This window comes from Pseudochaenichthys georgianus, chromosome 17, assembly GCF_902827115.2.
Source record: "Pseudochaenichthys georgianus chromosome 17, fPseGeo1.2, whole genome shotgun sequence".
Taxonomy (NCBI): Eukaryota; Metazoa; Chordata; class Actinopteri; order Perciformes; family Channichthyidae; genus Pseudochaenichthys; species Pseudochaenichthys georgianus.
Genome location: NC_047519.1, coordinates 2,377,255 through 2,440,113, shown reverse-complemented (window position 1 = coordinate 2,440,113; position 62,859 = coordinate 2,377,255). Strand labels below are relative to the sequence as shown.

At 41.0% G+C, this 62,859-nt stretch overlaps 1 protein-coding gene across 2 annotated transcripts; it reads right to left on the bottom strand.

Annotated features, from left to right (window-relative positions):
* Positions 1-10,712: 10,712 nt before the first annotated feature.
* On the bottom strand, positions 10,713-60,812 carry cnpy1 (canopy FGF signaling regulator 1). 2 transcript variants are annotated; one of them, XM_071206311.1, is made up of 7 exons: positions 60,707-60,767; positions 59,427-59,536; positions 47,658-47,760; positions 45,668-45,783; positions 31,874-32,086; positions 31,364-31,460; positions 10,713-10,885 (listed from the first exon to the last, which is right to left on the bottom strand). In XM_071206311.1, exons 3-7 carry the CDS (start codon positions 47,749-47,751, stop codon positions 10,845-10,847), a joined length of 561 nt encoding a protein of 186 aa, XP_071062412.1. In that variant the 5' UTR covers positions 47,752-47,760; positions 59,427-59,536; positions 60,707-60,767; the 3' UTR covers positions 10,713-10,844. The 2 variants fall into 2 exon arrangements, with proteins under 2 accessions (XP_071062412.1, XP_033959911.1); XM_034104020.1 differs by lacking the exon at positions 59,427-59,536 and having other exon boundaries at positions 60,707-60,812.
* Between the last annotated feature and the right edge of the window lie 2,047 nt (positions 60,813-62,859).

Below are 62,859 nucleotides of genomic sequence, written 5' to 3'. Positions count from 1 at the left end.
CAGCCAAAAAGCGGACTCCAAAGCCCAGCTCCAAGTGAGAGGTCGTCCTTTAGTTCTTTTAAACATGGCATTACATTTTTATTATTGATAACCATTCTTCACTGTGTGCCTCACTTCATGCATGGCACAATTCCTTTTTTACTGACATTGATTTATTCAGGATAACCCCTTGAGATGAAACATCTCGTGTTCAAGAGGGTCCTAACATATGGTACAAACAGCAAGACAGTAAAAAACTAAAAGATATAACAAACAAGCAAATTGATACAACCAAGTCAAGTCACAATACAACCAACAGGTCAGACTACTACCATCACAACACAACATATGAAATTAGAAATCCGAATGTAACCACTATACGGCCACAGAGAAGCCATGCACAAATACATCTGCCCAGCAATAAAATGAAATGAATACAAACATAGTGTTTTGTACGTAAATCATCGATAGCATGTACAATTCACCTCACCAAGCATGGTGCTGGACACACACTCACACCAGCAGGACTCTAAGATTCTGGTCTCCTCTCTGGTCAACGCTGTCTCCTAAAAATTACGTTCCCACAGAACTAAACTGCATTCTCAATTACGTTTGGCTAGAAACATGTTTTCTCCCACGTTACGTTTCTTATGAACGTATCTTAAATACGTTTATTTTCTACATATCTTCTAGAAGCATATTTTCTCCCACGTTACGTTAGTTATGAACGTATCTTAAATACGTTTATTTTCTACATATCTTTGCCATTTATTGTCTTGCTTATAATAATGAGAATAGTCATTTATAAATATCATTTTAGAGCACACATTTGAAATCAGTAGGCGAGGCTGTAATTTCTCCAGCTGTTACTCTCATGAGCGAGGCAGAAAATAATAGTTTTAACAGCCAAAAAGCTGCCGTGTCGTTTATTGCACCTCAAACATTAAAAAAAATCCAGAGTTACGTGTTTCTGTACTTCCTCTAAGAAGAAAGGACAGTAACAGAAGAGCTCTGTGACGCCAGATGTGGTGTGGTTAATGCGATATGATATCCAGTTTAGGATGGCCGAAGACACTACACTGCCCATAATCCCCAACTATCGTTTGGGACTACAGTCCCGTTGACAAACCCCGTGATTAATCTTCAAGCTCTGTGATTGGATGTTGGAGTGGCAGTCGCCAAGGTTACGCCGAACGTCAAGCTCTTTGAAATGGAACGAAACCACGGCAGACTATTCAAAACTGGACTCGAACGCCCCCCCAGAACTACACATGCTGGCTATTGTGTTTCGCAACATGTTCATTATGGCACGTCTCTACTGGGAATTGTAGTTTTAAAAGACGTTTTAGTTTTTCCCAAAATTAGAAGTTGACAGTATTAAACTGTGGACAGTAAACTTGTCCATGCTTTTATCGTCAGTAGACTCGACTACTGCAATGGTGTCTTCACAGGTCTCACTAAAACATCTATTAGAAAGCTGCAGCTGATTCAGAACGCCGCTGCTCGAGTCCTCACTAACACTAAGAAAGTGGATCACATCACTCCTGTTCTGAAGTCTTTACACTGGCTTCCTGTGTGTCAAAGAATAGATTTAAAATACTGCTGCTGGTTTATAAAGCACTGAATGGTTTAGGCCCAAAATACATTTCTGACCTCCTGCTAAATGATGAACCATCCAGATCTCTCAGGTCTTCAGGGACTGGTCAGCTTTCTGTCCCCAGAGTCAGAACTAAACATGGAGAAGCAGCGTTCAGTTATTATGCTCCGAATATCTGGAACAAACTCCCAGAAACCTGCAGGTCCGCTGCAACTCTGACTACTTTCAAATCCAGGCTGAAGACTTTTCTCTTTGTCGCTGCTTTTAATTGAACTATTCATATCTTAAACTGCACTGTAACTTTTATCCATGTACATTTTCTTTTAATGTTTATTTTATTATCTTTTCTTTTTAATGACTGATTTTAAATGCCTTTGTCTGAATGTCTTTCGTTTTTTGTAAAGCACTTTGAATTGCCTTGTGTTGAAAGGTGCTATATAACTAAACTTGCCTTGCCTTGCAGCCCTGGAGGTTTAGGCGATAGGAAACAAATTGGTGTGTACAAATTTAAAACATATAATTAATAAATGGGTGAAAATCGCTTGTATCCATAATGGGCAGCATTAATATATACCCACATGACAGTTCATTGTTACTTTGTAATTCTACTCCACGACAATTCAGAGGTTAACCTGGTATTTTTACTTTTACTGAAATATAAACAACCCTTAAATCAGACTACGGTGGAGTTGTGCAATGAATGAAACACTTGGGTCACAGGTTCCTCAACAGTGGATTACAAGACATCTATCAATATGTGTGTACCTCCACCATTACACTGTCGTATTCTGCACTTTTCTTATTCTATCTACATACATAAGAGTATAATTAATGTGTATAATATCAGTTAAAATAAGTGCTTCAACATCGCCTCGCCTAGTATACTGATTTCAAATGTGTGCTCTAAAATGATATTTATAAATAACCATTATCATTATTATAAGCAAGACAATAAATGACAAAGATATGTAGAAAATAAACGTATTTAAGATACGTTCTTAACGAACGTAACGTGGGAGAAAATACGTTTCTAGCTAAACGTAATTGAGAATGCAGTTTAGTTCTGTGGGAACGTAATTTTTAGGAGACAGGGTTGCTCTGGTGGGCTGAAGACATCAGAAAACAGATCTGAAAATATTTGATCAAGCTGTATGCTGAGAAAAAAGAGTAATTCAAAAACCACCTCACAAAGTTCCAGAACGAAAACACTCCCTCGGCAATAACAAGCCGCTGCTGTCACACACTCATTGTTTTTTAATCTTCTCTCCAAAATAGTATTTTGTTGTGGCTGTAAACCACATCCATATATAGATGAGAGTAACACCTACGTCAGTTACGGTCGGAAATTACGGCCCGCCCACTTTTGGGGGAAAACAACGCTGTCAATACAAATTCTGAAGTTTTTGCCAATCCGATCAGAATTTTTTGAAAACCGTGGATTTGTGGATCTTCAAAGAGCCCGATTACGATGGCCAGTCAGGCAAACAATTACATTCAATCATTTGAAATCGACAATTGGTCTCGATATATGGTTAAATTAAAATCAGTAGGCGAGGCCGTAATTCTGCCAGCTGTTACTCTCATGAGCGAGGTGGTAAATAATTGTTTTGAGACCTTTATTGCATTGCACCTCAAACAAATCCAGAGTTCAGTGTTTCTGTACTTCCTCTAAGAACAAAGGAAAGTAAAGGAAGAGCTCTGTGGCTTCAGGCTTGATCGCCGTTCAAATGACAGCGTTGTTTCCCCCAAAAGTTGGCGGGGCCGTAAAGTGACGTAGATGTTACTCTCATCTATGAACATCGATCGCCTACTGCTATATCTAACCATATATCGAGCCCGATCGTCGATTTCCAATGATTTCATGGAATTATTTGCCATTGGAATCGGGCTCTTTGAAGATCAGAAAATCCACGGTTTTCTTACATTTCTGATCGGATTGGCAAAAACTTCAGAATTTGTATTGACCGCCATTCAAATGACAGCTTTGTTTTACCCCAAAAGTGGGCGGAGCCGTACTTTTTGCCCGGAAGTGACGTATTTGTTACTCTCATGTATATCTGTGAAAGAAAAAAAAAAAAAATAACTTAAATGCAATGTAATGTTAACTCATCACTCCTACTCTTGGTTTTTATCATCACTTGCTGATCGTACATTCTTTTAAGGAATGCAATGCTTAAGCAGCATCATGGGGAACATCATGAAAACGGAGCAGCAACATTTAGTAGAAGCATCATCATCATCAGACACTGCTGGGACTGCCGGTCTATCCAAACAGCACAGGTTTAAAATCTTTAAAATCAAATTTTTTATTTTGGAGTTCCATTTATAAACTGTATTTCTCCAACGACTGCGGTAACAGAGAATGAAACGTAAAGAAAAAACAACTAGTGGATGGACTCACCATGACATCACACACTGGTTTTTATAAAACATTTTAACCAAGGTCATGAGAGGCTGTAGCTAATCACAAGCAAACCACATTCTCAAAGACGACTGTCACAATTAACTATGAAAACTCTGTGAGAGGGTTAGGGTTGGAAGACAAGAACTTGGACAACACAAAAACTGGGCAGCAGGTAGCTCTAACGCATTCATTACAATATCATCTGTTTCACTCTGAAGGGGGCCATCGTTTACTAAATGGACGAAGTGAAGAGGAGGGTTATTTTCCTCATAGACTTCTCTACAATCAGATTTATTTTTACAACCACAGGATTTGCTCCCTGCTGGCCATTAGAGAGAATGCAGGGTCAGGCAATATTGAGTTGGCTTCACTTTAGAGAACACAGGGTTTCCGCCTGTGAGCATGGTCAAATGTTGCTGAATCTGTCCATGTGCTGTTGTTCCCTGGCTTTGTGCAAAGTATCATGGGTAAAACATAAAAACTCCCATCTTATTTACCCTAAATTCTTCCATCTCCTTGTCATAAAACTAATCCCTCCAACAAGCAGAGGCAAAGGGCAGAGGAGCAGAGAAAAGAAAAGTACATATTAAAAAGTATTGATGTCCCCTGTGTCTCTGTCAGACAAAAGACGGGCCGTCCAGCACCCCTTCCCCCCACTGAGTAATTTAGCCATAGTCCTCTAAATGCTTCCTAGTAAAACTTGGAATATGGAATGAAGGGGACGGGGGGCTCTGTGGCGGAAATATAATTACGGCCACTAAAAGCTGGGGAAGGTGGAGAATGGGGGATGACATCAGACCAATTTCACACTGTGGCCCTGGATGGCCAGCCCAAGCCAGGGCCTCGCCGCGCAACACTGATCAAAGCCTGCTGCAGCCGCCCCAAAAGCCAAAAAAAAGGGAGACTTAACTATGCTAATCTCCAGGACAAATATATTTTAATCTTGTTAGAATACAAGTTAATGCCGCAGCTCAGTGACCAAACTTTATGCTATAAGAGAAGGATACAAGAATACAAAATCACACTTTGTTTCCAAGTTTTCTATTCAGCAAGTAAATGTTGATTCTCATGAAAAACAAGAGTTGAGGAAATAGTCACACCTCATATGGTCATCATGTTCTCCAGACACTGAGCTCATGCAGTACAGATCCTAAAGTAACTGATAGTATAATATGCTTCACAAATGTTGCTCTTCCTAACAATCAATAACCAGATTAGAATGATTTGATCCGTATTGAACGATTGTGCACCTGATTATTTATGTCCTAGGTTCACTGACAATGCAGGGCATAGTGTCCTTTAGGAGGCATAAGGCAGAGGTATGGAGGTCAGGGTGGTGGACAGGACTTTGATTCAGGGGAAAGGAGTTCACTCACAGACCCGTGTCATCTCCAAAGTACTTGCAGGTATCTGGGTACACGATAACATTACTAAAAACTAGTCAAATGATGACGAGACAAACACCCAACACTTTATCCCAATCTAAACGGCTTTATCTCCAGGTAAAAAGAGCTTATAATCACTGGATGGGAACACAGGGAACCTGTCAGAACAGCAGATCAACATTAGAACTGGGTGTTGCTCTTTAAACTGTGACACATCTCTCTGTGTCCCCAGATGTCAGCAGGAAAGAACGATAGACAGAACCACCAACAACAGACCCAGTTTGTGTGACATTGGAATTTCCCTTTAGCTAGACTCAGAGTTCCGCTATATAATATTTAGGTCCCTCTGCCAATAAGACTGTCTATGCCCTCAGAGCGGCTCTACTGAAGTAAACTGAAGACCCAGTGGTCCATCAATGGGCTGTGGGAAATGAGCATTTAACGGGTGTGAGGGTTGTCTGTCACGCTGTTAGCAGTCAGCACCTTGGTAACCCTTGATCTGTCAGGGGTGGAAGCTGGGCTTCTAGACACTTCTAAACAGGCAGCTAAACAATGAGCTTGTATGGATCCTACTGTGACTTCAATCCCTGGGCAGAAAGGAAACTAAAGCGGCAGGGAGGGAGGGAGGTAGACGTCCTGCTGCGGGGGGGCAGCTGATCTCAGGTTGAGGTTGTGTTTTTTGCTTTGGAAGATGCACAACCTGCACAAAGTTGTCTTGCAGTGGCACATGGCTCAGACTCACGATAGAGTTTGTGTTTGCTAATGTTAACAGCGTTATTATCTATAAATGAAAGCTTCTCAGAGAATCTGAAAAAGGAGTCTGGGGACCCCTTCAGACTGTTTTTTGTATTGGTTAATAGCCTACCCTCTTTGTTGACCACTGTGGCTGGCTTCTTTCTAATTCCACACTACCTCCTGATCGCATGGCCGCACATCCTCACCACTAAGCTAAAGGCGGCTAATGTGTCTGCTGTGATGGTGTTAAGCCACCTTTGTTTTTAAGACACATAGAAGTTTCAAACTTCGCCCAGTAAGGTATTTACTGACGTATTTTATGTAGTAGAGCAACACTTGTGTTATCCACAGACCTTTTTTCAGGATAACATCCAAAAACACATTCAGATAAAATGAGTGAACAGGAAGTGGCAAAATGCTGACTCGTGTTCAGGTTAAAGGACTCATTCCTGCACCTCTAAGCTGCCTGGTTGGTGAATAAAGACAAAACCTGTATGGTACATGATTTCCTATGGCCTGTAGTTTATAAGAAAAAAGTAAGTATGTATCTCCAAAGTGGACTTACTCTTATTAACAGAGCAAATAGAGTGCCACAGTGAGGCGTCCTAAAACCCGGAAGTAAGCTGAACATGGGTTCCTTCGACAAAAAAACAATGCAATTTCTCCATAGGATTTTGGAAAATAGCTGAAAATCAGGTCTGTGGTTGACACACATTTAAGAGACGGATCACGTTTTGTTCAGTCGAATAATCTCCACATGTCTACCCTACTTTTATAATTTTCTAATCATAAATCGAATCGATAGATTTATGGTCGATAGATCCTATGGAGAAATCGCTTTTTTTTTTTGAAGGAACCCATGCGCAGCTTACTTCCGGGTTTTAGGACGTGTCACTCTATAGAGGCTTCTCAATACTCAAATTTCCCATCCTCAACTCCTCGACTCCTCGGTCCTCCGGTAGTGACCCGGAAATTAATTTCAGCGCACCATTTTGAAGGACATCTCATTTCTCTAAATGCACACCGAGGACCGAGGATCGAGCGTCGAGGAGGCTCTCTGGAGGAGCTCTAACATTGGATACACTGAGGCCGTTTCTCAATCTCGAGGATGCTGGCTTGGTAGTCGCGTACTTCCAAGTCACTTCTTTCAGAAACGAAGCAAGTATGCTTCCAAGCCACGGCTTCGGAAAACGAAGAAGAATGGAACAGGCTAACAAGTGTGCCACTCTCTCTAACGGTTTCAACATATACTGTACCGAAAATAAATACCTCACGATGTCTATCTAATTATGAACTTGCTTTACTTTCACGGAACACATTTTTGGTGATAACAAACAAATGTAACAAAGTAACATATTTACCAACACATGTTCTACGCCACTACATACTTACATTTAAATGTGTGCTGCGTCGGTTCAGCCATTCTCCGCAAGGGTTTTTGAAATTGGTCCGTGCGCAAAGCATTGTGGGGATTTTAAGGACTGGAACGGTCCTGCCGCGCCACTTGAACTATTGGCTTGGAAGCCAGTATCCTCGAGATTGAGAAACGGCCTGATGGTTCCTCCACGGCTCCTCCGCAGATGCATTTCCGGGAACGGTGGAGGCGTGACGCACGGCCGGACTTATCTCAGCCAATGACAGCTCTGCATGCACCCCCTGGATATTATTTTAGAAACTGCTTTCATCGCGACGCGATGTTTCCAGAGAGAACAGCTGTGAGGTCCGTGCAGAAAGCAGAGCAGAGTGTATAATATATATCACTCAGTATAACAGGCCTACTCTCTTTATTTGCTTTAGTTTAGTAGATATCTACAAACAAACAGTCAATATTTTTCTAAGACCATTTAGTGCTTCACATAATAAAATACACAACGGCTGTAGCCTGATTATGCTTTAGGAGCTGTAGGTGTGTGTGTTGTACAGTGTAGGTGTGTGTGTGGCACAGTGTGTAGGTGTGTGTGTTGTACAGTGTGTACTGTAGGTGTGTGTGTTGTACAGTGCGTAGATGCGGCGGACAGACGGGTCTCAGTTGGTTTGGTGTCCTATGCTTACTTTTAATACTTGTAAATACAACTTTTGGCCCGTCATTTCAATTCCCCATTTCAGAGACCAGAGAGAGGGGGGGATATATCCAGTCTCTGATTGTGTTACGTTATTATGAGAGTGCTCTCATACTTTAAATTGTATATATTTATATAAATATGTGTGTGTGTCCGCATCTGTAGCCTGTTATTGTCTCATTATACCGCACTCTCAATGAATTCAAAGTAAACATAGAAGTCGTCATGAACACATCTGTCCATCAGACAGAGGGCTGCTGTGCCTCCTGTCATCATTATTGGACGTCTCTTTAAAATGACCGCTCAGAGGAGAGTTCTCATTTCTCTAACTGGCCGTTTCTCAATCTCGAGGATACTGGCTTCCAAGCCAATATTTCAAGGATACTACGTCATCGAGTGCCGCCGAAGGACTGTTCCAATCTCCAGCATACTTGGAATTCCACGAGGCCGTGTCCTTGGTTTGGGGGTAATTTCGAGGCTGCGCATGGGTAGACTTCGCGTCCTTCAAATCCCCACAATGCTTTGCGCACGGACCAATTTCCCCAAATCTGTGGCGGAAAATGTAAGGCGGGGCCTCTCATATGACGCACACCTGCACACTTGCTAGCCTGTTCCACTCTTCGTTTTCCGAATGCCAGGAAGGATTCTTGCCTAGCTTCTGAAGGAAGTGACTCGGAAGACATGTGCTACCAAGCAAGCATCCTCGCGATTGAGAAATGGCTACTGCCTGCTGCTTCCCCTCTCATCGGTTCCCCTCCTCAGTCCTCCGCTCGCATCTCCTGCGGGCGGGACTAACGGTACATCCACACAGCAGCTTCAGAAGAATCTTCCACCGCTTCCAAAGCTTCTCTGCCCATTGACTTTGAATGGGGATGATGTCACTTTGCCTCGCTTTTCGCCGAACTGCATTGTGGGGGAGCGAAGCGAAGATTTCCAGGATGTCCAGGATTTCCAGGATTCCAAAGTTGAGCAATGTTCAACTTTTGAAGCTGAGCTGGAAGCGCCAGCCAATCAAACACGTTTATGCAAATCTGACAGTAGAAGCGCTAGCCAATCAAACCGCGTGTAAGCAGGGAGAACCAGACCGCAGTTCATTTCCTCATATTCCAAACGAGAAATTACGGTAGCAAATCACCCGGTTCTTTACGACCAGCACTATTAACGGGATACAAACCGGAGGAACCAGACATGGAGGGAGGTGGCAGAGACAGTGGGTGAAACTGGTAGGTTTTCGCCTGTTTGGGGAGTTTATATATATATATATATTGCTCGCATAAAATCCCCGGGGTTTTTTGCTTTGTATGTCGGGGGCGGGAGATTCATGTGATTGGTTGTTGGTCTCATTGCTCGCAAAAAATCCCCAAGCTGTCAGACACGCCCAGCTCCAAGATTTTCAAGATTTTTGAAAAGTTGCTGTGTGGACGTACCGTAAGTCTCGAGGATAGGAGTCGAGGAGACATTTAAGGATTGAGAAGCCTCTTCTGTTGGGTTCTCACCTCTCTGGTTCTCACCCAGTCATGCAGCCACAGAGAGGAAGTTGGACATCTCCCCCCCACAGTGGTGGGAGTTGTGCCGTAGAGAAACTTTGGGAATATTTGATTATATTAAGAGAAGCTTCAGTGGCCAATCAGCAACCAGCTGACCATCAGACCCCGGGTTGTTGGACGTGCTCCAGTCGGTACAGCCTGAAACCTGTTATCATACACGGACTGAACCTTCTGGATTCATACATTTGTTCCCAGTGATGGGAAGTCACCAAGTACATTTTTTCAAGTACTGTACTTAAGTAAAACATGAAGGTACTTGTAGTATTTATTACAGTATGCTACTTTATACTTTAACTCTACCACATTTTGTAGGCAAATATTGTACTTTTTAGTTCACTATATTTATTTAACATATTTTGTTACTTTGCAGATTTATATTATTAATACAAAATATATACATTATCATATATTATTATAGGCAGAATTACCCATAAAGTCATTTAAATAAACCACACACTTACCAAGTGATGAGACAATTATTGCATCAGTAATTAAAATACACAATAATTAATTATTTATTTTCTATTTAATGAAATGTACATTTAATATTATATTAATTTGTAATCGAAATGCTGCTATGACAAAAAATATCTGAAATTGTGATCAATAAAGTACATCTGACACTATCATATCTAATCTAATGGTGCTTAAATGGGCCATTCTGCATAATGAGTATTTTAACTTTTGGTACTTTATTTGAATGCAGAATTTTTACTTATAACAAACAAAATGTACACTGTAGTATTCCTACTTTTACTTAAGAAAATAATCTAAATACTGAATCTCTGTTCCTGTATGTACCTTATCGGAACTGTTCAGAGAGCATGACAAATAAATCACTATATTTATAACAAAAGAAAGAACACAAATTAATGTGAGATAAACACACTTTTGTAATTATAGTGTAGATTGGATGGCACATATGATGGTTAATTCTATCATTCATTTATTTCCCATTTAAACAGCTGCTGACAACACTATTTACAAAAAATAATATGCACATAATGGATTTCAACATTAGATTTTTTTATTTATTACAAAAGGTCAGTAATTTGTCAAAAACAGATTATTTGAAATATTATTTGATTTGTTGTGATCTCTGCAACAAAGCTGGTCCCGCCTCCGTCCTTTGAAACTCTACAATTCCTCGTTAGTGTGACTGCTATCTTTACAGTAGTCTGAAATCAAATCAGAAAAACACAAATAGTTAATGACTCGAGTGTGTGGTGGAAATTCTTGGAATTAACTAGTCAAAGAGATGTTCACCTGGGCCTTTAATCTTTTGCAAAAGAGGCACACAGCATACAGAAAGCTATGTCTCCACGGCCAAGTGCAACAACTGAAACTGAAGAGAGCTTCAGTTGTTGCACTTCTCTGATAATCATAATTCCCAATATAAATGACAACAGTAATAATAGATGAGTGAAAAGGTGGTACTATGTTGATTTATGACATAAACACAAAGAGGGGACAAAGAGGGGACTTGCACAATACTTTTCAACTATTTTAATTCAGCTCATTCTCCATGACCTTTTTCAAAGCAATATTATAGAGCTATCCTGTGTGAGGGGAGTGCTGCTGCCAAGTTATTAAACCCTCCAACAGGAAGTTATTAAAACCTCCAACAGGAAGTTATTAAACCCTCCAACAGGAAGTTATTAAATCCTCCAACAGGAAGTTATTAAACCCTCCAACAGGAAGTTATTAAACCCTTCAGCAGGAAGTTAATAAACCTTTCAACAGGAAGTTATTAAACCCTCATCCAGGAAGTTATTAAACCCTCCAACAGGAAGTTATTAAACCCTTCAGCAGGAAGTTAATAAACCTTTCAACAGGAAGTTATTAAACCCTCATCCAGGAAGTTATTAAATCCTCCAACAGGAAGTTATTAAACCCTCCAACAGGAAGTTATTAAACCCTCATCCAGGAAGTTATTAAACCCTCCAACAGGAAGTTATTAAACCCTCATCCAGGAAGTTATTAAACCCTCCAACAGGAAGTTATTAAAGCCTCGAACCGGAAGTTATTAAACCTTTCAACAAGAAGTTATTAAACCCTCCAACAGGGAGTTATTAAACCCTCATCCAGGAAGTTATTAAAGCCTCGAACCGGAAGTTATTAAACCTTTCAACAAGAAGTTATTAAACCCTCTAACAGGAAGTTATTAAACCCTCATCCAGGAAGTTATTAAACCCTCCAACAGGGAGTTATTAAACCCTCCAACCGGGAGTTATTAAACCCTCCAACCGGGAGTTATTAAACCCTCATCCAGGAAGTTATTAAACCCTCCAACAGGAAGTTATTAAACCCTCATCCAGGAAGTTATTAAACCCTCCAACAGGAAGTTATTAAAGCCTCGAACCGGAAGTTATTAAACCTTTCAACAAGAAGTTATTAAACCCTCCAACAGGGAGTTATTAAACCCTCATCCAGGAAGTTATTAAAGCCTCGAACCGGAAGTTATTAAACCTTTCAACAAGAAGTTATTAAACCCTCTAACAGGAAGTTATTAAACCCTCATCCAGGAAGTTATTAAACCCTCCAACAGGGAGTTATTAAACCCTCCAACCGGGAGTTATTAAACCCTCCAACCGGGAGTTATTAAACCCTCATCCAGGAAGTTATTAAACCCTCCAACAGGAAGTTATTAAACCCTCCAACAGGAAGTTATTAAACCCTCCAACAGGAAGTTATTAAACCCTCCAAAAGGAAGTTATTAAACCCTCCAACAGGAAGTTATTAAACCCTCCAACAGGAAGTTATTAAACCCTCATCCAGGAAGTTATTAAACCCTCCAACAGGAAGTTATTAAACCCTCATCCAGGAAGTTATTAAACCCTCCAACAGGAAGTTATTAAAGCCTCGAACCGGAAGTTATTAAACCTTTCAACAAGAAGTTATTAAACCCTCCAACAGGGAGTTATTAAACCCTCATCCAGGAAGTTATTAAAGCCTCGAACCGGAAGTTATTAAACCTTTCAACAAGAAGTTATTAAACCCTCTAACAGGAAGTTATTAAACCCTCATCCAGGAAGTTATTAAACCCTCCAACAGGGAGTTATTAAACCCTCCAACCGGGAGTTATTAAACCCTCATCCAGGAAGTTATTAAACCCTCCAACAGGAAGTTATTAAACCCTCCAACAGGAAGTTATTAAACCCTCCAACAGGAAGTTATTAAACCCTCCAAAAGGAAGTTATTAAACCCTCCAACAGGAAGTTATTAAACCCTCCAACCGAAAGTTATTAAACCCTCCAACAGGAAGTTATTAAAGCCTCGAACCGGAAGTTATTAAACCCTCCAACAGGAAGTTACTAAAGCCTCGAACCGGAAGTTATTAAACCCTCCAACAGGAAGTTATTAAACCTTTCAACAAGAAGTTATTAAACCCTCCAACAGGAAGTTATTAAACCCTCCAACAGGAAGTTATTAAAGCCTCGAACCGGAAGTTATTAAACCTTTCAACAAGAAGTTATTAAAGCCTCGAACAGGAAGTTAATAAACCCTCATCCAGGAAGTTATTAAACCCTCCAACAGGAAGTTATTAAACCCTCCAAAAGGAAGTTATTAAACCCTCATCCAGGAAGTTATTAAACCCTCCAACAGGAAGTTATTAAACCCTCCAACAGGAAGTTATTAAACCCTCCAACAGGAAGTTATTAAACCCTCCAACCGGGAGTTATTAAACCCTCCAACAGGAAGTTATTAAACCTTCCAACAGGAAGTTATTAAAGCCTCGAACCGGAAGTTATTAAACCTTTCAACAAGAAGTTATTAAACCCTCCAACAGGGAGTTATTAAACCCTCCAACAGGAAGTTATTAAACCCTCCAACAGGAAGTTATTAAACCCTCCAACAGGAAGTTATTAAACCCTCCAACAGGAAGTTATTAAACCCTCCAACAGGAAGTTATTAAACCCTCCAACAGGAAGTTATTAAACCCTCCAACCGGGAGTTATTAAACCCTCCAACAGGAAGTTATTAAACCCTCCAACAGGAAGTTATTAAACCTTTCAACAAGAAGTTATTAAACCCTCTAACAGGAAGTTATTAAACCCTCATCCAGGAAGTTATTAAACCCTCCAACAGGGAGTTATTAAACCCTCCAACCGGGAGTTATTAAACCCTCCAACAGGAAGTTATTAAACCCTCCAACAGGAAGTTATTAAACCCTCCAAAAGGAAGTTATTAAACCCTCCAACAGGAAGTTATTAAACCCTCCAACCGAAAGTTATTAAACCCTCCAACAGGAAGTTATTAAACCCTCCAACAGGAAGTTATTAAAGCCTCGAACCGGAAGTTATTAAACCCTCCAACAGGAAGTTACTAAAGCCTCGAACCGGAAGTTATTAAACCCTCCAACAGGAAGTTATTAAACCTTTCAACAAGAAGTTATTAAACCCTCCAACAGGAAGTTATTAAACCCTCCAACAGGAAGTTATTAAAGCCTCGAACCGGAAGTTATTAAACCTTTCAACAAGAAGTTATTAAAGCCTCGAACAGGAAGTTAATAAACCCTCATCCAGGAAGTTATTAAACCCTCCAACAGGAAGTTATTAAACCCTCCAAAAGGAAGTTATTAAACCCTCATCCAGGAAGTTATTAAACCCTCCAACAGGAAGTTATTAAACCCTCCAACAGGAAGTTATTAAACCCTCCAACAGGAAGTTATTAAACCCTCCAACAGGAAGTTATTAAACCCTCCAACAGGAAGTTATTAAACCCTCCAACCGGGAGTTATTAAACCCTCCAACAGGAAGTTATTAAACCTTCCAACAGGAAGTTATTAAAGCCTCGAACCGGAAGTTATTAAACCTTTCAACAAGAAGTTATTAAACCCTCCAACAGGGAGTTATTAAACCCTCCAACAGGAAGTTATTAAACCCTCCAACAGGAAGTTATTAAACCCTCCAACAGGAAGTTATTAAACCCTCCAACAGGAAGTTATTAAACCCTCCAACAGGAAGTTATTAAACCCTCCAACCGGGAGTTATTAAACCCTCCAACAGGAAGTTATTAAACCCTCCAACAGGAAGTTATTAAACCTTTCAACAAGAAGTTATTAAACCCTCTAACAGGAAGTTATTAAACCCTCATCCAGGAAGTTATGAAACCCTCCAACAGGAAGTTACTAAAGCCTCGAACCGGAAGTTAATAAATCTTTCAACAAGAAGTTATTAAACCCTCCAACAGGAAGTTATGAAACCCTCCAACAGGAAGTTATTAAACCCTCCAACAGGAAGTTATTAAACCCTCCAACAGGAAGTTATTAAACCCTCCAACAGGAAGTTATTAAAACCCTCCAAAGTGTCATTAGAGGCTTCTCAATACTCAAATTTCCCCTCCTCAACTCCTCGACTCCTCGGTCCTCCGGTAGTGACCCGGAAATGAATTTCAGCGCGCCATTTTGAAGGACGTCTCATTTCTCTAAATGCACATCGAGGACCGAGGATCGAGCGTCGAGGAGGCTCTCTGGAGGAGCTATAACCGAGGATACACTGATGGTTCCTCCACGGCTCCTCCGCGGATGCATTTCCGGGAACGGTGGAGGCGTGACGCACGGCCGGACTTATCTCAGCCAATGACAGCTCTGCATGCATCCCCTGGATATTATTTGAGAACCTGCTCTCATCGCAACGCGATGTTTACAGTGAGAACAGCTGTGAGGTCCTGCAGAAAGCAGAGCAGTGTGTAAAATATATATCACTCAGTATAACAGGCCTACTCTCTTTATTTGCTTTAGTTTAGTAGATATCTACAAAGAGTCCATATTTTTCTAAAACCATTTAGTGCTTCACATAATAAAATACACAACGGCTGTAGCCTGATTATGCTTTAGCAGCTGTAGGTGTGTGTGGTACAGTATGTAGGTGTGTGTTGTACAGTGTGTAGGTGTGTGTTGTACAGTGTGTAGGTGCGTGTGTTGTACAGTGTGTAGGTGTGTGTTGTACAGTGCGCAGATGCCGCGGACAGACGGGTCTCAGTTGGTTTGATGTCCTTACTTTTAATACTTGCAAATACAACTTTTGGCCCGTAATTTCAATTCCCCATTTCAGCGACCAGAGAGAGAGGGGGGGGGGGGGTATATCCAGTCTCTGACTGTGTTACGTTATTATGAGAGTGCTCTCATACTTTAAATTGTATATATTTATATAAATATATTTGTGTGTGTGTGTCCGCATCTGTAGCCTGTTATTGTCTCATTATACCGCACTCTCAATGAATTCAAATAAAATATGTGGGGGAACAATGTTCAGCTGATCTAACAGAGATTATAAAATATGACAAAACACTCGACAGCTGATGCAGCTGTTGCCACGTCATAATGAACGGACGTCGCTTTAATATGACCGCTCAGAGGAGAGGAGTTCTCATTTCTTTAAACGTCTGCTGCTTCCCCTCCTCTCTCCTCGGTTCCCCTCCTCGGTCCTCCGCTCGCATCTCCTGTGGGCGGGTCTAAGTCTCGAGGAGGGGAGTCGAGGAGGGGAGTCGAGGAGGGGAAATTTGAGTATTGAGAAGCCTCTATAGAATTTGTGTGGTGACGTTTGCGGCTATATCTGGTTGCTTTTACCTGCGCACTTTGTGATAGATGGAGGGGGAGTCCCCGGCGAGATGGAGTTCATGACTTTATGAGCTGTTCATGAGCATTCATGAAACATTCATGAACAACTCATTATATGTTCACTTGTCATGTTCATGAACCAAAATTCTTAAAATGCTCATGAACCATTTTAACGAGCAGTTCATGAAATCTTTATGAACAACATTATAATTAAAACCCCAAAAAGTTTGCATGAGCATTTCATGAACTTTTCATGACTATGAGCATTTCATGAATTTTGGATGATTGTGGCAAGTTCAGAATATTTTGAAATATTCATGAGCATTTTATGAACTTTTGATGATCAGTGTGATGATTTTAAAGACCTCTTGAATATTCATCTACTATTTGAACATGTCTTTCTTTTTTAAAACTTTTAATCTTAAAACAAAACAATAGTGAATTTGAAACTGAACATTATCTGTATTTATTTTGGTGACATTCATATCATTTTATGGTTTATCTGTACTGTTTGAGAAGCAGTACGAGTAAGTAGCGCCAAGGTGGAACCTTTGGCAGGTGAGCGGTGACATCTGGGTTACCTTAGGGGGGACACTTCCGCCCCCTCCTCAGAAGCAATCCAGACCATAGATATATATAAACACTAGATGGCTCATGGGAGATTTTCCAGCGTAGCTGACTGGCCGCCATCTTGCTACAGTCAACAGTTACTCTGATTCGCGTTATGGTAGCTGTTGTAAGGTGAGTGATCTGCACAAAAATACTCTTAACTCGCTGAAATCTTGACTGATTTACAAACGGTTTGGTTTATTATAAACATTATTAGCATGGCTATGATACAGGATGCTTGGACATGTTGAAATTGCAGCTTTTCTTTGTGTATGTGGTTGTATTTATTAGCTGGCTAATAACAAGAGGCTGTGAGTGAGACCTAGTATTACAAAGTTCACCCAGCAACTTTACACCAGTGGGAGAGGCTGCTCTTTCCTTTCAACACAACTTAAGTTACACATGATTTCTTCCACGTGGTTTGGCTTGTTAAAAACATCTTGCATTATGATACAGGAATTTGCTGGCTTTGTGTTTACAGAAGTACCTGACTATGCCGGACTTTTGTGCAGCCTACGGATGCTCCAATCGCCGCTGTCTGCAAACAAGAACCCGTGGGATCACCACATATGTTTATGTTTGCTCAGTCTAATAAACCCATAACATGGTTGTGAAAGAATACCAAAGCTGAGGCTGGACGATGATTGATTGTTAGTGTGCCATGTGTCACTGTGTGTCTTATTGGTTTTGTGGTATACTGTATTTTATTTTATTGTGTGCAAGACACATTTAAAACAAATAACCTTGAACCTTGAAGCCCCATCTCTCCCCACCTGCTCCTGCTTCCTACATCCCCTCCACACCACACCAAGTTGTTCTTCTTCTTAATAATAATAATACATTTATGTTGGGGGCCGCCTTTCATAACACCCAAGGACACCTTACAGGGGCATAGGTGCAATATAGGGAACAATTTAAACAGTGGATTTTGTGATATATCAGCCGGGGTGAGTCAAGACAAACCACAAATGGACTACAGAAGGACACACAAGGACACATGGTACAGTTTATATTATTCTTGGTCTTTTTTCAATAACATATTTCAAAGGTTCTGGATTTGTTTACAAATCTAGAAACTAAATACAAAACTAGGATGATATGAAGATCTCATGTCAAAAATAATTGTGATAAATTAGACAGAACTGGCCTGTCTGTGAGCACATTTTATGTTGGTTTGGTTCTTCTGATAAAGGTGTGAATATCTAAATAATATACCAACATATGCTATTGTCATTAGTTGTGTCCCTGTTCTTCAAGCTAAGGCATTGCTCAATTAACAACTCTTGGTTTACAGAGTGGTAACATGAGACCGATTTCTATATATAAAATATAAATGTATTTTAATTTTATAATTTATTTATAATTTATTTTAAATATTGACAATATAATAAAATAAATGGAAATATATACACCGGCAAATATTTAATATAAATACCTTGTGTGTGTGTATAGCTATTGCTTTATCTGATTAATGTTATTTTCATATGAAAGTCCATGATTATAAGTATGCAGTATCATAACTATATCTTTGATGTTTATAAAAAACCAAACCGTTTGAAAATCGGTTGAAAATTGAGCAAACTATGGTTATTTAAATAGTAAACCATAATGTTATGAATGAGAGCACTGCCTGTAGCAAGATGGCGGCCAAGTGGCAACGTCGGTCTCCATTGGCCAGCAGCGCGTGTGAGCCATCTAGTGTTTATATATATCTATGATCCAGACGATCAACCAGATCCTGTGTATAATTATTGCTGCTCCACTTTTCTGTTTTCTACAGGTCAGTACATGATGAACATGATCGATGTTAACTTGTGTGAATTAGATATGATGTTGGAGATGTTTAGGAGAGTGTGTCGGAAGGTTTTGAGCATGTTTGACATAGTAACGGTATTTTAAAAATACTAAACTGTCGGCAACAATAGATGCCATTTTCGCGGGCTTCAGCCGCGCCTGGGTAAATGTGACCTGAGCGAAGGCTCGCAGGCAGGTTAGCTGCTGCGCACGGGTAATATGTTTTGTTTACCTGAGTGCAGTCTTGCAGGCACATTGCCTTGTTTTTTGTTTATTAACATTGACAGTGTATTTTTGTGATCTCCATAATATGTTATATTTGGTAAAGATAGATATATTGATAGAAAGTATTATTTGATAGCGTTATGTGTTTATAGATAACAACCTGTCCTTCACTGCAAACATAGCTGCTACAACCCGCTGCTGCAGATACACGCTTTACAACATCAGGAGGATGCGTCCCCAGCTGACCCAGAAAGCGATGCAGGTTCTGGTCCAGGCTCTCATCATCTCACGCCTAAACTACTGCAACTCCCTCCTGGCTGGTCGACCTGCATGTGCCATCCGACCTCTGCAGCTCATCCAGAATGCAGCGGCTCGTCTGGTCTTCAACCTTCCTAAATGTTCCCACACCACGCCGCTCCTCCGCTCCCTCCACTGGCTTCCGGTAACTGCTAGCATCCACTTCAAGACAATGGTACTTGCGTACCATGCTGCGAATGGATCTGGCCCTGCCTACATCCAGGACATGGTTAAACCGTACACCCCAGCACGTGCACTCCGCTCTGCATCAACCAAACGGCTCGCTGCACCCTCACTGCGAAGGGGACCCACGTTCCCATCAGCAAAAACACGTGGGTTTGCTATACTGGCTCCAAAATGGTGGAATGAGCTCCCCATTGACATCAGGACAGCAGATAGCTTACACACCTTCCGGTGCAGACTGAAAACTCATCTCTTTCGACTCCACTTCGAGCAATAGAACTATTAACAAAGCACTTATGGACTGGCTTACCTAAAGCCAGTTGAGTAGCACTTGAAATGTTTTTGCTCTATGAAACCTGATGTACTTATATGATTCTGTTTTCTTCAAGTTTGTATTTTGTTGGTCGAATGCACTTATTGTACGTCGCTTTGGATAAAAGCGTCAGCTAAATGCAATGTAATGTAATAATTTATATTGACTATGTTGAATTTCTCCTTGAGATACAGTAATTGACTGTGACAGACAGATAACTTAAATGGAGAAATGTGATGTTTGTAAAGTTCAGCTATTTGAATGTAACTGTGTAATTTTGAATAAGAAGCATTCCAGAGGATCAACCGGATCCTGTGTATAATTATTGCTGCTGCACTTTTCTGTTTTCTACAGAAATCATTTATTGTTGCTGTGGTACCCAAGCTTTTGGGACCCGTAACAACATTTTTTGTGCAACTGAGTGTCAAGAACTGCTTCAAATAGTGATAGGATTAATTGTAGTGCTCCACCTGTATACATGTATGTTTGTTTGTTTGTTTGTTAATTTGAGTAAAGTTCCATTGTGATTGACATAATTGTTGTTTTCTATGGTTGCCAATTGACCCACAGTCAATGGTTCATGAACATATCAAGAACTGTTCATAACAACTTCATGAACCATTGATGAACAGTTCATAGCCAGCCATTGAATTATATTCAGTGACTCGGTATGAACTGTTCATGAATGGTTCATGAAGTTGTTATGAACAGTTCTTGATATGTTCATGAACAATTCTTGAAATGTTCTTGGTTGAAAACTGAATATCCCTACACACTCACTGAAAACTCCATTTCATAAATTGTTCATGAACCTGCCTAAAACCATATTCCATGAATTGTTCATGAACCTGCCTAAAACCATATTCCATGAATTGTTCATGAACCATTCCAGCACAGGAGTTTCATGAGTAGTTCATGAACTGCCCTAGTGCCATTTAATGTTCATGACACTTTCATGAACAGTTCATTAACTTTGTTATGAGCTGTTTATGAGCTGTTCATGAATATGGTTCACTGATATTCCATGAACTTTTCATGAACAGTTCACTATCATCTCACTGGGGATGAGAAGGACAATTGTTGTTGACCGCACGCATAAAAGGAATATAGGCCTACGCATGGATATGGAATGTTTGCCTTGGAAATAAAAGGTTAAACGCATTCTTTTGGAAAGACTGAGTTTTTGCGCGTCCAGTGTTTTTTCTCTCGTTTAGTCCCTCGCGGCACTTTGTTTGGATATTACTGCCGCAATATTAGGTCAACAAAAAGACTTGTACCACAGCGTGGATCTACGGAAATCGAGGATATATACGGAGATTCCTAGGATCGATCTGTGACACTGTGGAGTTAAAAGGAAACATTGAAACGCCGTGATCGCCGCTGTATTGGAGAGCGGCTTAAAGAGCCTGTGACAGCATCCCAACAACTGTTGTGCAATGAAATATTGGGCTACTAGTCATCTCGAACCGTCAAATTCCGTTAAATATCAATCATTTCGAACATCGCGGGGAAATTCCTTCGACTCATTTTGAAGTTTTGGGGGAAGCCGGAAGTGACGTCAATGCGGGAACGCTTCACTGTGCAGCGAGAGAGCCAAACACGGAAAAAGTGTGTTGTCATGCGTAGAAATGGTGAATTACTGAGATTAGGCACGTTAATAACGTTTTAATGAAGTTGACTACAGTATATTCATATGTGTCAGTGCTTTCATGTCAATTCGGCGAACATAAACATAAATGATCGTGGTGAAGATGATGATTACATTAGGATTAAAAATCGGGAGTGAGAGCTGCTGAATTTCCTCCCGTCGGATGTGATATAAAAACAAATCGATTATTTTTGTAGTTGTCAAGTGGATGAAACTACATGTATTAGTGCTTTCATGTCAATGCGGCGAACATATGATACATTAAATGATCGTGAGGATGATGATTAAAAATAGTTTGTTTGAGCCGGTCTGCATTTCCTGATGAGAAAACAAACCGATGCTTTTTGTAGTTGTAGTACACCAACATGGATTAAACGTGTGTTTTTTTTACCACAATGTTGGGGAAATTAATGGATAAAATGCACGGATTATTATTCCCACTCCGATCGGGACACTAGGTCCACCGTTTCCCCGCAGCGAGGCTCCCGCCGTTGACAGTTTACGTGGGCTGGGTGCAGTGGCGGACTGGCCATCGGGACGAATCCCGATGGGCCGGTACCGAAGTGGGCCGGTCGGATAAGTCACTAGCAAATCCCCCATAGGCGGCGCGTGAGGCTCAGGTTTGAGAAGGCTAAATAACTTCTTTTACCTGACGCTGCCCGCCTCAGGCGTCTATAGAAAAGAGATCAACTCAATGTGCGGAGTTTAAATCTCTCAAGTCATATTACAGGATAAAGGAAATACAGTTTAAACTGCCGTATGCAGAGAAGACGCCGACGTGTCGCACTTATCATTCATATTACATCATCAATCAGATCATCGATCATATAATATCATAATATATCATATATTTCCTTATCTGAGTCAGCTTCTCCAGCCTCATCTGGCCGTGCAACACTCACAGTGTCACAGACTGTATGCAGAAGTATTATTTTAAGCAACACATTATGTTGACGAAACACTCGAGACAAATGTAATTAAAGTCAGATCCACTCGTGTCTTAGACGTGAACGCGCTCTCAGCTGGAGAGAGAAACCCTGGCTTGATTTACAGAGTTGATAACCAGCGTCGTAGGACCGCTTAGCGAGATCTCGTTTGTTAGTTTGTTTGTTACTCAAACATATCCAGGGTCTGTTGAACTGGCTTCGTAGTACAGGGCACAGGTGGCTAGCAGCGCTAAGGTCAAAGACACAGACATTATACATTATATTTGTATTTTACCAGGATGCAGTGACACAAATATTTACATATTTACATTTACTATCTACAGCACCCGCCGCCCCTGACATCCCCCACTCCCCCCGTTGACAATTTACTAGCGGTACCGAAGTGGGCCGGTCGAGAGTCCCGGGATGATTTTTAGTCCCATTCCACCACTGGCTACATGACCATATGATCGCCCATATTGACGCACCTCATTCCTAAACTTCTAACAGATACAACATAAACCGATCCTTCAGCCTCATATGAGCTCTCAGACACGTTCAACATTAACCTGTCATCGCTGTCTGAGCTTGCTGCTGTGTGCTCCATCATGCGTTTACATGCAGAAGCTGGGATCCTGAACGGTGCAGCTGGAGCGCTGTGCCCGCAATGACGTCACCCATCATTTGGCGGGACTTGAAGAATCCGCAAGAAGATCCAGAAAATGGTCAACATTGAGATTAATGGTTATCAAAGTACAAATATCCAAAATCAGTTCAGTAACGGTTTTCAAGGGGACAATATTTACTCAAATTGATGGGTTTGGATGATGGAGGAAAACCGTGTCACAGGCTCTTCAAGGAAAGCTCAGCGTACTGCCGGGAGGAGAAAGACTGACGGACAATCCACACAGAACCAGGAGCGAGCGGTAAGTCACTTCTTCATTCATGCTGTGTACATGTTTGATAGAACATAGTGTGAATAAGTTACTGCTGCGTGCCATTGGGGACTGACTTGCTGCTTGCGTGTGTTGGTTTGTGCCGCTAGAGGTTGCTTATGGTCGGCAGCAGTGATTTATTGAGCGTTTTGCTGAGTGGATTGGAGCATTGGTTGTTCATTCATTAAAACATTAAAAGGGATATTTCAATAAGTGGATCAAATTCAGATGTCAATGTGGCAACAATGGATGAACAAAAGAGAGTCGAAGGCTCAAAAGGAACGTCAATCAAAAGGTTCACAAAATGAAAAGTGTGATTAAAACAATGAAGGGTCTCATGCAAAGGGATGACAACGCCTCACAAATACAAACTCAACTTGAGCATTTAATTCCACTGGTTAAAGAAACCACCCTGTTACACAAGTCTGTAATTCCTCTTCTTACTGCAGACGAACAGGAAGAACAAAATGTATGGTGTGCCAAGACACTGAAATACAATAATGGATTTATCGACGATGTCAAGCAATGGCTTTCTGAAACTGGGAGACAACCGAGCAGCACCATCGCACATGTTCCTTCAAATGAGATATCTGATGAACCCCAACAAAGTATGTCTCATGTTTCAAAACACTGGGAACATGTTTGAAACTTCTGAAGCACAAAAGGAAATAAAACCAAGCGACAGTGTTTCAAACATAGGAAGCATTGGGTCTTGCAAGTGGAGCTCTGCTGGAACCAGGTCCAGTGTTTCAACGACATCATCATGCATCAAAGCTGAGGCTGACATGGCCGCTCTCATGGCATGACACATGTTATTAAAAGACAAGCATGCATTGGATGAACAAGAGGAAGAGCTCAGGAAACAGAAGGAACAGCTCAGGAAACAGAAGGAACAGCTCAGGGAACAGAAGGAACAGCTCAGGAAACAGAGGGAACAGCTCAGGGAACAGAAGGAACAGCTCAGGGAACAGAAGGAACAGCTCAGGAAACAGAGGGAACAGCTCAGGGAACAGAAGGAACAGCTCAGGAAACAGAGGGAATAGCCGCATCAAGGGCTAAAATGAATGTGCTAAGACGCTCTGGAAGGTCTCGTGCAGCAAGTAACACTCTGTGAGTCCCAATGGCATGCATTCTTATTTGGAAAGGGGACGAAAGGAAGCCACACTCAGTGCTGGAGCAAAAACATTTGAGCCTGACACAAACAGGCCTCCAGGTGGCCAGTCTGATGCACAGTTTTCGCACAGAGAACATGAAGTAGCCAATGGACATCTGCAACATCAAGTCACAAGAAGCTCAGAGGCCAGTACACATCAAAGTTCATCACAATCACATCCACAGTTACAGCACCAAAGCAATCACCCAGCAGCACTGGCACCAAGCAGCAGTGCTCAGAACCCATTACTTAATGTCTTAGAAAGACAAAATGAAATAACATCCATGTTGGTTCAGCAACAGTCTCTTTCTTTTCTGCCTTAAAGAGAAATTCAGATTGTTGATGTCTCTCTGTTTCCATATCAAGCATTCATAAGAGCTTTTGAGCACAGCATTGTGGAGAAGACTCACAATCCTAAAGACTGCCTGTATTTTCTCGAACAGTACACCAGGGGGCAGCCTTTGGAGCGTGTCAGAAGCTGTCAGCATATGGCCCATGACAGAGGATATGCCAAAGCAAAGGCTTTGCTTCAGGAGCATTTTGGTAATGCACAGAAAATAGTTTCAGCTTCCATGGAAAAGGCTCTTTCATGGCAGCCAATACGAGTAGAAGATGTGCGAGCTCTGCAAGCTTACGGTCTCTTTCTGAGAGGATGCTGCAACGTCATGGAAGAGTTTGAATACATGTGTGAGTTGAACATGCCAATTTAAAAAAAGTTTTAGCTGAGTAGAAACTAGGGACTCAAGAATCATTGATAACGCAGAAAGATTTGAGATAGGACGATAGTTATTTAACTCTGTGGGATCACCAGCTTTCACCAGAGCTTGCTTCCACACAGCTGGCAGTGTGTGAGTGGACAGGGAGAGATTACAAATATCAGTTACTGGTTGTGCTATAATCTGAGCTGCAATTTTTAAAAAGAACGGGTCGAGGCCGTCAGGCCCGGCAGACTTTTTAGGATCAATTGAGTGCAAACCCTGTAAGACTTCAGAGACCGAGAAATAAGCTAAATCAAAAACAGGGGAGCTCATCTCTTGACTAGGGCTGTGAGTACGACCATTTAGAGAGTCATGACTTTGCTCATCAAAAATGTGACCAGCCTTTTTGAGGTGAGCATTGAAAGCATTAGCCATACCATCTGAATCTGAAATAAAAAAATCACTGACCTTCAATTTTTTTGGGAAACTAGAAACCTTCTTGTTCTGAAGTGATTTAATTGTTTTCCAGAACTTAGAATGGTCATTAAAACAATCAGTGGTTAACTCAGATAGTAATCAGCTTTAGCTTTTTTAATAAGGGCTGAACATTTATTTCTGAGGACACGAAAAAGAAGCCAGTCATCAGTCAGTGTTAGACTTTCTAGCTAAGGACCATTGCTTATTACGATCATGAATTAGATCCGATAGTTCTCTAGTAAACCATGGAGTGTTCCTATTCTTAACTCTGAATTTTCTAAGGGGGGCATGTCTATTAATAATCAATAAAAAGTGATCAATAACAAATTGGACGGCAACATCGACAGATGGAATAAACGCTATGAAGTGCCATTCAACCTCCGCCAGATCGTGTAGGAAAGCCTGCTCAGAGAAGTGTTTGAAGCAGCGCCTGAGCACAATAAGGCCCTTGGCTTTGGGCAACTTAGTGCTCCTAATGCAAGCAATAGTGCAATGGTCGCTGATATCATTAGGAAAAACACCAACAGACACGTACTTATGAGCTGCATTTGTTAGAATGACATCTATAAGGGTATCGTTATTGGGTTTGGCAGGGTTTATTCTAGTGGGACTATCAATAAGCTGAGTTAAATTCAAAGAATCACAAACCTGCTTAAACTGTGAAGATTTTTCACTCAACCAGTCCCAATTTAAATCACCCAATAATATGATTTCAGAAGAAAACGTAGACAACAATTCAGTAAGGCTAGTAGTTGCATCCATGATGGCCGATGGAGGCCTATAACAGCCAATAACAGTGAGAGGAGCATTTGCTATAGTTATTTGGACTGTTAGAAACTCAAATTGCCTTGGAATTGAAATTGAGTGAAGGACTGAGCGCTGTAGTTTCTCAGCAGTGTATATTGCAACACCACCAGCTCTGCCCTTACGATCTGCTCTGAATACATTATATCCATCAATGTGAATAACAGTGTCAGTGACAGACGGTTTTAACCAGGTTTCAGAAACTACAACAATATCAGGCTTAGCAACTAAAAACCAGGTCTTGAAAACATCTACTTTGGGCACTAGGCTTCTAGCATTAACATGCAGAAAACCCAATCCTTGCCTACAGCTAAACTCTTTCGGAGTTGGCAAATGATGCAGGGAAGCAGAGAAACACTCAGGACCAGGGTTCATGTTAACGTTACCAGAGAGTAAAAGCAGTAACAATATCAACAGTCTGGAAGATGATTTTTTCACATGGGCTCTGGACGCGTCGCTCCTCAGGGGGGCGGGGCTGCTCCGATCCTTCGATATTAGCGAGTCCAAAGGGCATACGGGAGAGCGCATTTCGTGCCATGAAACGTCAGCTTTTGGTAAAAACTATCCGATGGAGTCAGCGCTCCAGAGGTTCCACCATCCGAATGTCCGAAGTGAACAGAGATATTGCTGGGAGGCAATCCGTCAGTTTTGCCGACATGCGGGCTGACAATTAATCCCAGGAAAAAAGGGAACACAAGGGTAGCTTTAGGCAACATTGTGCCTTGACACACCCAATTCAGGATCCGCAGCTCAGGTGGATCAGCAGCTCAGGTCAACCAGCCCCGACAGCACAGACAGCAATCCGGAGTCCGAAAGAGCGACAGCTCAGGCAGAGAGCAAACAATCCAGTCACAGCGAGGCACCGGCACAAAACAGCCCAAACACTTTTCAAATGTCAGTATGCACAAGAAGAACGAGAATGAGACAAACACTAACAGAGACAGAAACAAATCAACGTCCTGCCATCTTGGAACCTACACACCTACACCCAGAAAACTATGCCAGTTCATTGAGGCAACATTCCTCAGCAGAAAGACCTTCAGAGATGGCCTCACCTGAAACATGTAATGATTACTGAGATTGATTCAGATGTGAACCTATTGATTGGGACTAATGTTAATGTTACGGAGTGTAGACGGGGGCCCATATGCAGTCAAAACTATGCTGGGTTGGACTGTCAATGGACCTCTCAGAGGAGACCGGCGTAGTGAAATTACTTGTAGACAGCCAGATGTCACTGTCAATAGGATATCGGTTGCAAACCTTGAAGATCTGTGGAAGCAGCAGCTAAAGGCTGATTTCGCTGAATGCAGTCAGGGTGAGCAGATGGGACCGTCAAGAGAGGACTGTCACTTTATGGAGTACGTCACAAAGTCTGCTAAGTTGATGGATGGCCATTACTGTATTGGCTTACCTTTAAGGAAAAGGGCTGTTAGTCTGCCAAACAACAGGAGAGTAGCAGAACAACGTACACTGAGCCTCAAGAGAAGGTTTGATAAAGATGTTTCATTTCATGCTGATTACACTTTCATGAATGACATCCTTTCAAAGGGCTATGCAGAGAAAGTGCCAGTTGTGGATCTGGAACACAGTGACGGCAGGGTATGGTATATACCACACCATGGTGTATACCACCCAAAGAAGAAAAAGATCAGGGTCGTATTTGACTGTGCAGCTACATTCCAGGGAACATCGCTGAATGCGCAGCTCCTACAGGGACCAGATCTTACCAGCACACTGGTTGGAGTCATGACAAGATTCAGAAAGGAACCTGTTGTACTCATGGCAGACATTGAAGCCATGTTTCATCAGGTTCGAGTACCAGCTGAGGATTCAGATCTGTTGAGGTTTCTCTGGTGGCCAAATGGAGATCATCATCAGAACTTAGAAGAGCACAGAATGGTTGCACATCTGTTTGGAGCTACATCGTCGCCAAGTTGTGCTAGTTTTGCCCTTAGAAAGTGTGCAGAGGACCATCGGGAGGAGTTCAGCCCCAAAGTAAACAATTGAGTCTGACTCTTGCTCAATTGAGTCAGGCTCTTGCTCAGTCTGGCTTGAATAAGGAACAACAAGACCGAGAGATGAAAAAGGAAATGCAGACTATCAAGGCTCAGGTGGTCTCTGGTTTTCTTTCTATTGAGGACCTCCGAAAAGCTGAGAAAGAAATTATCTGCTTTTGCCAAAGAAAAAGGTTTCCTGATGAAATCAGAGGCTTGCAAAAGGGAGAAGGTGTGAAAAGGACTAGTCACATCAACAAGCTCAACCCAGTACTTGAAGATGGTGTTTTGAGAGTGGGAGGACGTCTCAGTAGAGCAGCAATGCCTGAAGAATCTAAACATCCTGCTATATTGGCAAAAGATCTTCACATTTCTTCATCATTCTACAGCAGGTACACCAAGATGTGGGACACGGTGGTCGTAACCACATGCTATCTAGCCTGCGACAAAGATACTGGATTGCTGGTGCTCGTGTGACTATAAGGAAAACCCTGTCAAAATGTATTGTTTGTCGGAGCTCCAGGAATGCAGAAAATGGCAGATTTACCTCAAGACAGTTTCTCCAGATGAACCTCCATTCACTCGTGTTGGAGTTGACTATTTGACCTTTTGAGGTCAAGCGAGGAAGGAGTACATATTCTAGGGGTATAAGTATCATCACTGAGTGACCAAAACTCGCGGCAGGGGAAGCAAACCCAGACAACACACAACGTAGCTTTACGGGACCAAAACGGAAAATGAGTCTTACCTTTGCTGTTTTCTGATCAAAAGTTGCGTTCAATGGCATTACAACGCATACAACACTACTGAAGGTTAATCCAATGTGTCTGTGTCACTTTGAAATGATTACTGATAACCCATCTTCATATTTATGTCAATAATGGGGATTTCATATTAGCTGCTACGAGAGTGGATGACAGCTTTCGGTTTTGGGCATTCTGGCTACTCATCACTCATTCACCAATGGGTAATGTTTAGATGGATTTTAGGAACTTCCTCTCGGTTCAAAAGAGGTGTCAATCATCAAAATCGACGGATAATGCACCCAAATGACCCCAGAAGCGGGTTTTTCTTCTTCTAAATCTCTCTAAAAAGGTCAAATGTCACTTGTTTTGCATCAATCTTGATACAGGGTATTTATATGTTATAGTTTGGATTCCTGAAGTTTTTAGGTTGCATTCACACCTAATAGTCCGTTTTCTGGTGCGCACCAGACGACAGTTTGTTACATTGTTTCATTTTTCAGAAGGTTCGGTTTGCGTTCACACGGGCAAAATTCAAACGGACTATAAACTTTAAACACAAGTCATGTGCACGGAAATGCTGTTCAACCATTGGTCAGAAATTAAGGGGGTAAAAACGGCAATTTCTACCGGAGCCTCCGCCATGGAGCATCGGCACTTTCGGCAGGTTATTCTCATGCTGCTGTTAATCTGGAGATCAACAGACACTAACGGCTCGCGCATATGATTATATAATCAGACAACGTCCGTTAAAAAACATTATAACATAATGAGAGACGTTCTGCAGTCAGGAGGGGCGTTTCACCGACGACAGGTGTTCTTACTTTTATGTAGCTAACGGAGAATTTTTACTTTACACGACACTGTTCAACACTTCATTCTGCTTCACTCTTTAACTAAACAACCGCGGATGTCTTGAAAGACTCTTTCGCTAAAGATTTTGAAGACATCCGCATTCTTGTGACACGTAAATACTATGCTTCCTATGTTTTGGTGCGGACTGCGTTCACACCAGCAATGAACCGCTCCAGAGTTCGCAAGCAAGCGCTCTGAGACCACCTCTTTTAGCGGACCAGAGTCTGGTTGTTTAGTTCACTTCAGAGGTCTCGGACTGCGTTCACACCGACCCAAACGAACCGCACCAAGCGGCTAAACGCACCAGGGTTCGATTCAACCGGACTATACAAGGCAGATGTGAACGCGCCATTAGTCTCCGATCCCATCATTCAAGGGTGGACGGACACTATAATAAATTTTCTTTTACTATGGTCAATCTGAATTTACTTTAAAATAAAAAAAATTCTATTTTGATTCTGACGCTTCTACATTCAACTCACAGGTTTATCATTGCTTTGAGAAAAAAGATTATTCATTTACCCCTTTTAGAAGTGAAGATATAGTCATTTGTTCTGGGAATGTCATTTTCCAGCCTGAGACCTGAAAAACAGGCTTGGGGCTTAACAGGTTAAACCCTCCAACACAAAGTTATTAAACCCTCATCCAGGAAAATATTAAACCCTCCAACAGGAAGATATTAAACCATCCAACAGGAAGATATTAAACCCTCCAACAGGAAGATATTAAACCATCCAACAGGAAGATATTAAACCATCCAACAGGAAGTTATTAAACCCTCCAACAGGAAGTTATTAAACCCTCCAACAGGAAGATATTAAACCATCCAACAGGAAGTTATTAAACCCTCCAACAGGAAGTTATTAAACCATCCAACAGGAAGTTATTAAACCCTCCAACAGGAAGATATTAAACCATCCAACAGGAAGTTATTAAACCCTCCAACAGGAAGATATTAAACCATCCAACAGGAAGTTATTAAACCCTCCAACAGGAAGTTATTAAACCCTCCAAAAGGAAGTTATTAAACCCTTCAACAGGAAGTTATTAAACCCTCCAACAGGAAGTTATTAAACCCTCCAAAAGGAAGTTATTAAACCTTTCAACAGGAAGTTATTAAACCCGCCAACAGGAAGTTATGAAACCCTACAACAGGAAGTTATTAAACCCTCCAACAGGAAGTTATCAAACCCTCTAACAGGAAGTCTGCATGTGTCCTGACTAAACCAGCTTCCCTGCCTGACCCCGTTTATTGATTCTAAACTGGTTAGGAAAAGTTGGGACAGTTCCTGTTTCTGTCAGAGGGGAGTTCTTGCAGAAGCTTCTCCCCGTATGCACTCCCCCAGCTGGGGGAAGGAGCCTCCTTCAGCTGAGAGTGAGACCACTCCGTCACAGAGTGGGAGTGTGTGTGCTGTGTGATAGGATGGAGCGCTGTACCTGAGACTCTGCTGCACAACTCCTCGCTCACATTCTCCGTGTCCCGTCTGAACAACAAGATGATCACATCCTCCAGCTCATCCACCAGCGTCTCACACTGAGAGAAACACAAAGCAGAGACCACACACGAGATTAGGTAGAAGCTGAACAAATGTTGGATCCTGAACCCCAGACAAAACATTTGCCGCCATTTTGAAACTAGCTGACGAGGATCCCTGACTTTTTAAATTAGCTTGGCTTTTAAACATTCAATTCAGTCCGTTTGCAATAACCACATCTACAGGGTGCGTCGTAATCCTCAGCATTCCAGTAGTAGAAACAAACATGATTTTTAAACATCTGTTTTATCTGTTAAATGTTTGGGTGAGTCCTACTTTTTTTGTGCAATCCTCTACACACTCGCTTTTGATTGGACAGTGCTGCAAATGTTTCCTCGCAGCAATCCAATCTGAAAGTTTAGCAATAACTTAGAACACACACACCATTTTCATTCTGTATGTTTGCACTCACTGCGAACTTCAGAGCATTGGATGCGTCTGGGCCGCCAAACTCGAAGTGGTTAAAGTCGGGGAAGTCCCCAGGGGCCCCGCCGCTCCTGGGAGCAAACCTCTTGTACTGCTTGTGCTGGGTGTTGGGGTCAACATGGAGGGCGTAGTCGTTCATGCTGTTGCACACCTCCTCCAGGAGCTCACTGAGGTGAGTCTCTGAGCGGGCGAGGGGTACCTGGCCCCCGAGGGAGGGAGAGAGAGAGAGAGAGAGAGAGAGAGAGAGAGAGAGAGAGAGAGAGAGAGAGAGAGAGAGAGAGAGTGTTGAGCTGATGCTTCCTCTCTGGATCAACCAAATGGCTTCCCTCACATTTACCCAGAGTTCCCTGCACCAAGTGAAACATTAACATTTGTACACTAAGCTCCATGTATGGTAAACACAAAGCACATTAAACTAAGCACATGTGTCACTGCCATGGCAACCATGATGTCAGTGTCTGCTACATCGCAGGGCCCCTGGGGTCAGCAGGGCGGCCCCTTGTTTCCGCAGTGTCTCCTCCATACTCACCAACAAACCTCACCCTCCAACTCTGACTTTTAACCTGCGCATACCCTCCCAACCTCTCCACCCAGTCTCCCCGTCCTCTTCCTGTCCCCCGGTGAAGAGACAAAGCCAGGCGCTGGTGTCTAGACGGGTCAGGACAGGTGCAGCGCAGCACTCACCCCACCCCTGAAGGAGAGCGGGTGACAGGGGGTGACGCCCTGGGGATGAAGGGGCAAGGATGGGGAGGTGAAAAGGGTGAAAGGGTGGGGTGTTATCTTTACACCTCTGAATGGGCTGGAACAATCCAAAGGGAGTTGGTTTCCTGAGGAGGGTGGGGTGAGCGGAGGACTGAACAGAAGCCAAGTGCAGGGTAAACAGCTCCTCTGCTTCTGCTGGCCCTCGGAGCCCCCTCCACCCATCACAGGTGGGAATCTTCCTTGTGTTCTTGGTCTAAAAGTGGCAAGGTGGGTGTGGGGGTGTGGCACAAGGAGGAAGAGGGGGTTGGTTGGAGGGCATTTTGTAACAAAGTACCCTTTTGTGCTTTTTAGGAATTGGCAGTGATCTCAGAGCCTACTGGTTACATTAGACACACACACACACACACACACACACACACACACACACACACACACACACACACACACACACACACACACACACACACACACACACACACACACACACACACACACACACACACAACACACACACACACACACACACACACACACACACACACACACCACACACACACACACACACACACACACACACACACACACACACACACACACCACACACACACACACACACACACACACACACACACACACACACACACACACACACACACACACACACACACACACACACACACACACACACACACACACACACACACACACACACACACACACACACACACACACACACACACACACACACACACACACACACACACACACACACACACACACACACACACACAGGATGTCACAAAGTCACAAAGCGCCTCTCCACCATCTGTTTGCCTCTTCCTCTCCTCAAATAATGTGGTTGATGGTGGAAACCAGTGGAGCCGCTGACTAATCCCTGCATGGTCTTTAAGGCCCGCCCCCCTCTTTAACTTCTGCCTCTTTCAGCTGGAGATCCATGAGCTTGACAACACTGTTGTGCTGAGGAGGAAGTGGGTTGGTGAACAGAATGTGTTACAGCACGGGGCCAAAGGTCGGAGGGCGAGCAGCGAGGGATGTAGGTCAGGAAGGCCAATGACGATGAGGTTCACCTATCAATCAAAATGTGTTTGTGATGACTTTGACACCAGTGCTGACATCCACAGAGAGAGGGACATTAGTCGTTGGCTCTCACTTATAACATTTGTGGAGCTGTCTTTTTGATTACCTACTCATGACTTTATGATTTGCTCTACAACATTTGCAAAATATTTTGTATTGTTCAACCAACAGCCCAAAACACAAAGGTGTCCAGTTTCCTATTTTAAAAGAAAATTGGTCGTGGAAATGACTTTGGGGCCATTATCAATTCCTTCATTTTGCATTTCTTAGGTTGCTATTGTTAAACTAGTGCAGCCTACACATTTTGTGAAGGTTTGGATATTAGCGAAAGTGCCAGATTAAATATTTAAACAAATACAAGGAAAGAGAAAGCATTGTTGGTTTTCTTCAATTAGTTTTTAATTTATTATGAATAAAACATGTACACCTCTTGTGAATATGACGTCTACCCCTGTAAATTAAATACTCCAGTACAAATGATGTCCTGACTATTCAAGTTTTTGCTTATCATTATGAAATGAATGATCGCACTGGCGATACAATAATGATATCATGTGATTTTGTCCTTCCTAGCTGCTAATGATTACTATCCCCAGTAACTAAAGAGTATCAATGTGTGGTGCAATTGTTTTTTTGTATTTTTATATTATATGGTAATTATAATATGTATTATTTAAGTATCATCTATATGTTGCAGTTGGCATGGCTAAAGCTAAATTAAGCTAATGTGGACTATTTTATATAGAGGATTTTTTTTGTTCAACCAAAAACATTCTAACAAAACTAAATTGAGTACTACAGCTGTCAGGTAAATGTACGGTTACAGCTTAATAAGCAGGTGAAATCACGGCTTATTTTCCCATTGTCTGAAATCCGACATTACGCGAACACAAACGTTGTGTTATGACTGAGGGTCATCACATAACTGCTGAAATGTGACTTTTTTATATATGAAATTGATAAATACAGAGTCTAAAATCCAAACACAAATTAAATCACATGAAAAAAAAATAAAAAAGACAACTCGCCCCAACGGACAATAAAACACGTCGGTCCCGTCTTTATCATGCCATGCTACCAAATGGTTTGGAATTAAAGCCCTTCCTTGCCAGTCGGAGTCTTGTGAAAGGGAGCTGTCAGTCACAGTGTTGTTTGAAGAATGGGGCTGGGGGGCGGGGGTGGGGGGGGGAGAGACCGGTTGGGCCAGAGAATAGGCTTCTCAGGGATGCTATCCTCCATTCAATTCCCATTGGACAAGGAGCCATTATTGCTTGCTGTGGACAGGGGCCTTTCAATTTCATTGTCCTGGTTTTATGGGCAAATGAAGACCCATATATTAATAATAATAATGAAATTGTCATCAAAGCTGCGAGTGGAAGGAGAAGCTGAAATGTCATTTTGACCATAAGATTAGTTCATATTAAATGATAAAGGTTTGATGATAATAATATCACTTCATTATGACAAAAAAGACATATTGAGAGATTTGTAATTAGCTGGCACTTCTGAATGTAAATGAAATGCATCCTTATAAAAGCAGTCATCCTAATCTAAAGATGGTTAATTCTGAAGAGGATACAGTATAGCTACATCAGCTGTCACATTTCTTCAAAGCAAGGGGGAACATTTTGGGAAATAATATTTTAGTTTGTATTCATTATTCCAATGAGAAGATCAATGTAAATCCAGGGTGTGATTAGCTTAGCATTAAGCCCAGAAGCAGTGGGAAACTGCTAGCCGGGCTCTGTGAAACGGAAAATATGTGAAACTTTTTTTAAAGAGTGCAAGGAAAAATATTTACCCGCACTATAATCTCTAAAAACAAATCAGCTGAATTGAGTGTTACGTTGTATTCAAAGACACAAAGAATTCAGCTGTTTATTTTTTCACTGAAGTACATCACAAACAAGCCTGTTTTTTTGCTAGCCAAATTAGCAACCAGATTAAGGTTAAGTATGGATGCACTTTACTAATTAAACTAGCTAGCACTAGCTGGTCATTTCATGTTTGTTTAGCTAACAGTGGCCCAGGCTCTTGCCCTAAATCATCATTAAAATCAGGTGTAGGGAAGCAACCCCCTCACCCCAAACCATACATACTTTTCTTCAGATTAATCAAATATGAAAAGTATTATTGAGCTTTAGAGTGTTCCAGTAAGGTAGATTTCTTTGGAAGGTGTCCACAGGTTCACATTTCCCCCAGTAAATATGACATGAGCCCTCATAAAACCGCAAACTGTTGTTTTTTATACATTTGTGTTGGATTTAACAAAAAGGATTTGAGGCATTTCATGTGTCTCTGTTTCTCTGTTGAACTATTCCTTTAACAACCTTTGGGCAGATTAAACGCGAAAGCGCTCTCAATTATAAAAAATAAAATCAGTTAACTGCATGTCACCTCACTCAGTCACATATGTGTCACTATGTCAGCGTGTCATTGTGCATCCTCTCATTCTCAATGCATGACTTCCCATTGGTCACTATGAGATCAGCTCACCGCTCCAACTAAGTTCAATGTCTTTGGAGGCCTTAAATGTGTCATTGTTGCAGCAGGCAGGTTTAACTTTTGTGCAAAGGACCAGCCCCATGCCCCCAGGAAGTCCTACTGTGAGGAGGCCAAAGAGCAGAGACTTAAAACCTGCAAATCCTCCTCACTGATGGCATCTAAGCTGTGACATCCCTCCCTCTCCGATTCACACTAGGTCAAAAGCTGCTGAAAGGAGGGAGTCGGAGGGCATGGGATCAAGGTTTGGCTTCTTCTGTGGCTCAGTAACATTTGATTGAGCAAACAATGCAACAGGTGGAGGTTTCGTGTTAGCTAAGGGCAGAGGAGAAGTCATCTCCGGAAGACTATCTGTTCCTGGTTACTATAGCGTGACCACAACCCAAACTGTCGTCACTAGAAGAGCTGCTTCATCCACAGTTGGTCAAATCCACCAGGGTCTTTAGGATCAAATATAAACAAAACATAAGTTTGGGTGTCAAGTTGCACAACCATGGACAATTCTAGAAGTATTCAAATGGTTGCTCTAGAGAGGCTATACCTTTAGTGCAGTGAGTGGGTTGGGGCTACATCATGCCATTGAGCTGCCAGGTCCTCAGGGAGGGGCCCGCGTTCTGTTCCTGCACCAAGGCTTTCCTCTGCTTAACCAGTTGCTGATTATTCCCCTCTTTGCCATTTTAGGGCCATGTGATTCATGTTCAATATCCGCACTCGAGAAACCCTGGGTCAAACTTGGTGATGTGATTAATTAGATTACATTTGTGATACGCGTTAAGGTTTCCAGATGAATTGTTAGCGTTAACGCTCACTGATATCATAGTGACCGCCGACAGCTCTAGTTATAATGCTCCAAATATCTGGAACAAACTAGCAGAAAACAGCAGTTCTGCTGCTACTCTCACTGCTTTTAAATCCAGGCTGTAGACTTTTCTTTCTGCTGTTGCCTTTTATTTAATCAAAGAGCTATTCATATCTCACACTGCACGGTTGTACCTTTTTTTGTTCTTTTAATATGTACATTTTGGGCTTTTTAATTAATGTCTGAAATGTATAATAATAATAATCATTTTAAATTCATTCAATTTATAGCACTTTTTAAGAAACACAAAGATGCTTAATGTCATTTCATGAAGTTCCTTTTTCCTTAATGCTTCTTGTGTTTCTGTAAATGACCTTCGAGTGCCTTGTTGTGATGCCTAACTTAGGGCCTGCTGCACTGCCTAACTTAGGGCCTGCTGCTCTGCCTAACTTAGGGCCTGCTGCACTGTCTAACTTAGGGCCTGCTGCTCTGCCTAACTTAGGGCCTGCTGCACTGCCTAACCTAGGGCCTGCTGCACTGCCTAACCTAGGGCCTGCTGCACTGCCTAACCTAGGGCCTGCTGCTCTGCCTAACTTAGGGCCTGCTGCACTGTCTAACTTAGGGCCTGCTGCACTGCCTAACTTAGGGCCTGCTGCACTGCCTAACTTAGGGCCTGCTGCACTGCCTAACGTAGGGCCTGCTGCACTGTCTAACGTAGGGCCTGCTGCTCTGCCTAACTTAGGGCCTGCTGCTCTGCCTAACTTAGGGCCTGCTGCACTGTCTAACTTAGGGCCTGCTGCACTGTCTAACTTAGGGCCTGCTGCACTGCCTAACTTAGGGCCTGCTGCACTGTCTAACTTAGGGCCTGCTGCACTGCCTAACTTAGGGCCTGCTGCACTGTCTAACTTAGGGCCTGCTGCACTGCCTAACTTAGGGCCTGCTGCACTGTCTAACTTAGGGCCTGCTGCACTGCCTAACTTAGGGCCTGCTGCTCTGCCTAACTTAGGGCCTGCTGCACTGCCTAACTTAGGGCCTGCTGCACTGTCTAACTTAGGGCCTGCTGCACTGCCTAACGTAGGGCCTGCTGCACTGCCTAACTTAGGGTCTGCTGCACTGCCTCTGAATTCCCTAAAAAGCACTCTATAAATAAGATATATTATTATTATGATAATAATAATGGAAGAAATGGGTGGACTGCTGAGTGGACTGATACAGTATAGGCAAGGCAAGGCAAGTTTATTTATATAGCACCTTTCAGCACCAGGCAATTCAAGGTGCTTTACAAAAATGAAAGACATTCAGACAAAGGCATTTAAAAACAGTAAAAGATAATAAAAGAAACATTAAAAGAAAAACAAACAATGAAAGACATTAAGAAAATGGCATTTAAAATCAGTCATTTCAAAGAAAAGCTAATAAAATAAACATTAAAAGATAAAAGTTACAGTGCAGTCTAAGATATGAATAGTTCGATTATTTCGGTTCATGATTTTTAATTTATTCACAGAACCTCCCTTTGGAAATCCGAACATTTCTGTCCCGATTGTCAATTTAGACTGATTGTTTTCACCATGTTATGCTCGCATGACATCCACAATCGGACCCTCAAGAGGGTGTACTAGCCCCCTACTCTGTTCTATAACAAAGTCTTTAAGTGTTACCTGAACACCCCGTGTTACCAAAACACTATTTTTCACCCGTCGGTGATGTGATACTTGTTCCTCAGTACAAATTAGGGTTGCCAGAAACTGACCATGATCAAAATCGATTATTCGGCAGCCCTGGCGAATAATAATCGATTATTCGACCGACCCCCCCCCCCCCCGCGAAAAAAAAAAAAAAAAAGGAATTCCGTTTTTTTCTTTTTTCTTTACTGGAACATGTTTAACAGTACAAACAAGCATGTCATCACAACGACGTGGCCTTGAAGTGAAGTTGGTAATGGCCGGCTGTGCTGCGTCTTTCTCTGTAACCTCTTTGGCGTGCTTCGCACTCAAATGCCAACGCATTGTTGAGGTTGAGCTGTGATAGACCAACGTCTTTTCGCAGAGCTTGCATTTAACTTCCTTTGGACTTGTAAGTTCGAAGTAGTTCCACGAGGAGGAACTCTTTTTACCTGCCGCTTTGTTCATCTTTAGTCGCACGTGTGAGGGAGAGGGGGGGCGGGGTCGGTGTGTAGCGTGCTGCAGCAGCAGTCTGCTCTGCACGCAGGCTTCCTCCAAGTTTACAGTAAAACAAACTGGTGGTGTGACCAATGACAATTATTAATACTATTACTATTATTAGCATATATATATATTTATATATATTTTGGTTGAAAATAAGCCAGAAAAAAAAAATACATAAATAAAAAAAATATATATATATAAATAAAATCGATTTTAAAAAATAATATTCAATTATGGAGACTGTAGCGAATATTCGAATAATCGCTGGCATCCCTAGTACAAATCACCCAAAAACTGATCGTAAACCCTGGCTACGATGGATATCCCAAATATCCTACTTTCGAGCAGTCCCTCTCATAAATGTCATGGAGCTTCAGACGGTTTTCACCATGTTTTGCTCGCATGACATCCACAATTGGACCCTCAGGAGGGTGTACTAGCCCCCTACTCTGCTTTGCGTTCCATAACAAAGTCTTTAAGTGTTACCTGAACACCCCGTGTTACCAAAACACTATTTTTCACCCGTCTGTGCTGTGATACTTGTTCCTCAGTACAACTCACCTAAAAACTGATAAACTGAACGTAACCCCTGGCTACGATGGGTATCCCAAATATCCTACTTTCGAGCAGTCCCTCTCATAAATATCATGGAGAAATTAATTACGTTTAAATTTAAAACATTAAAAGAAAAAATACATGGATAAAAGTAACAGTGCAGTCTAAGATATGAATAGTTCAATTAAAAGCAGCGACAAAAAGAAAAGTCTTCAGCCTGGATTTAAAAGTAGTCAGAGTTGCAGCGGACCTGCAGGTTTCTGGGAGTTTGTTCCAGATATTTGGAGCATAATAACTGAACGCTGCTTTACCATGTTTAGTTCTGACTCTGGGGACAGAAAGCTGACCAGTCCCTGAAGACCTGAGAGATCTGGATGGTTCATAATTTAGCAGGAGGTCAGAAATGTAATTTGGGCCTAAACCATTCAGTGCTTTATAAACCAGCAGCAGTATTTTGAAATCTATTCTTTGACACACAGGAAGCCAGTGTAAAGACTTCAGAGCAGGAGTGATGTGATCCACTTTCTTAGTGTCAGTGAGGACTCGAGCAGCGGCGTTCTGAATCAGCTGCAGCTTCCTAATAGATTTTTTAGTGAGACCTGTGAAGACACCATTGCAGTAGTCGAGTCTACTGAAGATAAAAGCATGGACAAGTTTTTCCAAATCCTGCTGTGACATTAGTCTTTTAATCCTAGATATGTTCTTTAGGTGATAGTAGGCTGATTTAGTAACTGTTTTAATGTGACTGTTGAAACTCAGGTCAGAGTCCATGACTACACCTAGATTTCTGGCTTTATCTGTTGTTTTGAAAATTGCAGACTGAAGCTCAGCGCTCACTTTTATACGTTCTGACTTTGCTCCAAAAACCATTACCTCAGTTTTATCTTTGTTTAATTGGAGAAAGTTCTGACACATCCAGTCATTGATTTGTTCAATGCACTTACTCAGTGTTTGAATTGGAGCATAGTCTCCTGGTGAAATTGTTACGTAGATTTGTGTGTCATCTGTATAGCTATGGTAACTTATTTTGTTGTTTTTCATTATCTGAGCCAGTGGTAGCATGTAGATGTTAAAGAGAAGAGGCCCCAAGATGGAGCCTTGAGGAACCCCACATGTCATATTTGTCAACTCAGATGTGTATGTACCTATAGAAACAAAGGTGTTGCTGTCCTTTAGGTAGGATTCAAACCAATTTAGAACTGTTTCCGAAACTCCCACCCAGTTTTCCAGTCGGTCTAGTAATATGCTGTGGTCAACAGTGTCAAACGCAGCACTGAGATCTAATGATACTAACACTGAAGTTCTGCCACTGTCTGTGTTTAAGTGGATGTCATTAAAGACCTTTACAAGAGCAGTCTCAGTGCTGTGGTTTGGACGAAAGCCTGACTGGAACACATCAAAACAGTTATTTAAATGCAAGAAATTACTCAACTGTTGAAAAACAACTTTTTCAATGATTTTACCCAGAAATGGGAGGTTAGATATCGGCCTGTAATTGTTCATTACTGAAGCATCTAGATTATTCTTTTTTAAGAGCGGTTTAATGACTGCAGTTTTCAGGGCCTGTGGAAAAACACCTGAGTGAAGAGATTTGTTTACTATATGAAGTAGATCTGAGGCCATGCAAGGCAAAACATCTTTGAAAAATCCTGTTGGAATAATATCAAGGCAGCAGGAGGAGGATTTCAGAAGTTGTATAATGTCCTCTAGGTTTTTATCATTAATCTGATGGAATTGTGTCATTGTGCTTGAATTGTTATTAGGTGGACACAGAGACAACACAATTGCTGTTCCTGATGCAGAGGCACTGACTGCTTGTCTGATTTTCTGAATTTTGTCAGTGAAGAAGGAGGCAAAATCATTGCACGCCCTGGTGGATAGAAATTCAGAGGCTACTGACACTGGGGGGTTAGTTAGTCTGTCGACGGTAGCAAACAAGGCACGTGCGTTGTTTTTGTTTTTGGTAATGATGTCAGAGAAGAACGATTGTCGTGCGTTTTTCAATTCCAAATTATAAAGGCCAAGTCTCTCTTTATAGATTTCAAAGTGAACCTGGAGATTTGTTTTTCGCCACCTGCGTTCAGCTTTTCGACATTCTCTTTTTCTGTTTTCACAATTATGGCCTTTCTCCATGGAGATATTTTCTTGCCAGACACTTCCTTTACCTTAGTTGGAGCAATGGCCTCTATAATATTTTTATTTTTGAATTAAAATGATCTACTAGCTCATCTACTGTGATGTTAGCAAGGGCAAGTGTGGAAGAACAATTCTGAGTAAACATTTCGCTAGTATTTTCAGTTAAATATCGCTTTGTGGTTATCTCTTTTTGTGAACAGAAATAGAGCTCTCAAAGAAAACACAGGAATGGTCAGACAGTGCAACATCAGTCACCACAACCTTAGAGATATTCAGACCCTTTGAGATAATTAAGTCCAGAGTGTGCCCCTTATTGTGAGTGGGGTCCATCACATGCTGAGTCAGTCCATAGCTATCAAGAACACAAAACAGTTCTTTAGCCCCTCTGTCCTGGGGGTTGTCAACATGGATGTTAAAATCACCAACAATGACTAGACGGTCAACATCAATACACACTATAGACAGCAGTTCAGTAAAGTCATCACAAAAGCTTGCACAGTATTTGGGTGGTCTATAGATATTTAGGAACAGAGCTCGAGAGGAGCATTTCAGCTGAAGGGCCACATATTCAAAATAATCAAAGTTTCCATATAATGTCTTCCTGCATTGAAGGGAATCACTGAACAGAATAGCAACTCCACCCCCTTTCTTATGGATTCTTTCCTGACTCATAAAACTAAAGTTGGGAGGGGTAGATTCGATAAGAACAGCTACACTGTTATTTTGTTCAATCCAAGTTTCTGTTAAGAACATAAAATCGAGATTGTGCTCAGTGATAAAATCATTGATTAAAAATGTTTTTCCTGCCAAAGACCTGACATTTAATAAAGCTAGTTTAAGTTTGTTAAACACACTATCAGTCATGTTTTTTGTAACAAGCTGCGGCAAAGCTATAGGCAGGCAGGGCCCTGGCATGTCCTGGAAAGAGTTGAGAGTGCCATACGCTCTTGAGCCTGGACCCATCACATATCAGTAAGAGTTTGTTGCGTTTTGTACACACACATCCTTATCAGGAGACGGGGGAGATGGTGCGGGGGTAAAGGACATGCTGCCAGGGGGGGAGGTGGTGCGCGTCTCTGCGGTGATTTTGGTGGGCGTCGTTGAGGAGCGGGGGTAAAGGACATGCTTCCAGCCCTGCGTATCGCCTTAGTTTGGTCTTTGAAATCCAGGAAGGAATCGGTGCCAACCCTCTGTATCTCCTTCTGTATCTCCGTAGTATAGATGAGGCTGGTGGTGTGGCAGTATATTCTCTTTGCCTCAGTGACATTAGCTTTATAGAAGCTAACATGCACGTTAAACTCTAGGTTGTTTTTTTATATAAGAGTGTTGACTTTCACAAAGAGCCTTAAAATTAAGATAGTTTGAGATTTAAAGATCATTGAACATAAATACTGGTCCTTCATTGGAATGCTCCTTCAACTACAGCATATTCAAAATCAGAAACCGGTTTATTACCAGTTTACACGTACAAGGAATTTGACTTGGTGTCGTGGTGCATAAATATTATACTCTGTATTGAGGTCTCTTTAAATAAAATATAATGTGTGAACCGATTCATTTCACAGAAAACAACATGAAGACACGCTGTATCATGGAAGGACTCAACCTACAGATGTTTTCCTCTCAGCATTATCTGCACACTCGATCAGTGCAGCTGTCAGTGATTCAAATCCACCAAATCAATATGAGAGCTGGACACTTCAAGATAGCCTGGTCCCTGGGCAGAGGAGGACGTCCAGGGTCTAGTGGGATATGACCTCATTATCCCAGGAACAATAGGATCCATAATCTCACTGTGTTCACAAAGCATCACACACACAGCCACACCAGAGAGCAATGAGCTCTGAGGTGAAATCAACTCTAGTGTCACCTTTATACTTGATTATTCATTTATAATTGTATGCCAGTGACAAGCAATAAGTTTGGTCTATATTACTTCTTGCACTATTTAATGGTTCTTTAAATTAATTGTATTGTTTTGTGTCTTATATACGTATATTGATGTTGCATTTTTGACTTATCTAAACTGTAACTACTTTGCATATGACAATAAAGCCTTGGAATCCTAAGAGTAGATCCAAGCGAGAAACAAGCTGCGTTTACTACTAATAAAATGCCTACATAACCCGTATTGGAAAAAAGAAATGATGCCAACACACTGACAAATATGTAGCATTTAAAGCACTGACACCACTGACCAGCAAGGTGTGAGCTTTCATGTAGAACTCAATAAAAAACATTTTTATAATTTTGTGTGAGGGAGAGAGAGCTGTGGCAGAGACCGAGAGGTCTGATTCATGTCGGCAGCTTAAAAAAACACCAGACGTCATATAGTAATTTCATACATCGTACGTAGAATAAGCCGCAATACATCGAGTTTATTCGATATGTCGCCCAGCCCGAAAGCACTTTATAGTAACAATACTAACCTGTTGTAGTCATTGTGCCCAACTCAAGATTTGTAATAACAACTGACCGGCCGGCCGGTCTGTGTCAGCCTGTTGTACAGGATGTGAGGTCAATGGTTCACACTCATACTTTATTTGTTCTTTACTTTTCTTTTCACTATATCTGTAAAGCGTCTTTGAGCACCTGTAAAAGCGCTAACAAAATAAATCTATTATTATAATACAATGTTCAGAGAGGCAGTGTACCTCACAAACCTTTTGGGAAAGTCGCCATCCGTTCTGAAGATATGGCGAAAAGGACTGAACTGTGTGTTGTCAATGACATATTCAGAGTATAAGGCTAACACTGGGTAGTACGTTTATTCATTAAGAACAGGCAACATACCAATAAGAATTGAGTATTTGACCAAAACATTGTATAACTATTGTGAAAGTATGGATAATTATAATAACCAAATACTGGAGATAGAGGATACTCTTTGATATTACCTTATTGAATAACTGATGTCAAGAATAACAAAATAATCAAATACTAAGAGCTGATCCTTCTGACATCATGTGTAAGCAGTGGCGAGCCATGACTTTTATACCTAGGCCCTCTGACCCCCACTCCTTCCCTCGAGAGAAAAAAAAAAAAAAAGAGTTATTACGTCACAGCGTATACTTCAGCGGAATATCAAAACAACGACCCGGGGTGCAAAACGCATCAATGAAAGCAACCCTCTACCACAAAACAACACCTGTAAATAACCCAATTTGTGTTCTTTGAAATTGAAAAGTATGTTGCATTGTGTCTGTTACTTTCATTGCAGTTGTATGTCTTAAGTGTAATTTGGCATGCTTTTATTTTGAAGGCGAATTTACGCTGTTGACAGGAAGTTGTTGTTGCTATGGAAACAAGAAAAAGCTTCACAGCGGGCGGAACTTGTCATAAAGTCCGCGATAATAAAACCCATCCATTTAGAGGGAAGATATGATAGGTCAATTGTACTGTCATTTGACATTACTCTCTCGTTCAGTTACTATAGCGGGCCCTCTGTGAATTTACAGCAGGACCAGCAATCAGCTCCTGTCTTCACAGTAACTCGCAGAGACGGCTAAAGGAGCTTCTTTCATTTAACCCTTCACATTCAAACAGAAACTGAATGAGCAGATTCGAAGGATTTATTTCTTTGGAAATGTTATTTTAAATACAATTAAATCAAGTTATTTTGGTAAAACTAATGAAAAATATATATTTTTAGAAAATATTAAAAGAAATATATATTTTTTTAATGTTTTTAAATATTATTTTGTAGAATATTTTAGGCCCTCAGAGAGGGGCTAGAGGGCCCTGGCAGCTCTCCACTGTGTGTATGTACCGAGAGCTGTAGGACAGGGGGGGGGGGGGGGGGGACATCAGTTGACTTTACCTTTTTGTCTTTCATGGTTCCGTCAGGGTTGAGTCTAAAGCCGCCAACGTTGATGGTTTTCTTTGGGTCAATCTGGCTGATCGAGTAGTTCAGTTCGTCAGCAATGGCCTTGCATGCTGGGAAACAAAGGTAAACCTCAGTGATGGCAACAAACTACTTATTGTCATGAATTGAATTTTGTTTAGTAGGTTCTTTAATTAGAAAGTTCAAGGGTCATTTGTGTTGACTGAAGGGTTCTAAATGTTACTGTTAATAAATGATACTGACTAACATGTTTAAGCTGTTTAGGACAAAGATGTCTGACACTGCAACCCTATGTGTGTCCAAAGCACTCATACATCTCATGAGTTTCTGACAACAAGTAAAGCGCAGGGTTTCCCCTACCATTGTCTTGGAGGGGCGCTGCGCCCCACCAACGGAGCCCCGTGCCCCCCCTGAAATTCAAGGTGTTCAAATTTTTTTTAATTATTTTTGGTATACATTTTTTTTAATTCATATTTATAGCACCAAATTGCAAATAATCTATATCTACTGTCACTTTTCACATTGAACATGTGCTCTTTTATTACATAAACGTTTTCATTTTAAGTTGTGAGTTTAGTGTTTTTGACCCTAAGAAACACTGATGCATTAATCAATAACAATAATCCACAGCTCCTCTCTCTGCTCCAGAGGATTTACAAAATATATATCCCAATGCCACCCACACCCAGTTTTATTTAACGTACGGCTAGCCAGCTTTAGCGTGATATTAACCCCAAACAGATCTCTCTTCACAATGACTTTTCTCTAAAAGTCGTTGAGGGAACAGCTTAATAAGTTAATAATAGTATTTACTATTTTACTAAATAACAAGTAAGCTCAAATAAGAAAGCTTAAAGGTGAAAATAGTACAAATCAACAGGAGCGACTGCAGCAGGCTGGATGTATCACTACTTCTCTTAACCTGCATCCCTGCTTCCCTCACTCTTATCTTCCTCTTGCGACTCTCCATGCATCCATGGTGGGAGGGACTAAGACGCAAGGAAACCACGAGAAGTGAGAAGAAGCAAGGAAATGAGTTTTAAGAGCAATGGGTTGTCCTTTCCTCGGAGCGTCACGTGAAGCGACGTCCGTTTGTGATGACGCCGCACAGCTGATCGTCTGTCAGCAGCCAGCTCTGCATAAATATTGTGGGTTTAATAAATGTGAACAGATGTTTCATTATGGTAACGCTATGATTGTAGGCATAACAATCAACATTAAGTTATGGCACTTAGCTTTTAAACTGAGCAAAATCCCATCATTCGTGTCTCAGCTGTGACTGAATGGAAATGACAGTAAATAAAAATGTAAAATGAAAAAAGCTGTTCCTGCTGACAGACATTCAATCTCTCTTTTTATTTTATTGTGTTCATAATAGAAATTAATTGGACATCATGACACATTTTTCCAATAAATGAATAAAATGTTTTTTGTCCAATTTGTTGTTCAGATATACCACATATTTTTAACTAGATGATATATGAATGATACAAAACACTATAAACTGAGGAGTGATTCCACTGAGTTTAATGTATTATCTTCACTCTGCTGTTAAGAAGCATCTGATCAATGATGCACTGCAGCCTCCAATCAGTGAGCGATATACAGTAAGGGGGCGGGGCGAGTGCTTGAGGATTTCCCTGAAGGATGGTCTGGTGGTCACTTCGTTATCGCTCCTCCGGCACAAATAAGCACCATGGGACACTCCTTAAGATGGAGCACACAAATCTACTTCCGTTGAGAGAGAGGACTGAGGAGCGAGGAAATGATGAAGAAGAGAACTGAGGTCCAGCCGTACACTTATTCTCCTTACTTCCCAATTGTTTTTATTTGACAAGTTAACCTCCTTTATTAATACTAAGTAACAGCAGAAGGCAGTAAATGCGGAGGGACAGACACTTCTGTTACCCTTCAAATCACGGGATTGAATTCAAATGTTTTTGACCAACAGGGATGAGTGACTCACCGGAGCAGTAGAGCTGCTGGTCCCTCTTCCCCTGGCTGCTACTGATGAACACAGAGAGCACCATCATAGTCACATGAATAATCCATGAGGCCATATTACAAACCTAGCAGGACAGACAGTTATATTAGCAGTGTGATGAGACAGGAGCGCATTATCAGGAAACCAAGGTAACATACATACGTATCAAGGTCATTTAATAAACCAAACAAGTGATACATTTTCCATTCAACTGAATTATCAACTCATAAAGTGCTGGGCATTCATTCATTAGCCTACATTTGTTTCTATACTTCTTATTAATCTTACTACTTTGACTAGTGTTATTAAATACACTCAAAAGAGTGCTAGTTATTTTTTGGGAATGATGCACCCACTCATTAGCAGAGGGGCCATGTTGGGCCCTTTTCCTAGAGACATGTGATGCCAGTCACAGTTAGATCACTTCATGGTTCAGATCTGCATGAAATCTTCCCCGTTTAATTTTTACAAAACAGTTTTACAAACAATTACAACAGTGTTCTAAGCGTTTTTATAAAGTTTATACATGTTTGATACATTTATTAATTTTAACATGGTTTTGGCACGCAATGTTATATTTAAGAATTACAAATAATCAGGGTTATGTTAAATTGTTCACAAGAGCACATGATTCTATACCCTCTTAATGTTGGTCTCAAAGTGCACCAGATTTGATGCTTTAACTTTAAATTGAAAAACGTAGGTTGATTTCTATAATCAGTCAAGTGATTTTGCATATTCCAGCAGATATTGCAGAAAATTAATTATTGCATTGTTAGTTTTTCCTCATAAGTTGTAGCCATAAATGTTACATTGGCAGAATTGCAGCATAACACAAGCAGAGCTCTGTTTATTTAAAAACAAAAACATAATCATGATATCAATTTTGTTCAAAATAATTGTGATTATTTTGGCCATAATCGTGCAGCATAATGTGTGTTTAGTGAGTGCATGTCAGGATTTAAGGTAAGGCAGGACCCAGATGCAGTTTTAAAAAAGACAAAAAGGTCAAATAACCAAAGGCGAGCTTTATTTACCAAAAAGCTGTAGACGATAAACAAACAAGAAAAAACCTAACATCCATAAATCCATAGCATGAGCATCCAGACAAGAACCGACAGTGGCAAACATGGAGGGTGACAGGCAAGACAACGAACCGACATGGAGCACAGGGGAAGACAAGACTATACATAGAAGGGTAATCACAGGACAAGACACAGCTGGGCAGGGGAGGCAGAAACACAAGGGCAACAGGTGAACACAATCGGACAATCAGACACAGGAGGGCAAACACCGGAAGGAAGACAAGAGACAGGGAGAACAGAATTTCAAAATAAAATCATGACGAGACAGACAAAAGCTAAAAACGTGACAGTGCAGGTGTAGCTGTTTTTCAGGGTTCTCCAGCAAGATCACATCGGAATGGAAATTGAAAATGACACTTTGAGTCATTGAAAGGTTTGGATATTTGAAAAGTTATGTTTATATTGTAATATTGTCAGAGGCAAATTAATAACGGTTGTTTGCGAGTATTAAAAAGACTGTTGAAATACTCAGTGGTGGCTCTAGGCCTGGGCATCATGAACAGCCACTGATGTCCTGTAGCAGTGTTTCTCAAACTTTTTCATACCAAGAACCACTTAACCAATAAAAAAACACTCGCGGACCACCTAACTCCACAAATATCCAAAAACACATCGTTTTTTTCCAAATCGCCTGAAAATGGTACAAACAAGTGGCAACATGTGTGATGAAGGTCTTTATCTGGGCTATATCATGCAGTCGAAAGTGAAACTTAAGCTCGCTCCATTGCAGAGATATTCCCGCGAGAGTGCGGAAAACTTAAATTAATTAATTTATTTCAAATGTGAAATGTTACCAATATACTCACGGACCACCAGTGGTCCGCGGACCACACTTTGAGAAGCACTGTCCTATAGCTATCTGTGTGCAGCTTCTGACACATGTTTGATGCTTGAATAAAATATACTTGTTTGAACTTTGTGTCTCTAGGCTAGCTGGTTTGTTTAAGTAGCCTTTTGTAAGTGCTATTATAATGATATTACTAGTTAGTTTTTAAGAGTTCACACATACCTTGAAAACCTCAGTTTTCAGAATGAGTATAGTTGTTGGTCATACACTGTTAGAAATTAAAATCAATGTTTTATGGCATAATGTACCTTAAACATACCGTCAGTTTAAATGCTATTTTATTCTGGAAAAACCCGGAAGTTCCCAATACCAAGCTTTTATTCTGAAAATCCGTCATGACGACATCCGGGACTACTGCCCATTAGTATCATTAAAGTGGCTATTGACGCCGTTAACATATAAAGTTATGAAAGAGATAAGGAGGAGAAAAGGCATGTGGAAGTAAGCAATTAATGTAAAATGTCGAAATCCTCTGTTTAACGCGATATCGGACACAAGAGAACGAGGGGGGGAAGTCCCCTGCGTCACTACAGCTCCCAGAGAGGAGGAGCGAACAGCCAGCAAGCGGGAGAGACGAATGCTTGGAAGGTCGCTTCTGCACGGCCATCACAGGGAGAGGAAGGCTGCAGCCTTTCTCTTCTGACTGAACAATATCCTGCTTGTAACATTACCGCGCTTTTTATTAATTAAAGTACCAATTTTGAACCTTCTCAGAGACTCCATTTAGTCTCCTTTTTAAGCTTCTTACCTGGACGCGAGAATAACGAATCCAGCATAACATTTGGAATGACCCCGACGTGATCTCGTGACACCGGGAGAGCGGTTGCAGTTTTCAAAGGAGTTTGAACAATGCTGGCAGATATACACTCGGGCCCAATACAGAAAGGTAAAGAAGTACCTGTTTATTCAAAATCTTCAATAGATTACATAGTGAACAATAGGAGTGTGTGTCTGTCTGGTAAGTTGGACTCCTGAGAGACTGCCTAAATTAATGTTAAAACAACCAAATGTATAACAATAACAATTATATACCTTGGGGCGTTGCTTTGTCGCAAGCAGGGTGAGTTCATATTTCTTCTTTTGTTCTTCTATTTAACCCTGCATGTTACTAATTTGTGTGTTAGTATTTTAACTATAAATGTGTGTGGTCATTGTACTTTGGATAGGTGTCTTGTTGCGTTTTCATGTAGGTGTCTCTTGTTACGTTAGTAGTTAGTTAGCCTATGACGTAAGGATATATATGTCCATTTAACGATTATTGTTAAGATCTATGAGACATAGCGAGTTGGTTACGGGCCAAGTAATTGAAAACCTGCACGGCATAGCGAGTCAACTTAGGGTTGAGTAACTAAAGACAGTGCTAGTCGAAAACAGTTGAGAACCAACTGTTTTAAAAAAGTCCTTTTTTGAGGAAAAGGCTTGATTTAAGGTGTAAGCCTTTATCAGTGGTCATAACTGTTCTATTTTCAACCGAGATATTGCGGGTGGAATACAGTATTTGGGGTTACAACAGCATTACGTTAAATTGACGACGGTTATTTAATAGTCGCCGATTGGTTTCCATAATACATCCACCTAGCGTGTCTAAATGGCAGCAGTTGACTGTAGTGGACTATAAAGTCAAATATTACGCAGATAAGTTTATGGCTTAAGTGTAAAGGGTTCCTAACTTTAAGTGATGATATCAATAAGATAAAGCCCATTTGTTCATAGTAAACTAGATAAAAATGTTATTTTAAACTGCAGTGTTGTTTTGTGTTGAATTTTCTTGACAAGATTGCCCCGCCATTATTTAAACCACCGGGTGAGAGACACGAGGTGTGTTATCAAATCCCTTTGTTCTTCGGGTTAAAGGTTGGAAAATCAGTTGCCATCTTGTTTTGCCCTCATGCTGAAAATAAGCCACACGGCAGTCGCCATTTCGTGAAATGCTAATTGAAAGTACTCTGTTTGTTTTTACACACACAGTCACACTCACATGAGGCGAGGCACTCCATATTGAGAAGGACAAATCATATCTCTTGGATAAACTAGACAGGTTATCTTACCGTGGGAATTTTGGTATTTGTAGGAGTCTGGTTTTGGAAGTATTCTTGTTTGCAAGGGCATATTGGCGGTTGATTTGAGATATTCTTGTTTGCAAATGTGTTTTGGCGGTTGATTTGAGATATTCTTGTTTGCAAATGTGTTTTGGCGGTTATGTGCTGTGCTGTTTAACCATATTCTAATTTTCTTCCCATTTTTTAAGGAAAATAAGCTATTTGTTAAAAAGAGGTCAGTTTTGCAAAAGCGATCCCTAGTGGATTGAGCTGGAAATTACAACAGCGCACTCTGCTGGGAATACAGAATTATTCTTGATTTTAAGTGTTATGAATGAACACATGCGCAAATCGCCAGGATAGAATTACAGTGGTTTCTAATTATACGAAATTTTACATAATAGACTTTCAAACTACACTGTAGAATATTCAAATACAAATTGATTGACTGTACACAAGATTTAGATTTTCATATCTCAAACTCAAAACGATACACTGTACAATTTTTGTTTAAAAATTCCAGATTTAAAAATGTGCATAGATTTAATCTTTTAATTTACTTTATTAATATTAAAAAAAAAAAAAAAAATAATAATAATCTTTCAAAAAAAAAAAAACACTACAACCCAGATTTAAAGTTAAGTTCGGATGACATAGGGTATTATCAAGAACGAAGGTGCTAGTCAGGGAATTAGAGTTTAAATCTTTGATAACTTCATAATATTCATTCCAATAGTTAGAGAGCATGTCACCGAAAGAAACTAAGTTGAGAACAAAAGCAGAGCCAGGCTCAACTGCAGATATTAAGGAAAGGGTAAAAATCAGATCAGATGCTTTAACCTTTTCAATTAAAAGACAGAAGACATGGAACCAAATAGAGAAACTCCAATGGTGGCAAACAAGAGGACTGATTCCAGCAGATGATCAACCTGGACCAACCAAAGCCCATAGAAGAGCAGTGCTCGACTATGAGCATGAACAATGCCTACAACAGCTAACTATATGGAGGGAAGCTGAAGAAAGATTTATAAGAGTTACAAGTCTGATACTCCATCAGGAATATGCCAGCCTATTGGCACACAGCATAAATGAGGTCCGAGTAGCAGACCTGCCAGTGAGGGAAAACATAGCAGAAAAAACAAAAGACACCGTAGCTTGTAGGAACAAGACAAGGAGAAGGGAGGGGAAACTTCCAGAGATTCAGGTGCAGAATGAAAATTCCGAGGAAGACAAAGTGGCAGAGGAGGAGAGCCACGATCAAGACGAAGAACAGATGAAGGCTGCTACAAATGTGGTCAGCTGACACATTGGTCCAGAGAGTGTCCGTAGAACATTGCACCAAACAACGGCCCTCCATGCAGATACCCCGGGGAGGTTTCCATGATGACGACGGAGGCAGGGGGTCCCAGAGATGTCAAAGGCGAACAGGGGTGCCAAACATGACCCAAATGCCACTGACACCCTGGCATCAACCACAACAATGAGGAAGCTCAGAGGACCAGACCACCAGGTGATGCATCTTCAGCACAAGGGTATTTTGAAATCCAGCTACATTGAGCCATATCTGTCACCACAGGAGGGAGAGGTTTAATGTAAAACAAGATAGTGAGTAGCATATTGCATTTACACATAAAGCATAAAACATAGTAGAACATTTAGCAGACTATTTTTGTAACTATGAGAAGGAAAGAGATTACGAGTGATGTTGTTCCCCTACACAGAAAACGATTGTGTCCACACAGCTAGTGAGGTCAAGACGATGGGGTTCCACCCAAAATATGAAGACGGAAACCTAATACTCTCCCAAGACGGAGGATCCTTACCTCCTGTTTACACCGACTGCAGTTCAAGGGGCGGCAATACACCAGACGTGGAACTGTTGAGACCTAAAAACAGAAACTCGATTCTGCTGTGGTGAAGTCTGGCTACAAAGGGAGGTGTCCGATAGGGTCGCTTGTCTCAAACCAGTGAAGAAGTCAACAAGAACCCAGCAGAACTAGAAGGTGACTGTTGGCGGGAGAACAGAGACGGAGCGACAGAGACTGGCCCAACATTCTCCAGCCAGTACATAGATAGACCCCATCAGAAGACCGGGGCTGTGTTAGTGGAAGTGTAGTTTTTTAGTAAAAAATTATGTGATTTTTGGAGTCAGATTACATTTTTTCTCATAAACACAATTTTATAATCGGTCTGAAGTATGTGTTTTAAGGCAATGAGCTGCAGATTAAATGACATAACACTGATTGAGAGCTTGGATGAAGAAGTTGTAGGGTTTTTACAACAGTTTCAAGAATCAGTTTTTATTTATTTATTCTTGAGTGACTTTACTGATTTATAGTGTAGTGCGTAAGGCAATATCTCATTTTGAGTGAGGGGCACCAGCCCTCCATGCATGTCACCCTCTGTGAGAATAGTTCGTATTTTCCCTCTAGTTTGGAGAAATATTATTTTATCATATGTTTGTTCAGCAGTATCAAACAATCCTCTAATCCTAGAGTTATTGAGACGCATTAGCGACACCAGGGGTATTGTTTTTCGCAGCAACCAGATGCACAATACCAGGACAAAAGCCTTTCCTGAAACAAGTAAACACATTTTTGTGCTAATGGCAGATTTTAGTGAATATGTTTGTATACCATCAGAAAGCCATACATCATATGATATATTTTGTACGCCTTATGGCTATACGGAGAAGTTATATTTATTTTGTGCAACGTTATGGGTTTTACATGTCCTGTTCAGAATAGGGTAATCATTGCAATATTGATTGAGCATGTTATGCTCAAAGGAGGGAGTGTCATGATTATACAGATATGTTGATTTCAGTGACGTTGTAGTTAATGAATAATAACATGTATTTAATAATAGGTCACATAACGACAAAAGGTATGCCGAAGCCTGGGCCTCCTCCAAGGAGGGAGTATTCCAGTTTTAGATATTAGATGAATAGAAGTGATGAATATGTCAGAACTCTGAGTAATATTATCCAAGTTTTGTCTACACAGGCTGGGAAAGCTACAGAGATACCAGACGAGACACCAGAAGACACTCCTGTTCGGCCAGGTGAATGGGTGAGGGTGAAAGTTCACAAAGTGAGCTGATCCCGGTGGACGGAACAGTGAGAAGTTGTAATGAACTTCACACGAGCTCCGGTTTAAAGGTAAAGAAAAAGGAGCAAATTGACACCATCTCACACATGGTCACCCTTCACCGGCAACTTCCAGAACATTATTGGGAGTTAGGACTGATTTGGCAGAGCTGGAACAAAACAATAAATAGAAATAAGATAAAGATAGAAACAGCTCAAAAGACGAATTGTCTATATATTTTTATAGATTGTACACTAAAGTGAAAACCTATTTTTTGTTTTACATCTGAAAAAGAGTCCAATTTTCGTATACGTTATTATAGTACTCATTATTTAAATTCTGTAACTGACACAACCAGGGACAAAAATAGAGATGACAAGAACAAAGCCAAACCAATTGTGGGGTCCCCTAGGGATAAGAGTCAGAATAGCATTGTTGATTGTGCTCATTACACTTGGCACCTTTTTGGTTGGATGGGGAGTACAATATCAAGTAAGACATGGATCCATTAGTTCACTCATAGAGAATGCTCACATCACTAACAAAACTCCAGCTGTGTTTCAGAGACTTTCACTTATCCCCAGAGCCAAAAGATCAGCTGAGCAACAAGAGGAGGAGTTAGAAATACTCGGTCCCAAAGGTGAGGAGGTTACAATCAAGATGATTCACCCCCCATACATGCAGTTATTGTATCAAATGCTGAGATGGGTTTAAGTGATCGGGATAATCAGTGATGGGGATTTACAGAGATGGGGATTTACAGATTAGGGGAATCTCCAAATACACTGGATCCATGTTTTAGTCTGTACCAGAAACACTCCCTGTTAAGTTTATGGACAACCGACCGGTGACCTGAGCACAAATATTGAAAATGATTACAGTAGAAACTGGCTACTAACCCACAAGCACAGCTTTGTACGTACAAACTCCCCAGCTGCAGATTGTGGCGACATTGCAGATATGTCCAGTCACAAAACTTACTTATGTTCTAAATAACAGTGAGATTTAGAGTAATGGAGAAAATATGGGGACGTTATTTTATAGTGTGTGAAATATGTGGTGCTTGAAACATGTAGATATTTTTAATTTATAGAAGAAAATGGTTTCCTGAAAGAGTTATTTGGAGTAGCCATGTTACAGTGGGTGAAAGCAATGTTTAGGGATATGGCACAACCATTAGTAGACATTAATTGGGTTTAGATGACATTTAACATATAAGACAGATAGTAAGATTAGGAAAATGGAGTAGAAAGGATTGGATATATTTTTCCTCAGTGTGTTGGAATTAGCTATCGGTAATGCGTCCCGAGATCTCTCTCTCTCTCTGCCTGTCAGACTGCTACGACCCCATATTTAGACAAATGACCTCACCACAGGAGACTCCTCCTCCCCTCCTCACATCGAACAGACAGAGAACCTGAGCCGAACCAACAACGACCTGAGGCATCCAGAACCAGCTCCACCTGAGGCATTCAGAACCAAACCAGCACGCTGACAAAGAGGCAAACTCATCGGTCCCTAAATCAGGACACGAAGTTCCAAACTGAGCCACGAGATTTGGCACAAAAGCAGAGTGGGTGACATGAGTGCGGAATACGCCCTCCATGCAACAGCGTCGAGACTGAAAAGGAGGAGATGAAATGCAAAGCAGTTGGCCCACTGGAAAGAGTTACAGCGGGAGGGGAGGATTCAAGAGCAGATGGAATGAGGAGACAGGACGGAGGAGAGGACAGGACGGAGGAGTTGGCATGGGCCAGCAGAACCTGAGGGGGTCGTGGCTTGACGACCAGAGGGGGAGAGAAGGAACACGGGAGTGAGTGAGTTTACACATAAACACACTTATTAGAAAAGAATCCTAAAAACACACTGAGGGTAGAACATATTATTCAATCTTTTCATCATATAATCAAATTATTCTCATAGAGATTCTTATTCATGTGAGAATTTGGGGAAGATTTAATTTGTTACAATATAGAAAGCAGACAAATCTTTATTTGAATGGAAAATGTTAAAGGTCGAGCTAGAACCAAGCCAAAGAAGGTATTCCAATCTAGAGTATTGATGTCTCCATTGTAGCATGGATATTACCTCAGGAGAACTGTTAAGGTGGAAACAACATCCGTTTGTCGAACCAGATGTAGAGTTTTAAAAAGACACTAGGCAAAGAGCGATTGCAAATTTTAATTCTGAAAAACTAGTATAATTGGAAGTAATGCATGCGGGGCCTTGGATCACTCATTTTAATGGTGCATATTTTCAACAACAAATATTGTTCAGGGAGAAGGGGTCGCTCAACCCACCCTGCAGATGTTTTAAATCTTACTTGCCCCTTCAGAGGGAGCGCACGGCACCAGAGTATGAGTTTTAAAAGACAAGTGCCACCACCTCAGTGTTGACCTGACATTTAGAGACGTTATTTAAAAGGAGAAACATATCTGCCATGAGTGAACATACCTGAATTGAACTACAAGCCATGAAACCACTTCTGTTTTTAAAGTCCTTGTTAAAGGAGGGAGTAATTATCTCATGCTCGGGCACCCAAGGTTCCACACACTGTTAAAGGGGTTAGCATGGTTCTTCAAGTAGACCAGAATTGAAGATAAATTAGTATAATGCGTTGGTGATATTCCACTGGTTTTCACACCATTTCAGGGACTTTATCACATCATTAGAACAGACCACCCAAAGCTACTGAAGTGGGAACTTTCAAGTGATGAAACTCTACAACTGTTGTAACTGACCAAAATCTTCTCCCAGAAATGACTGTCTAGAATGCCGTACCCCAGAGTAGGTGTTTGGTGGTATCATGGAACCACCAAACACTGATGTGATACTTTAAATTATGAAATCATGTGAAGAAGTGAGCAAACTAAAATGCTAAAATGGAGTGAATCTATTTATTCCAAGATAGTTTATTTATTCTTTATTATTTTTTAACTATTCTAATATGATAGATCTCATGTTTTATAAATCATTGCTATTTTAAAATGGTTTGTTTCTTTTCACTTTGTAAAAACAAGTGCCTTAACACTGAGCGTGGTGTGGGAAAGGTTTCTGTGAAAGGAGGGAGGAAGAAATGTTCTAATACCAAGCCATTGCTGCCATTTTGAAGAATGATATTGAATGTTAACACGAGAAGTTATGCACAAGGGAACACTTTTATGTTTAAGCACAGTCAAAGTATTTTTTGTAAAGTTGAGGCTATTGAACCATTCCATTTTGATTGTATGTTTTTAATATGAGTTATGTACTATGCAGAGTTCAGATGAAGAACTCATTGATTTCAGTATTATACACACCTTTTAGGTGTGTAAGGAGGGACTGTTAGAAATTAAAATCAATGTTTTATGGCATAATGTACCTTAAACATACCGTCAGTTTAAATGCTATTTTATTCTGGAAAAACCCGGAAGTTCCCAATACCAAGCTTTTATTCTGAAAATCCGTCATGACGACATCCGGGACTACTGCCCATTAGTATCATTAAAGTGGCTATTGATGCCGTTAACATATAAAGTTATGAAAGAGATAAGGAGGAGAAAAGGCATGTGGAAGTAAGCAATGAATGTAAAATGTCGAAATCCTCTGTTTAACGCGATATCGGACACAAGAGAACGAGGGGGGGGAAGTCCCCTGCGTCACTACAGCTCCCAGAGAGGAGGAGCAAACAGCCAGCAAGCGGGAGAGACGAATGCTTGGAAGGTCGCTTCTGCACGGCCATCACAGGGAGAGGAAGGCTGCAGCCTTTCTCTTCTGACTGAACAATATCCTGCTTGTAACATTACCGCGCTTTTTATTAATTAAAGTACCAATTTTGAACCTTCTCAGAGACTCCATTTAGTCTCCTTTTTAAGCTTCTTACCTGGACGCGAGAATAACGAATCCAGCATAACAACACACATCCCAGCACTTTGTAATCTGGATAACTTTCCTACCAGATGAACAAATCATTAACCAGACTGGTAGGCCTACCCGTTACATCAGCTAGTCTGGTGCTGTGTGCCGTGCAAACTGGTTTCACTGGGATGGATTCAAACTCCCTGCCGGAATTATTGTCTCAGTCTGCCATAGACTAGGCATAGACTGCAAGGGATAGTAACTAAGTCAGGGTTGCCAACTCTCACGCATCTGGCGTGTGACACACGCTTTCACTCTCAATCTCACGCTGCCCAAACTATTCTCACGCCAAAAAACAAGAATACCGAAGACTAGAAACGGTTTTGAAAACTTTTGTCAGGTAGGCTAGTGATCGTCTTCTCAATAGAACATCTTTGATAATGTCTTCTGGCCAATCAGAATCAAGATAACGGCGTGGTGTTGTTGCAGGAAGTCCCCACGGAGAATACGTTTGCTGTAGTACATCTCTATACATTGATACAACATTACGTGTTGATAGAAATCAACACGTAATGAAATAAGACCCCACGGTTTGATGATTGATAGGTGTGTGGGCTGTCTTCATGTTGACACACAGAACAATGGGGGCTTTCCACCCTTATCCACAATGTAAAGTCATTCACAGCCTCTTCCCTCTGTGAGGAGCAGCAGGTTCAGCTTTCAGAACAAAGTAACAAAAAACTAAAATGGCATTCGTTTTTTTTAAACATGTCGTGTAGTAATATATTTATTTATTTTTCTTCTCAAGAGAGTACCAGAATGTGTATTTTATGTTAGTATTTCAAAGAAATCACCTGAGGGAGAATCCCCCCAGACCCCCCTGCAGAGGTTGGGCTTTCAGTATGTCAACTCTTTCACCCGTGGGGAAATTGCAGGATTGGCTCCAGGTCGTCCTTTTTATTTACTACAAGACAAATGTGCCTTTTTATTTCATACAGTTCAATTTGGATGGAGACAGGGAAATAATCTAAACTTCACGCGTGGCGTTTAACTGTCAAGGGTTAGCCCTACCATAGATTACCCAACAAAAATACTCTCTCGCAACTGCCGACCCGTATTGCGCAACAGTAGATCTAAGATCCAGTAGAAATTATAAAAAAGTAAAAGTCTGCTGCTTATATACTAGGCCAAAATAGAGTGTGTTAATTAATATGTTTGGCAGTTTGGAGTAAGTCTGTAGATGTGTTTGTGTGTGTGTGTTTCATGTATAGGCCTCTCACGATAATTAATTTAGTTGGATACATTTTCCCGGAACTTATTGCGATAAACGGTAATATTGTCGGCACCGTTGTATAACCATTTTAGACCCCTGAAATAATGAGAATATATAATAATAATTTAAGTACATAATTTCATACTGCTAGTCACATCCTCATGTAAATGGAAATGTATTGAGTACATTTTTATTTATCGTACGATAAGTCAATTAATTGCTTATCAGGCACACAATAAACAAACATGTGTTTGACTTTCATTAGTGAATGAAACGTTGTGCCCTTTATAGTTTGTGTCCAATATTGTGTATTTGTATATATTATATATATATCCTATATATATGCTAAGGTCCCGCTGCTGACACGATAGCAGTCATTTCGTGCGCATATGTGTAATTAAACCCATGATATCAAAATCTCACTCCAGCCAGGTACCCAAAGTTGGCAACCCTGAACTAAGTACATTTAGTTAAGTAGCCTACTGTACTCAAGTACAAGTACATTTTGAGGTACTTGTACTTTACCTGAGTATTTTCACTTTATACTTTACTCCACTACATTTAGGAAGCCATAGGCTCTCCCCTTCCCTTACCTAACAGAGGCAGCCTAAATACCAAACAGCGACAGACAGGTGATCAGCCTGCAGCCCACCTGTGAGCACCTGCGTCATGTTCTTCTTTATTGTGTTGTTTAGATATTCATTACGGATCGACTGGGACATTACCGACATAGTACTTGCATTTGCAATTTTAAGTGCAGTTCTGAGCATTGCGTTATTAAATGACAGATGAGCAAACATGAACTATATTGTTAAATGTCGCTGTGCAGTGTGTTCATCGGACGGCAGCGACATGTCTTACCTGACAGGAGCTCCACAGCGGGCTCTCTGACTGATGACCGCCGAGCTGTCACTACTTTACCCTGTACATGTTATATTTCATCTATGATCAGCACTCGCAGTTTACTTTCAAATACACTACAAGTTGTACATCTCCGGTCAAAACTTTCAAAGTAAAATTCTCGTTGAACAACACTTTGCTATATCTGCGTAACACAGGTGGATTGAGTAAACAATTAACATGTAGGAAGTAATACACAGTGAATAACATTTATGTTTCTAAAATGGCATCTTTCACTACTGTGTCTACTTCATTCAAGCCCTTTCCTGCTTTTATTTTGAAAGCGCAGTCCGCTGAATTCCTCACTCGCTCCGCCTGGTTCCTACTGACTTGACGCATGACGGTGAAGCTTGACGTGCTGGCCTGTGGTTGAGCCACGTTCACCCGTCAACCCTCTGCTGAACCACTCATATTCAAGACTCGAAGAGCACAGACCAATCACAGCTGCGGCCACAAATACAAGAAAACAGGTTACAGCTAAAGGAAGTGGTGGGAAGTAACTAAGTAAATTACTCAAGTACTGTATTGCCTGTTATTGTCTCAATACAATCATATCATAATGTAATAATAATAATAATAATGTATAATAATGTAATTGCATATATTTAAAAGCTGAAGCTACTTTTAACAAAATGCATCTCTAAAAATAAGAGTAAGAACTTTGTTTATCTACAACAATAAAATGCTACATAATGCAACAATTTTGTCTAGAAATGTCAGATATATAAATATAATCATATATACACATAAAGGCAATTTTTCTGCCAAATGAGTACTTTTACTTTTTCTACTTTAAATACATGTTTCTGATAATACTTTTGTACTTTAATTAAGTTAGATTTTGAATGCAGGACTTATAATGAAGTATTTTGAAAAACAATGTACTCAAGTAAAGAATCTAAATACTTCTTCCACCAATGGAAATGGAAATACCATATGTCTCAAACACCAACCTTTTTACCTGATATGGTCAGACAAACAAAATATGCAATGACAAGTGTAATAGTTTACACTTAATAATTGAATGCTGAAATGAAGTTGGGTTAACTATCAAGTAGTAGGCAACTTCCAATCAGGAGCTCTGCTGAGGCAACACACTGTCTCCTCCTACCTGAGTGGGGAAGCAGGTGGTCTCTTCACAGGGGCTCTGACCTGCTTTTCCTCATGTCCTCTATAACATCAAGGTCTCCATAGCACAGGTAGATGAAAATGTCCTCAGTTGTGTCAGACTTGTAGTCAGGGTTCGAGTTATAAACTGAGCTCTATGGGGGTCTTTAAAACTAACGCATGCGCCTTATGCGCGCATGCACGCCAGAGTTTTTTTTGCAAGTCCAAGTCAAGTCTCAAGTCTTTGGTCACGAGTCCAAGTCAAGTCTCAAGTCTTTGTGGGGTGAGACTTGATCAAGTCTCAAGTATTTGGTAACGAGTCCAAGTCAAGTCTCAAGTCTTTGTGGGGTGAGACTTGATCAAGTCTCAAGTCTTTGGTCACGAGTCCAAGTCAAGTCTCAAGTCTTTGTGGGGTGAGACTTGATCAAGTCTCAAGTCTTTGGTCACGAGTCCAAGTCAAGTCTCAAGTCTCTAAAAAAATAAAAGTCTCATGTCTCTTCTGGTTGTAATAAGCCTTCTATTGTCTGCTGCTATCCAGTCTGTTAAGAATACTGCACAGCTATATCTAAGAAATTCAAAGCATTTACTGTGTTATTATCACTCCTATATCTATTAGCATAGTATCAGTACTGATTAGTTGTTTGTTATATGATCACTTTAAACAGGCTATTGCAATGCAATATGAGGAAAAACATCACACTTTAGCTAAATGCAAACAACTTATAAGCAAAACACTTCAGAATCAGAAATCAGTATCACAAATACAAGGCTAGTAGCAAGCTAAGTTAACATTACATAGCTGATGCTGAGCTAAACATGTTTGCTAACCGTCCATATGCGTTAATGTGACTGACCTCTCCGGGTGAGTTTTCACCTGATGAAATTCGACGTTGTTGCGCCAGCATCCTTGATTTTGATATTGCAGACTTTGCAGTGTGCGCTCCTTTTGTTGGTGCCGCCGGCGTTTTGTTCGAAGTTTTTGTAGTTGAACCTAATTACAAGCGGTA

What these genes read in the sequence shown, in the direction of transcription:
- cnpy1 (XM_034104020.1), bottom strand. Translation starts at nt 47,751, where the DNA reads ATGGCCTCATGGATTATTCATGTGACTATGATGGTGCTCTCTGTGTTC. An exon ending in GAACCATGAAAGACAAAAAG is followed by an intron (nt 32,087 to 45,667) that starts GTAAAGTCAACT and finishes CTCGGGGGCCAG; the next exon opens with GTACCCCTCGCCCGCTCAGA. An exon ending in CCAATGCTCTGAAGTTCGCA is followed by an intron (nt 31,461 to 31,873) that starts GTGAGTGCAAAC and finishes TGTTTCTCTCAG; the next exon opens with TGTGAGACGCTGGTGGATGA.